The 72,089-nt window shown below is 40.8% G+C and overlaps 1 protein-coding gene and 1 long non-coding RNA gene across 2 annotated transcripts in view; both read left to right on the plus strand.

Annotated features, from left to right (window-relative positions):
- The window catches only part of LOC120517699, a 6,672-nt gene extending 414 nt beyond the window's left edge, over window positions 1–6,258 (plus strand). The window contains exon 2 of the long non-coding RNA XR_005631088.1: window positions 4,551–6,258. This is a non-coding gene — a long non-coding RNA (uncharacterized LOC120517699). The remainder of the gene's footprint in view (window positions 1–4,550) is intronic.
- A 15,330-nt stretch (window positions 6,259–21,588) lies between these two features.
- On the plus strand, window positions 21,589–45,856 carry si:dkey-237i9.1 (SEC14-like protein 1). The gene is made up of 16 exons (XM_039740771.1): window positions 21,589–22,504; window positions 23,581–23,672; window positions 31,123–31,272; window positions 34,385–34,516; window positions 34,651–34,779; window positions 36,677–36,917; window positions 37,152–37,261; window positions 37,353–37,542; window positions 38,228–38,316; window positions 38,397–38,467; window positions 38,552–38,723; window positions 38,802–38,936; window positions 39,444–39,578; window positions 39,703–39,951; window positions 41,592–41,770; window positions 42,701–45,856. The coding sequence occupies exons 2-16, from the start codon at window positions 23,610–23,612 to the stop codon at window positions 42,804–42,806; spliced, it is 2,151 nt and encodes a 716-aa protein (XP_039596705.1). The 5' UTR covers window positions 21,589–22,504; window positions 23,581–23,609; the 3' UTR covers window positions 42,807–45,856.
- Window positions 45,857–72,089: the final 26,233 nt, after the last annotated feature.

The following is a 72,089-nucleotide window of genomic DNA, read 5'->3' on the forward strand; positions in this document are numbered from 1 at the left end:
CGTGCAGCCGCAGGTGTGGGCGCCTCCTGAGCACTTTAGCGTCTGTGTATACGGCTGTGCACAATCCTATATCCTAGGCAGCGCCGCATCGTGGTGTTCACTCCGTTAACTTGAATACGTTTGTCCTTTTTCTGGCAGCGTTCATGTGCCGCTTGGTTTTTGTATGTGTTTGACACCTGTACCCTTTTGAGCGCTGGGTTAAGGTCTTGAGTCACTTTTTTTCTCAACGTTCTCTACATGTGCTTGTAGTCTAATCTCTTATTTTGAAAATTCTGTTTCTGAACTTGCATTGTCATTTTTCCAGGAACTCGTGTCTGAGCGTCAGGAAAGATAAGGACAAAGTGCAAATTTTATTATACTTGGGTTCTTAATAGATAACAAGCTTATTCCAGGGAATCCTTCTCTTGGGACAGCCTTTTTTTAAGTTGGCAGTGGTTCAGTGGGGGCATTTTACAGGACTGGATTGGTTAAATTGTCCATGATTTTTGATTACTCCAGGTCATCAGAAAACGCTACCCCTCTTCTACTGCTTGTACTTGTATAAGTCAATTTACTAGTAATGCTATTAGATTTTTGCAAGAGTTCACATTATTGCCCTTGGCTATAAATTAAATGCTGCATACATGAGCTTTTTTAAACCTTGAAAGGCACCTTCAATTTATGAAGGTGTGAAGATTAGTTAAGGAAGAGTTAATATTACTAATTTTTTAAATAAGTGTATCTCTACCCTAATGGGTGTAAAGTTGCCGGTCAGTCTTAACTTTAAACTGAGGCTTGAAATGACAGTCCTGTTTCCTGTGTGCTTTTTGATTGCCCAAAAGTCCTTATTTGTCAGATCTGTCTTCTGTAGATCAAAAAAGATTTCAGTATGTTAATGGACAACTAGCCTTTGCCTTGTCAGTCCTTTTGTATTCGCAGTCTTGGTGGAAATGTCCCATTTATATAGCTACAAATAAGATCTTAATTTTTGTAACCTTTGCTATTTAAATGCAGTAAATTGCCCCAATTCTTTATCTATTAAGTGTATCATTTTCAAATTTGGTTTCTGTGTAACTGCAACCGGTCAACTGAACTATTTTTAAAATGAAGACAACTTTTTTTTTCCCCACTAACTACCTACCAAACACACACCAGTAACGAATAAAATATGTGCACTAAAGTGTAAGTCCAGGGTCTCCAGTTCATGAGTGATACTTAGAATTCTCTAGAATCCTAAAAAAACCTAAACTTTGCATTTCTTGATCAGAGTTGGGATGACAAGTCTGCCTTAAAGTGCATCATAAAAGCTTTTCTACCAAGCAGACACCTGTCTTATACTATACCAGCTAACAAGTTTTAAATTGTTAATTTATGTACTGCTATGCATGGTTTTAGCGTGTACTTTGCTTACAAAATGACCAATATTATTACAAAGTAACAAAGCATGTATTAGAAATGTTGATCTTAAAGCTGATGCAAGAGATTTAACAGCACTTACTGGTTTAAAAAACAAATTATTTTGTTTTGTGATACAACACTGTTCTTTCTCTTTAAACAACTTGCAAAGTTTAATGTCCGGTTAGGTTGGGGAGCATGCACTGCCGTGTGTTGCCGCACCCACCTTGCAACAAAACCGCTCGGGATCTTGATTGGCCGCCCTCCAGAGATGACCATCTGCTGTGGCCTTGGACAGCCCTTTAGCCTGGTCCAGCCACTTGGATTCTTTGAGCCGGATCACCCTCAGGAGAGTCATGTCCTATGGCTGTAGGGCTGTAACTAATGAGGCAATCTATCATTCGAGCCACAGAACCACCACTTGTTTGACACACATTGAAACCAGTGATGCCTATTTGAGAGCAATTTAATGCCCTTTATTTCATTTGTGTGGGAAAATTAGCTGGCTCTCCAATTGCAGACATTTATAAATGCTTGCTGAAAATGTGGTCAACACAGCATCAAATGTAAAATTCACTGGTCACATGTGACTCTCTAACTGCCGTGAAGTTTTCTGAAAGTTTGTGAATTAGCATGGCTTTTTTTTTTTTTTTTTCACTTTGAGTCTTGCATAGGCATATTAAGTTGTTGAGCAGAGTTTTGAAAGTTCTTGGTCTAAAATATCACTGTGCAAAAGGTATGGAAGCATTTGCCTGAGAAGATATCTTGGAAAGAGCAATAATACTTAGTTGAAAAAGGCTTCCATCCATTGTTCAGCAGCCTGCAGTAAAGGGTGTGGCAAGAGTCTAGTTAGGGCTGCTTGAGATTCCTTACTCAAGGAACATGAGAGAGATGACACATTAACCAGGTTTCCATCTAAGGAGTTTTTGCAAAAAAATATTTAGCGCTTCAAATTTTAGCGGATAGAAATGCTAATTATCGATATAATGTTGTACATGTCGACATTTTTCCGTTTAACTTTAGCGCATAAATTCCATATCGATACCAGATGTCGCAAAAACTACATTGGAAATACTGTCTGGCTTTAACACAAATGTGTCACATGATACATTTTCATCACATGCAATCAAAACGAGAATAGCGGAGCGGTTCGCATGGTCTGATGAAGAGACTCGTTATTTCTCGGAATGAGCCAATGCAGTAGTGGATAGGCTGGGTCTCCTGCTACTAAAAGGGGTACCTGAACTCCCTCCACATCAACTGTAGCCTGGGGGTGTCTCTCAGGATGTCTAAATACAAAAACCGCAAAGGTAATTTACTGTGCCAGTAAAATATTTAATAAACCGTGTGTTTCATTATCTAAACTTTTTTCTTATTAAATGGCAGATGTTTTAGCATATGAGAAATTCTCTCTAACTTTAGTGTTTTTTTGATTAAACGTCTATTTTGTATGTATTCAAATTTCAGTTTTAATTAAAGCTTAAGGGAAGCAGGTTACAGTACTAATTCAGTTATCCCACTGAGAAGGGATGTTGAAAGGTAGGCTCACCTGTACAGATCTGATGCTGCATCATGGGCACTTCCAGGCATGCCAATGCAAATGTCTCGTTTATGCACCGGTCATCAACAAGGTCCTGGAGAACAATAGATGGCCACCCTTTTTAGATTAATGTAATCGCGGTAGTCTTCCGTCAGGGGAAGAATAGGCACATGCGTGCCATCCAGCACACCGTAAATCTGTGGCACAAGATGCACCAAGGAATTGCAGTATGCAATTTCATTGGCCTCTGCTACAGTCAGAAGTCTAACGCCGCATTAATTTTTCTTTAATAGCGGTGCACACAGCATATACACCGATGGACGGTAGTTTTACTAACCCCGAAAGTTTCTCCAACTACTCTATACTCGGCGCAGGTTGCCAGCTTGTAAAGGGCGATGGCAGTCCGCTTTTGGGTTAGAACCGGTGGTCGGTGACAACCTGTGATGGGCGCAACATCAGGACTGAATCCACACACCATCTCGAACGTCGGCCGTGTCATTCTAAAATGTTGCAGCCAGAGATTTTCTGTGAAGTGTCTCCCCACCACCTCCTCCCAGAAGGTCTTATTCTGTCGTCTCTCCCATACCTGTGGGTTTCATCGCACTGGGTTACTTTCTTCAAGCTCTAGGGCTATCGGACAAGCAACTGCTTCATTCTGCTGTCTTCGGATATTATGTACAATTCCAATTTGTGAAACTGAAATAACAGTAAGCTGGCAAATTTCAACAAACTGTCAATCTCTCCATTTGTTTAGTAGAGGGGGTGTAACGTGGAAAACAAAAGGTAGATAATTTGTGACATACTATGTATGGAAACGGCTGAAGGGCAGATTTTCTTTCACGATACAACCACTTGTGTGACAGTTTGTTTTGGAGGGCATGACGTCATCACGCACACCATTTTATCGATAAAAGGCCAGTTGGATATTCTGTATTTACGTATATTCTGTTTAAAAAGTCGCAAAAAACTGGATGGAAACTTGGCTATTGACTTTCAGCGATAAGTAGTATTTGGCAAAGTCTGAAGTAATTTTCATGTAATTGGGGCAGCCCACTTTAGCAGGATTTCCAGGATACTTTTACAGTAAATAGCCTAGAACTCCATTTTAAAAATTCCCTTTACTTCCTGATGTGCACCAGTTATAAACTGATTTTGTTTCTACCAAGAACAGAGTATATACTGTAGTAGACCTGGCCAGCTTTCTTCCTCCTCATAATCCTGACTGGTGAATCACTGTATTTAGTACAACAGCCTGGGCCTCGAATGCATACAGTGGCTTATATTGATTGGTTCAATTTTGGTTCCTCTTGTAGGTTATTCTTTGGTCAACTCCATTTTCCTGGTAAGTGCTTTACTAGTTCTCAGCTACCTGCCTTGTGAACATTGGAACCACTTGAATTGCACCCATGTTTTATCTAATGGTTTATAGTACATGTTTAAATGGGTTTTTTTATGGGTAGGAGAGATGTAGCTAGAATCTTAACCAAAATTCAGGATGGGGCCATGAGACCATTAATGTTAGGGGTCCATTTTTGTCAGGGCATTTTTCCTACTTTTAATTCTGTTATGAACCTCTTGGTGGGTTGGAAAACCAAACCATTTTGAGTTGATTTCTTGTCTTTCATTTTTGTTTCAGATGAACAAAATTGCCGTTGAAGAGCTTGAAGTGCTGCACTGTCAATTTCTAGAGGGGTTTGACGAGGATGACCTCAAACACAAGCTTGTTTTGAGATCTTATCTGCTGGTGACCCGCACTACGTTTAATCATCTGTGTGCCTTGAGTATTTCTGCACACTTATGGGTTTTAATCATACTTTAGAACTGTTACTTTGAACGTTGAGGTCCACTTTCTGTCATTTCTAACCTATTTCCACCTCCCCTTCTACCTTCATTTCAGATCTGTTAAAGTTGGTAGTATTGGTGCTTTTTCTGTTTTTCTCTGGTCACTCTTGCCAGCTTTGAAACCAGGGATGACTATGTTCAAGATTCGGTGCAAGACAAATTAAATTCTACACACCCTTAAGTAATATGCTTAGACAAGATATTTAGTATTATGAATAAACTGATTATGGAATAATGTGCATAGCCTGATCTGTAAAATAACATAGCATTATGCATGTGGAATGACCCAATATAAAATGGGGTAAAGGTGAGAGACAGTTCTTTTGTATTCTGATGTCTGGCTTTTGCACCCTATGCTATATTATAAAATATATTTTTTTTAAATAAACATTTAATGATTCAAGCAGTGGTAGTCCACTCCTGGCCAGGGCTGTGGAGTTGGTAGATAGATCCTCCAACTCCTCTAATAGGCTAATGTATTTTCCATGTTGATTGAAGGAAGGCAACATACACCATTTAACCACAGAACTACTAGCTAGCCATTGAAGACCTTTGCCTCCATCAGTGCTTGTGTAAGACAAGCAGCATCATAAAGGACCACAGCCGTCCATCACACCAGCTGTTCTTGTTACCGTCTGGATGCTCTGACTACAAGACTTAAGAACAGTTTTCCTCAACAGCAACACCTGAACACTTACACTTGCATTACATCTACATTGCACTACTCGCACACAAACTGTACCTGCATACACTCGGAATACTGATTGGAATATCCATCTGTACTTCAAAAACATTATCTGTGCAAGAACCGTCATTTGTACTTGCTGCCTATTCAAGTCATATTGCTCTAACTACTTTTAAAATGTACACTATTTTATATAGCTAGTCTATTTAACTTGTAATTTTTTAATTTTATTTTTTTTAGCTTTATTGGATCTAGGCTGAGTGACTTGTTAATATACACATTTCATTGTATGTTGACCCTGTGTTAACCTATATGACAAATAAACCTAAACTAGGAAGCTCACTCTCTACCATATTGGCCAGTTTAAACAAAAGACACATCAGGCCGTAGCACACACCTTCACCTCCTCATTACACTTGTTTACACAAATGAACGTGTTAAACACATTACATCTGAAATAAAATGAAAACACTTTTTGTAATGTACCATAACCCAGATTACAATATGAATGTCCGGTTGTATAATAGCTCAGCTGAACTTCACACTAGTAGTAACACATCTATGCACAGGGCTTTATTCTTAAATCAGAGGTACTTATGACTATTTGTAAAATGGGACATTTGAATTTGCTGTCATTTTATTAGTTTAAATTTATTAGGAGTCGGTACATTTTTGTCAGTGCCAGGTACCCAAAATTGTCTGACTCCAACTTCACAGCCCTGCTCCTGGCAATAGTCTACTTTGTCTTTCTGTACTCCATTCTTTCTACTTTGTATTATATTTCTGCTTTAAAAAATAAAACTTCCACTGGACCTCTCGACTCTCTAACGTCTACTTGTTTCCATCAGATGCTATTTGCTATGGTGGTGTTTACTGCAAAATGCAGGTTTTGTAGCAGTCTGCCTTGACCTCTTGATTTGATTCTCCTTTTTACAGTGATTGTCTGTCTTCCATTTATTAGGTTTTGAGATTGGGCTAAAGGTAAGGCAATTGGTGACATCCGTGGGGCTTTTTGGGTCAAACCAAATGTGCATTCTGGTTGCATTTTAAGCACTATAGTACTAGTTTTTTAAATGCCTGAAGTTCCACCAGGGTAATGTATTCCCTGTAGGCCATTGGTTTGTTTCTGTCTTTAATCCAGTGTCTCGGGGGCAAGGCTTGTTTAATGACTTAACTACTGCTGTTAGAGTTGACTCTTATTAGGATAACATGGTTTTTAAACACCTTGCAGTCGGCAAACATCCTGCACTATTCATACTTGAGCAATCCAAATAGTGGTACACCTCTACCAATCACTGAATTAATCTGTACTCATGTTGAAATTGTACAGTGGAATCTCTGTACACATACAACCCAGTTTATGACTGAAAAGTTTGCCAAACATTTGCCTTAGTTCACGACCACACACTCGATATATGAACAAGCCAGTTTCCCTTAGTTGAGGTTATGCAGGGGTTGGATATTCCAACAAAATGACCCAAAACGCAGTTCAAAATCTACAAAGGCATTCATGCAGAGGGAGACGTACAGTGTTCTGGTATGGCCGTCAGTCCCCTGACATGAATATCATCAAAAAATCTATGGGATGATTTGAAGCAGGCTGTCCATGCTCTGCAGCCATCATATTTAACTGAACTGGAGAGATTTTGTATGGAAGGTGACAAATACCTCCATCCAGAATCCAGACACTCCTCAAAGGCTATAGGAGGTGTCTAGAGGCTGTTATATTTACAAAAGGAGACTCGACTAAGTATTGATGTAATTGCACAATTTAACACCCAACTTGAACTGGCCATTGTCCACAACAGTCCAACCATGCTATAGATTTGCATAAAACTAAACCAAAAATATCAATTGGTGTATTTGTATTAATGTAGGATCTTGAAGACCTGTACCTTATGCTTACACTCTACCTGAAGTGTTTTAATACTACTTTAAATGGTAATGCTGCTGTTAACAGTAAGTTTGTCTAAACATTTTAAAATAAGGTTGAGTCTGATAGTTGTCAGTTTCCTTTGTTGGCTTAATTTTTTTTTTTTTTAAGACATATATTCTTTCCAGATAGAAGGTAACCAGGCCTCTAGTGCTAGAGGGATAATTGCTTAAAGATGTAGCTACTTTGGAAGCAGTGCTCTGGTATTTCATTACCACTTTTCAAAATGTAAACGACCCTTTGAACTGCTGATATTGAATTTTGCAAGCCCTGTTTTTACAAGGGTGATTACTGCTATTCTGCAATGCTGAGTGAATTTTAAGTAAGCAGCAGGGGGTAAGAAGAGTTTGGTCATCTGAAACTGTCGTACTCCATAGTATAAGTTGTTATAGCAATGCATGTTTTGTCCGAATATCTAAGCCCTGAATACATTTATTTTTTTGGGGAAGAACTGAAATCCTGAACTCATTTGAAAACCAGCAGCCTCGACCAGTATTTTTTGCTTTAGCGTTGGAACTGAAATGTGATCAAGGTGTTAAATTGAATAAATTAAAACATGTTGTTGGCAATAGCTGCTATAATGTATGAAGAAATAATCATGGGTTCAGATTTAATTATCAAATGTTTGAATGTTCAGTTTATAAGTGAATATCCCATATTAAAGATAAAAGCAAAATTTGCATTAAGCATTTACTTACAGATGAAACAAGTTTTGGTTTTCAGCTAATGAATAGTGACTTGTTTTGTGTGTAGTGGTGCCCGGCCAGGAGGGCGTGTGCCTCCTCCCCAGACCGAAAGGGGGTGTCTGTCCTGGTTATACTGGAGGCCTCGGGTAGAGGGCTTGGAAGCCCAGCCCTGTAGGGACCTGTGGCCACTGCCAGGTGGCACCCCAGTGCCTGATTATCCCAGGAGCCCGGCCCTTCTGCCACATGGGGGTGTGTCCACAGGAGATTGCCGGGAAGCAGCTGGAGCCCATCTGGGTTCCTATAAAAGGGGCCACCTCCCTCCAGTCAGCAGTGGATGTCGGGTGGAAGTGGACAGAGCTGAAGAGAGGACTGGAGGTGGCCAGGAAAGAAAGGCACAGGAACTGTGAGCCCTGGACTTTGGGGAATCGGTGCAGCAGACACTGGGGTTTGTGGTGCATGTTCAATTTGTAAATATTGTAAATAAACAGTGTGTGGTGGAACTGTTGTCCGTGTGTCTGGGTCAAAGTTCTGTATATGTATAATACTCCTTGCAATTTTAAATAGGATGTGTATGTAATTTTGCTTCCCTAAAGTTTACTTTCATTTACTGAATTGAGTGCACAATTCCTGCCTACATCAGTACTTCTATCAAGTGGCTTTATTTGAGTAAGACTGCACCAAGTACAGCCACCTAACACATCCTTTCACTTCTGGAGATGTGAATGTGCTTTTGGGGGAGAGTAGTTCCATTTTAGTTTAAACTTTTGTAGTTCAAGCTGCAAATCATGCAGGAAGAATGCCATGTCCTCTTGTTCATCAAGCAAAGTACTTGAATACTTTTGTTTGCCCACACTGAAGTGTTTGCATTTTTCACTGATTAGAATTACTTTACGATGGATACACCTACAGAAATATCTATTGTAACGAGCTTTTCTAGCAATATAGTGAAACCTTTCATGTGCTGCAGTGTTTTCAGTGGAGTGTTGCAGGGAAAGACTGATTTCCTGACATGCTATCCAGTATTTGTATTTATTTAATAGGTGGTGTCTGTATGTCTTTGTTGCAGCCAAAGTTTAATTTCCTGTTAAGTCTGCTTTCTGATTTTCTCCTCACCCAATGTAATTCGTGTTGTGGTGACCCTAAAGAAGCGAATGACTATAGGTAACCATAAACTAAATGGACTAAACTGGTTTTGATTCTAACTTTTCAATACGATGTTTGGGCCTAACATATTTTAGGAAGTCCTAACTTGCCCCATCTTTTTAAATTCCCACTCACTGAGAAGGCTCTGTGTAACAGCAATGTGTACAGAATCGGGAAAGCAGCAATGCGTTGGCTGCCGAGTAGCTCTGGGGCTCATCTTGCTTGTAAGGCTGGCTCTTGGAGGGAATAAAGCCTGATGAACTGAATGGTCTCATTTTTCATGTTCACATGTATTCCTTTTACTTTTTATTGCCTTTAGACTTCAAGAAATGTGTTTAATTTCTTTCCTCGCTCATTTAAGTGAATTTTGACTTTTTGCCAAAGTTTACTGCTAATAGATATTACATTTACTCCTGTGTCTTTAAAAGTAAGTGCTGAAAATGGCAATTAAGAGCTGAGAAGCTTTTTAGTAAAATAAACGGTGGTGGTTTGTGCACCAGTGATTTGTATGGTTTAAAATTCTATTTTATTCCCTCTGTCTTGGTGTGGAATTTTTTAAAAGTATTCGTGATGACCTGCTGATCCCAGTGGCTTGATTTCTGCTTTACCTGCAGTGGCACAGACTGTCTCCTAGTAGACCTGTGCTTGAATGACCATGTTCAGGGAACAAGTCTCCTTTTTTTTTTTTTTAATATAGGGGAGAATCAATGATGCTGCTATTTGGGGGATTTTGGGAATTTATTAAACTAGTATATTGAATGCAGTTTTTATAGGTTATTACAGTTCAAATGTTGAGTTACGGTCAATTATCACTGCTATGTTAAATGTTTCAAAAGTTTATTCCATATTTTTACGTTAAGCTTAAAATATATCAGAACTGATATCCTTAATGTTGGAATTTTACTACATATGGGACGTGTGTGTGGTTCCCATAGCAGGTTGGAAGTTTTTACAAAGTGATGGCACTTTCAACTTCACTAATTGTGTGGTTAGTATTGGTGGGTGTAAGAACTTGAATGTTTCCACATCCTGCTTTGTTTTGAGCAGAACAAAAGCTGTAAGTGAAGTTCAAATGTGTTTTAAATATACATGTTATCTTGTTAAGATATCTCTGCTGCTTTGATTCCTAATTCAACCCACAGTTTCAAAGATGTTGCAGAATGAAGCTCTGTACTGCTGTTGTGCCATAAAGCAGATTAAAAGGAATTTAAGCTGTTGTGCTGTGACTTGGCTTTCTTGCACCAAGTAGCTTACACTTGGGTCATTTGCTACACCTTTAAAGGTGTGTGGGTTTTTAATTGGTCTTTAACATGCAATAAGAACTTTTAATAAAATGCCTAATGCAATATGTATGAATGTGTCAAACTTCAGCAATATGCTTTTCTTGTTATGAATAAACTTCCTGATTTTTAACACTTTTGGTCAGGTCTGTTTTCTTGAACAAATACTACGCTTAGTATATATGTTGCTGCAAAATCCTTTTTTATCTAATGTTGCATAACTGCAGGAAACAACAATTTCTCATTGCTAAATTGTTTGAAAGTGGAAATTTAAGGGCACCAGCTTCTGGTGCATTTATTTTTGTTTTTGGTGTATGATTAAATTTGAATGTCCATTTTCCCCCAACCAAGAAGATCACATTTTTAAAATAGAAGTTAAAGTTGCCACAAACCTGGAATAATGGGAATAAGACTGACCATATACACTCACCTAAAGGATTATTAAGAACGCCATACTAATACGGTGTTTGACCCCCTTTCGCCTTCAGAACTGCCTTAATTCTACGTGGCATTGATTCAACAAGGTGCTGAAAGCATTCTTTAGAAATGTTGGCCCATATTGATAGGACAGCATCTTGCAGTTGATGGAGATTTGTGGGATGCACATCCAGGGCACGAAGCTCCCATTCCACCACATCCCAAAGATGCTCTTATTAGGTTGAGATCTGGTGACTGTGGGGGCCATTTTAGTGCAGTGAACTCATTGTCATGTTCAAGAAACCAATTTGAAATGATTCGAGCTTTGTGACATGGTGCATTACCCTGCTGGAAGTAGCCATCAGAGGATGGGTGCATGGTGGTCATGAAGGGATGGACATGGTCAGAAACAATGCTCAGGTAGCCCGTGGCATTTAAACAATGCCCAATTGGCACTAAGGGGCCTAAAGTGTGCCAAGAAAACATCCCCCACACCATTACACCACCACCACCACCACCAGCCTGCACAGTGGTAACAAGGCATGATGGATCCATGTTCTCATTCTGTTTATGCCAAATTCTGACTCTACCATTTGAATGTCTCAACAGAAAATTTGTCATCAGACCAGGCAACATTTTTCCAGTCTTCAACTGTCCAATTTTGGTGAGCTCGTGCAAATTGTAGCCTCTTTTTCCTATTTGTAGTGGAGATGAGTGGTACCCGGTGGGGTCTTCTGCTGTTGTAGCCCATCCACCTCAAGGTTGTGCGTGTTGTGGCTTCACAAATGCTGCATACCTTGGTTGTAACAAGTGGTTATTTCAGCCAAAGTTGCTCTTCTATCAGCTTGAATCAGTCGGCCCATTCTCCTCTGACCTCTAGCATCAACAAGGCATTTTTGCCCACAGGACTGCCGCATACTGGATGTTTTTCCCTTTTCACACCATTCTTTGTAAACCCTAGAAATGGTTGTGCGTGAAAATCCTAGTAGCTGAGCAGATTGTGAAATACTCAGACTGGCCCGTCTGGCACCAACAACCATGCCACACTCACAATTGCTTAAATCACCTTTCTTTCCCATTCTGACATTCAGTTTGGAGTTCAGAAGATTGTCTTGACCAGGACCACACCCCTAAATGCATTGAAGCAACTGCCATGTGATTGGTTGATTAGATAATTGCATTAATGAGAAATTAAAAATGTGTTCCAAATAATCCTTTAGGTGAGTGTACATGTCAAATGAGACTGGATGGCAGGGGCCAAGCTCATCAGTTGTAATTTTGCAGTTTGTATAAATTACAGAAATCATTTGAAAAGACCATAAAACTTAAGAGGTCATGGTGCAGCTTCACCTAAGCAAGTGCAAAATGAAGCATTTAAACACATGGTTAACTAACCTATCAGGAAAGTGGCCAGGGCTTGGTAAGATTCTCTGCCAGAATGTTCGCAGAGGCAGGCAGCTCCTTTTACTCTTCCACCTGGGTGTACTTGTGGTCTTCTGTACACGTGGCCCAAAAGCACCTCCACGTGAGGTGGAAGCCAAATGAAGTAGGGCTCCCTAGTCCCAGGCAGCACCCATGAAACCCAACAGGCCTGAGTCTAAGAACTCCATTTCCCATGCTGCCCTGTGGGAATCCAAGGCAAGTGCTGTTACCTGAATGGAGGGGCTGCCATCTCATGCTCTGGGGAGGTAATGCCCTGTTCATGTGCACATCTCCAGTCCTTCCATTCAGAGGGCACCCCAGCTGGGTAAGGACACAGGCCACCCCATGGAGTGCATACCCAAGTTTTGTAAATCTGAACCCAGATCTTGGATGGTCATTCATCGTTCTGGTCAGCCAGAGCTTTGCCTGAAGTTCCCTCAATGAAGTGTTGGGTTATGCTGGCATGTGGTATGTGGCCTGTTAATTGCCCTTGCCTTTTGTGGTGATATTTTTGCAATTCTGGGATGGATAGAAAATGACCAAGTGTGGCCTTTGCTGTGCTGTGACCTGAGCTTTGAGTTAAGGCCTTATGACTTGATCAGCCATTTCTCCACCTGGATATGTGCAGCTGATTTGTTTTCATCAACCGCCCGCCTTTAGTATCATTTTTAAGTTGTGCTTTGCATCCTGCACTCTGACACCATCTCTCTCAATCTGCCTCAGGGTTTCAGTGGTGCCATTTTAAGTGTTCAGCTGTGACGAGAGGTTTTAAAACCTTGTCAAACCAGTTTAGCTGGCATTGCAGGGAAAGCCTGACACTGGAATATTTTGGACAAAATTTAAATCCGCTTTGAATTATGACCAAAAATAAAAACATGGGCGTATTCTCTCGGTATTCTTGAATTGCAGTGACGTAGCTCTCAACATGAAGTGTATATAATGAACTTAAAATTCGGCATTTGCACCTGTCAAAGTTGAGGGCGGCCTGAGTTCTGTTTAGCAAATTGTAAATAATCGGCAGCCACATGTATACGTCAAACATGGATTCTTTGAATTTAGAACTTAAGTTAAAGTGACCTCTTTGCGCGTTAATTCTTGGCAACTTTCTCTTGCACTCATATCCATTATGGATGGGGGCATTCACAATTTTGAGCCCCAAAAATTCACTAATCAAAAAATGGTACTCCTTGGTGCCCCACTTTGTGTTTGAAATAAGTTTTAATTCTTTTTTTCATAATGCATGTGGTATTGCAACAAATGAAGAGACATGTACGTTGTGACACTTAATTTTTATGCTTGCACATCGTTGTGCTTTACTAGCTGTGTAAGCCTGTACTGTAAAAAGACTGGGCTCCTAGAAATGATTGAAATAGTCCGAGGAAAAAATTGGAATGCAGAATCGGTGGTTTCATTTTGAAGAGGTGCTCGTCCCCATTGTCTATCGGGTGGTGAATTTCTCTCTCCTCGGAGGTTTTGTTTCACTGATGCACTTGTTTGTGCGTTAGCGGCTAAGCGAGATTGTCTCTGACTTGTTGGGGCCGGCTTTGAGCTTCATGCTGTAGCCTTACACTTCTGGGCTGAACAAATGGACACAGATAGGTGTGTGTATTTTCTATATATAATATATATTGTGGTACATGGCCGGCTTGTCATCCCGGCCAATACCCCCAGGCCGCCAGATGCAGCCCTCCCTGCAGTATGGAGGTGCACCGAAGACCAACAGGGAGTCGTGGACTATGTAGTTTTTATACAAGACCCTGCTGGATACCAGAGGGGCCGCAAGAGGGAGCTGCAGGGAGGACCAAAGACTTATTTGTGGCCTATGACCCGGAAGTTCGTTAAAGGAAGAGCGACGGGCTTCCGGGTGAAGAAAAGAACTTTTACCTGTCCCGGAAGTGATACAGGATCACATGGACTGGGATTGGGAACACTTCTGGGTCAGGGACTATAAAAGGGTGGAAGGGAGGCAACGCGTCTGGGAGTGGAGGATTGATTTAGTGTATTGGTTAGTGATTGTATATGAGTATAGTGGAGGAGAGGGTGCTTTGTGCACTGTGGCATTTAAATAAAGTCAAATCTTGGACTTTTACCTGGTGTCTGGAGTCGTGGACAGGGGTTCAAGGGAGCCATGGCGCCCCCTATCTGTCACAATATATATATTTTTTCATAAAGTGCCTGACCAATACCCGAGTTCAAAGAAACCCATAAATCGTCCCTCTTTATGGTGAAAAGGGAAAACGTCAAGAAGGTTTGACACAAGAACAGCCAGTCCATGCTGCCTATTTTAAATGGTTTGTGTGCTTTAATTCCAACCAAGTTTCTTGTATTAGTTTTTAATTCAAGCTTATTGCTGAAAAGTGCATATTAGTTACTACAGAAAAAGACAAATCGGCAGAGAAGCACTTTCAGTCCGTGCTGCACCTGCCCACACTAGACAAATCAAGCAAATGGTTAATGCGGTTGTCCATAAACTCCTTTTGTTATAATGCTACTGAGAAAAAGTACAAGGTTTAGTCAAGAATTGAACACTTTCAAAATGCCATTATTCAGTAACCAAGTATTACAATCGTGTAGGTTCGTGTATCCTAAATCGACTTGTTTTTCTTTCTTACGAATGTTCAGTATGCACTCCTACTATTACAAGGCACACATCCATCTTTTCACCTAACTTATCACAGACCCGGTTATAGCACATCACATCTCCATAGGAGAATTAATGATTAAAGAATTTTTGAAAATGTTTATAGATTAAACATAATCAAGTATATTCTGACCATAAATAACATACTACGGTATTACATAATCCAATTCAAGGTTGCAGGAAACTGGAGCCTATCCTGGCAGCATTGGGCAAAAGGCAGTCCCATCACAGACAGCCAAATTAAAATGGAGTCCAGGTTAGAAATGCCACTTAAATTACTTGCAAGGCTTCAGGACATTACATGTGGATGCTTTGAAATCACTTTAGTCAGTACTTGCTGACTCGCTGATCCCGCATGTGACGTACCATTGGACTTGTCTTGATGTCTAGTTAAGCAAGATTTTGAGCTTTGCAGACCGTTCTCTAGCCCTCGGGGACACTTAAGATCATTTCACCCATGTAATTCACTCAAAACTAGTTCTAGTTCAGTTCCTTCTTTCTTGTTGACATCAATGCATTTTGTGGAATTCTGTGGATCTCCAGAACATTTCTGTGATTTCACCAAACTCTATAACTTAACTGCTGCAGAAAAAGCCCCAAGTATGAATCTTTATAATTTACAGACCTTTTTGTCCCCAGGTAGAAATTTGGTTATTTACAGAAACTCTTTAAATAAATACATAGATGGACAAATAAATATACACACACGCTTTGGTCAGAACACACACCATAGTAACTAAAATGGAAGAAAACTTTAAAAGAGAGAAAAGCAAACTCCTGACTTGGCAGTCCCAGTCCCACTGAATCATTATGCATTTGGTATAAAGGAGCCCCAGTAGTGTTTCTTCACACACTTGTGCCCAATAATTCGTTGGCTGAAAGTCCTCAGTGTTGGTGTGTCAGACAGGGGACTTGCATCATTGTTCATAATGGCACTTAGTTTGGTTTGAATGCCCTCCTACGATCTCTAGGGTCCAAAGTGCAACCCGTAACTGAGCCTTTTATTTGCTTGTCAATTCAGTGGCCCTCTCTTGAAGTGATGTCACCAGTCCAGTGCGCCACAGCATAGAAAAAATCAAACTGGCTACCATAGAGTTGTTGAAGGATGTCACTTCCCACAATAAAGGAAGGAACACAGTGCTGCCAGAATTGTCCAGGTGCGAAAAGGCCTTATGGAGCAGATAAAGAATTGCAACATCCACCCTGGTGTGTTTGCCTCATAGGCAGACTGCCATGGGTCTACCACAGGAGAGCTCCTATAGTCCAGGACCACCTCTCAAAGGTCATGTTGATGTGAGATGTGTCACTGGTCTGTAATAATTGGGTGAGGAAGCGCCCACCTACCTTGGAACAGGAACACAGCAGTGGCCCTTTCTGGAGCCTTAGGGATAGACCGATCAGGTGACATTAGGAACTTGAGGACTGACACCATCTGGTCCTGCAGCTTTTCCTGTGTTTAGCTTCCTCGGTTGTCTTCAGATATGCACAGTTCACACTGATGGTCAGAGGTGGACTTGTCACTGGCCATTCCATTTGACGTGTTGGGAGTTGTTGATGTAGTAGGGATGATGTGGTGAGACTGGTCATTGGAAGAATGTGATTTGTCATTCACTGTTTCAGGACCTTTCTCAGCCTTGCAGTTTACCGAAGCATTTGTGCAGTCACTGTTGAGGCTCTGCATTCAACTCTTCTTCAAGTCCCTCATCTTTTAGCACTTCTCTGCACTGAAGACCTACAAAAAACACCTTCCTGAATCTTGGCATCACTTGTTGGAGGAATTGATTTCTCAAGTACATAAACCTTAACATGCATTTTTTTTGTGTGTCCCATTGCTTTAATAGTTTCTCATATGTTCAAGTTTGGCATGCAGAGGAGGAAGCTCAACCTTCTCAGTCTCAGCTAGAGGAGTATTTACACAATATTTCTTTCTTGGAACAAGTGCGGTGCATTTAGGCCTCTCATTCTGAACATTCTTTATTCTTGCCATCTTTATTGAAGATATACGTTTATATTTATTTACTGAAAAATACAGAATTTAATGTAGCCAACCAAAAGTGCAGTCACCTTGAGATTTCCACAGATTTTCATTCCTCATATGTTACTGAAACATACTGTTTCCTAAAAGTGACTTCATGTTCTCATATCTCAGTCTATCCTGGTGGTAGCATGTGCTGTACGTACAGAAGGGAATTTATTTCTATCCCGGAGATCTACAACTTTCAAGCTGACTTTTGAGGAGTCAATAAACAAGCACCACCTATTCACGCTATGTTCGTGGGCCAGAGTCTCTATAACTGAATTATAACAAAAATAGCAGTGATTGACATTTTTCTGAGGCATGATTATTGCTAGTTGAAAACTTGATTAATATTTGTATTCCACAATGTCACTAAATGATGATAATAGGAATGTGGGTTCACAAGAGAACTAAGCCTAACAGAAAAAATCTGACCCATCACAGTCCTTGGTACAAAACTGTAGTTGACCATGCAGTGTTGTTAATGTTTTAATACATATACAGGCATATGAAAAAGTTTGGGAACCCCTCTTAATTCGTTGGATTTTTGTTTATCATTGACTGAGCTTTCATAGTAGCAACTTCCTTTTAATATATGACATGCCTTATGGAAACAGTAGTATTTCAGCAGTGACATTAAGTTTATTGGATTAACAGAAAATATGAAATATGCATCATAATAAAATTAGACTGGTGCATTAATTTGGGCACCCCACCAGAGATATTACATCAATACTTAGTTGAGCCTCCTTTTGCAAATATAACAGCCTCTAGACGCCTCCTATAGCCTTTGATGAGTGTCTGGATTCTGGATGGAGGTATTTTTGACAATTCTTCATTACAAAATCTCTCCAGTTCATTTAAATTTGATGGCTGCCAAGCATGGACGGCCTGCTTCAAATCATTCGATAGATTTTCAACGATATTCAAGTCAGGGACTGTGACGGCCATTAAAGAACACTGTACTTCTCCCTCTGCATGAATGCCTTTGTAGATTTCGAACTGTGTTTTGGGTCATTGTCTTGTTGGAATATCCAACCCCTGCGTAACCTCAACTTTGTGACTGATGCTTGAACATTATCCTGAAGAATTTGTTGATATTGGGTTGAATTCATCTGACCCTCGACTTTAACAAGGGCCCCAGTCCCTGAACTGGCCACACAGCCCCACAGCATGATGGAACCTCCACCAAATTTGACAGTAGGTAGCAGGTGTTTTTCTTGGAATGCGGTGTTGTTATGACCAAGTAACTCAATTTTTGTCTCTTCAGTCCAAAGCACTTTGTTCCAAAATGAATCTGGCTTGTCTAAAAGTGGATTTGCATACAACAAGCGACTCTGTTTGTGACGTGAGTGCAGAAAGGGCTTCTTTCTCATCACCCTGCCATACAGATGATCTTTGTGAAAATTGCACTGAATTGTACACCGATGTACAGATACACCATCTGCAGCAAGATGTTCTTGCAGGTCTTTGGAGGTGATCTGTGGGTTGTCTGTAACCATTCTCACAATCCTGCACATAAGCCGTTCCTGTATATTTCTTGGCCTGCCAGACCTGCTGGGTTTAACAGCAACTGTGCCTGTGGCCTTCCATTTGCTGATTACATTCCATTGAAACTGACAGTTTAAACCTCTGAGAGAGCTTTTTGTAGCCTTCTCCTAAACCATGATACTGAACAATCTTTGTTTTCAGATCTTTGGAGAGTTGCTTTGAGGATCCCATGCTGTCTGTCACTCTTCAGAGGAGAGTCAAAGGGAAGCACAACTTGCAATTGACCACCTTAAATATCTTCTCATGATTGGACACACGTGTCTATGAAGTTCAAGGCGTAACAAGCTAATCCAACCAATTTGGTGTTGCAAGTAATCAGTATTGAGCAGTTACATGCATTCAAATGAGCAAAATTACACATTTTTGCACAGCCAGTTTTTCACATTTAATTTAATTTCATACAACTAAATACTGCTTCACTAAACATTTGTGTTCGGAAAACACCCCAGTACTCAGATGATCCTAGGAAAAGAAAGACATAACCACTGATATCTTTTTTGTTGAAAGGAGAGTAGATTATAATGCAGGCTGACAGGGGTGCCCAAACTTTTTCATATGACTGTATTTGAAGTATTAACACTCTAATGGATCACATTGGTCTGGTATCCCAAATGTGACTGAACAAGGATTCTTACTAGGCTGGAAGGACTGGGGGTACTCATAAATATTTCTTTATCCATAAAGGCTAGGTGGCAGCCTCCCTATATTAGAATTCCCACAAGGGCACCCACATTGCACCATGAGGGGCCACCAGAGGGGAGCTGAAGGAATTGACAATTGATCTCTACATTTTGGGACTTATCCTAGTATCTCCTCCATGATCTTGAGGCTCTACTTGGAAATGCAGCAAACCTTCTTGCGACAGCACGTATGAATGCACCATCCTGGAGGAGCTGGACTACCTGTGCAACCTGAATTAGCTGCAGGTACCTCCGTATGCTACCAGAAGTGACAAGGACACTAGCAAAACGCAAAACTAGAGAAGAATCGACCAGGGAGCATAAGGAGAGAGCAACTGCCTGTAGCCACCAGCTGCAAAACCATTCCCTATTTGGGGGTTGTCCTGCTGTTGCCCTTCCAATGCACCAGTTGTCACTTTCATTTGCACCAAATAAGGCGAATCTGATTCACAATCTCTTGTGCTTCCTAACTGGACAGACTGATATCCCTAAAGCTAAACTGACTTGGTATTAGACTGTGATGATTAAGTGTTCCCTTCATTTTTTAAAGCGGTGTATATAAATACCGTCCACCTTCCTAACTTGCTTATCCATCATGTTTCAATTTATTGTCTCAAAATCACATTACAAATAAATAACATGATTTTTTTGCATCATATTCGGATATAATTGATACAATGCATTAAAAAGTCAATTAAGGTAAGCAGGCCTAATTTGGGGTGTTAAGAGGTGTAAATGACAGGGGGCACCACTGAGCAACCAAACCCCAGACACAACACACTACTCAGTCCCAGGTGTAAAGAAAAGGTTTTATTTTCAAAAAATACCTCAAGCACAGGTCAATCCGCAAACCTCCCTTTCCTCCTCCAGATGATCTTTGCCTTCTGGCTCACTAGAGGCGGCTGAATGGCACACTTGTATGTCAGACCTGGGAGTATTTCCGGTACCGGAGCATAACCTGACAGAAGCACTTCACGGTTAGACCGAAGTCTCCTGAAGTAGGCAGTCCTGATTGCCTTCTGGCAGCACCCAATGACCCAATCAGATATCAGAAATATTGTGGTATTCTTGATCAGCAACCTGAAATAGCATAAAACGCCACTCCACATTCCAATATTACCAATCCCCATGTTTTCGAACGTTTATGAAAAGGAGTAACTGACCTCTTGTATTCCATTAGGGATTGAACCCTGGGGTTGGTTGATGTAGCATACGGAACTTAAACAGGGACGATGTGCAGTCAGGGGAGGCAGGTGAAGCACAGCCTCACCTGTCATCATGAAAAGTAGAAAAGCAAATAATGATAACATAAAATAAATGTGTCCACTGGCCTGTGCGATAAATTTGTTTTTTGTATGACTCTTATAGTCAAATCGCTGAATTGGCACATTTCCTGTTCAAATACTGGGGAAAAACGTGAAGTGCTGAACTGATGAGCCTCACCCCACCTTGGACTGCGCTCTCTCTCACACAATGAACTGATGCCTGCAATTGGCGCATGCCTGCTGCTGTCTCTCTGTATGTCGCCAATATAATGTCTGCAGACAAGTTTATTATACAGCCTGACTTTCCACAGTCTGGCTAACATCTTTAATGAATGTGTGTGACATATTTAGTCTTGCTGATCGGACATAAAACTGCAGTGAAAAGGCACAAGGCGAGGCAGACAGTACTGTGCCGCACTGAAGGGGGCACCTGTAAGCCCAACAGGTGCTTGTTGCTGCTGCTCGGTGCCAATAAGTTAGCGATATCAGAAAGTCAAGTGCACTGCTGTCCGTTTATTTTTATTTTTGTTACGACTGACTGCCAAAATGGAAGATTAATATTTTTAAAACTAAAGGATAATAAGGAGGACTTTTATAAGAAATTGACGGAGATTTCGTGGAGAAAGATAGACGCATGGACCTAATTTACAATTAAAGGTAAAGACCATAAACGGTTTTCAATTTTATAAAAAATGGGATCAGACTAAGAAAAAAAAAATCCAATATTTTAAAACTAAATTTTGACCTTAAATAAAATATTTTGTTTTTCTTGTTATGCTTTTGTTGAACCGTCTTTATTAAAACTGATTAAAGTATCAGAACTAAAAGTTTTTAAAAACAACCAAATATTTCAAGTAAGGTCAAAATTGAAATCTGTTTTTTTTTTGTGCACTACACTGTACTTTTATTTGTATTGAATGAGTATGAATTGTGGAATTGTGACTGCAAATTAGAACACATGGAGGGTGAGGAGCAACGGGCTCTCTACGCTCTTTCTCTCTCAGCTATAATGTAACGTTCTTTCTCAGCCAAATATGTGCCTTACCTATGTGTATGTGTGTAAAGAATGCTGATGAGATTTGAAACATAACCAGAAGTCAATGTGCATGCTGGCTGCCAATTGAATAGTCAATAAACTAATCTTAGGGGTTCATATATTTGTAAATCTCACTCTGAAGGAGTCAGTGACTCACCAGCCCTGAAACTCACCGCAGGTCACTGAACTTTAACTTTAATTATTTTTGATATCGATTTGTTTACTCGCTAACATAAGGATACAACTTTCATCGCAAAATATGGTCCAAAAAAACCTCAAAATGGGCGATTGTCTCGTCTAGGGGGTCATATATAGGCGGGAGGACCCCAAAAAACTCGACACCTTGAATAACTAGACGTCAAGACGCGTCGAATGGTATATAATTTGCATTTTTTCTCGTACTTTTGATTCAGGAGGCGCCGAACTAAAAAAAAAAAGTAATTTCAACGCGTTCACATGTCATTCACTTAAAAAATAAATTAAATGTATTCTTGCATGATGCTGTGAACTATTTTCCTTTATCTACGATTTACTTTCATGAACGATTCAAATCTTCCTCAGCGAGAACAATGCCAAGTGTCAGCAAGTAGTGTGTTGTGCTGTACAGATCTTTGGCAGGGGCTTTTATTTTGACAGAATAGCCTCCGCCGAGGACAGGAAGTTATTTTTTTAACACCGCTAACTCCTTCGAGGTTCACACGGCCCTACTCAGCTGACTGTACCGGTTCGGCCTGAGAGGCAGAGCTGATTTTAAATCGACTGGAGAGTACGGTCCTTGTAGAGTGGTTTTGGGGGAACACCGCAGACAACAGGGAAGTCTAAGGGAAACCGGAATATCTGTCTCAAGAGAAGGAAGAGGAGGAGGGGGAGAACTAGAGCAGTAGACGAACCTGTGGAGGATTAGCGAGGAAAGCCGACTAGGTGAAATAAAATGATTGACTAAAGAAGAAAAACACCGAGAAAGCAAGAAGAGGCTACCGATGGCGTTCTGAGTTGAGTAGCTCCGGGGTGTCGTTATGTTGAGCGGCTGTCTGTTCCAGTGTTTTGCCAGAAAACACTCGGGTAGAACGACAGGGTATTTTAAACGAATTTTCCAACTGACTAGTCGTATCCTCTGTTCAACTTCAAGGAAACGTAACGTATATACAATACAGAGGGAGATATGCATTGTTTCATGCCAAGCAAATATTTGTACACTTGGTGGGCAGGGGTGTCTTATGGACCGTTATGTGTTATTAATTTTCACGGATATCTCTTATTGTAAATATGATTGTTTCGTGTGATGATGCAAACAGAAAGGTGCCACGTGACCTGGGACAGCTGCCGAAATGACATCTTTTGGACATTTCAACCGCTAGATGTCAGTGTTGTAGTTCGTGTTGTCTGGCGATGCGCGTTCCTTTATTTTTCTTTAAACACTTGATAACACTTGCCTGCAATGTAATCGGACCTGTCGCCCACCCCTAAACAGGCTGCTCTACCATTTTTTTGAACCTGTTTTGCCAGAAAGTCGGGGGGCACTTTCTACCAGCCATGGACAGAATGGCATCGCTAAGCGCCCCTCTCCCAAATCTAATATGCAAAACACGGAGGCAATTTTAGATTTTTCCAGTGAATCTAGTCGCATGTCATTAGACTGTACTGCAACAGATTGCATCAAGACCTTGTTATATAACGTCCAGTCTAGTAAACCGTCAAAGAAAACCGCACAAATCCAAAAAAAAAAAAAGTCTTGGGTCCACCTTTTGTTAACGTGGAAGCCTACAACCAGTAGATCATTATTGAAGCATCAGGTTTAACATTACCAGTGTATTTTGTAATCTATACTCTTGAACTGCATTCATGTTGTTTTGCACATGACTGTGTCCTTGTGCTTCTCTGTATGCATGCCTATTCATCCTTTAATTTGGCTTTCTACTAATGATGGTCACACCACATTTATTTTACGCCAAGAACAGATACTTTTTTGTACTTGTGATGTTGCCTGTGGACAATTTTGTTCTCGGAGCATTAATGCCGAATTCCTCCAAGAAGGTCTTATGATTTGTGTTTTTGTCTCGCTCTTTAGGATTTGCTCTCGAGTGAAGAACATCAAAGATGGTGCAAAAATATCAGTCACCCGTAAGGGTGTATAAACACCCGTTTGAGCTGGTCATGGCGGTGAGTTCTGTGCTACGACTGTTCATGTGTGCATGTGTGTGTGTGGGGCTATGTAGGAGACAAACATATCCCTAAACAGCAGGAAGTAAAATGAAAGTATTACTTTTGGTAAATATAAGAGGCTTGTTGTTTTAAAAGAATAAATGCCTACAAAAAAAAAAAAAAAGATCTGGAGCGGAAAACGGGAAAAATGAGGCCTATAATGATTAAGAGATGCTTATCAGGAAGCAACATCCTAAATGTGAGCTTTACAATACATCCAAAGGCATTAGCTAATGGCTACATCGGCTTGCAGTTGCAAAGGGAAAACGGGGAAAAGCTATTTCCTTCCTGAAAATAAGTGATGAAGGATATACAGCAGAAACATTGTGTTTTATAACAGTACGTCTTGTCATTTAAAATATTCATTTAGGGGTTTGGGAAAAATGGCTGAATCTCCATCCCATCTGCAGGATGATTTCAAATCTGTTACTTTTTTGTTTATGGCTTGTGTGAAATAATATTTAATCTTACAGCTGTGCTTGTTTAGAAATTTTGGACTCTGCATGTTTAGTACTACTGTATGTGTAAACGAGATTTAACTATACAGGAGGTCCTCCGGTTACGACGCAGTTCCGGTCCCACGACGGTGATGTAACCCGAATTTTGGCGCAAGTCGAAACACACTCTAGCCTAAGTCACTTACCTATCCTAACACATTTGCAAAATCATAATCTCGAACATAAAAACACAACTAAGCCACAGGAAAAGGAAAAGGACATAAACATACTGTACTGTATTAACAGAAAAAATGAGTGTAAAAAAAAAAAATCCTTTATTCCTTCTCGCGTCTCAATTTTTTAAAGTTTGTAAGGGAGTGAGCGTTGTAAACCCGAAACGTCGTATGTCGAGACGTTGTAACCCAAGGACCCCCTGTACTTAACTACTAGCGGGTATGCCCAGCTGTTGCTCAGGTTGGAAAACGGAGAAACTGTTTCCATTTACTATTTGGCAATTCATTTATTATTTGTGTATTGTTCACAAGTCAAACTGCCATTATTAATGAGTAATGGATTAAGAGTAAGACACATAACGTTTTTTCTCTTTTTGTCATTAAGGGAAGAAGGGGCCCGAGTTGCCTCAAAAGCTTGCATATTGTAATCTTTTTAGTTAGCCCGTTTTACTTGACTTCTCACCACGTTCATAATGGCTATCGTGGTACAACATCCTGGTACTACAGGCAAGAACGTATAAATTCTTAGCTGATCCTACACTGGAACAGGTGATGTGTAGCTGGCCGTGTGAACAGCACAGTTCTCTGAGGTAAACTCAAAGTAATTGTCCTTGCGCTTTATTTATGGAACGTCACAAATCCAAGACGTACTGGTGATTGAAGTCGCTTGAGTTCAAAAGGGAAGTTCATTGGAGAGTATTGGTATATGTGGAATGAAAACGTCTTCTCCACTTCTGATTCCGGTGAGAAATAGCAGCCTCAGTCACGTGTGGATGACGTGGCAGTGTTTCCGCATTTCTCACAATGTTGATATATATTTTTTTCTGAATTATTTTAGAATTTATGATTTTAGGGTTTCCCTTATTTTTTTCAATTTATGTTCAAGCTTTTTTTTTTTTTATTAATCACTGTAGCTTTTGGATATTTACTCTTCCTCCCATTTGGCAATTGTGTTGTGATGACGTCGGTTCAGACAAACTTTCTTGCATGTTTATGAGATGTTTGTTTAGAATTGCTTAGCCTGGTGCTCATTCTGTTTAAGTTTATAAAAGAATACATGAAATGTAGCTTTGGAGAATGAGACCTCCTGACTTCCTTCTGGATTAACAAGGTGAGCATGATTATTGACTAGAAAACCCAAAGGGTTTTATTTATATACGACTATTGAGGTTTTTAAATTGCAAAAATAAAAACTTGTTAGAAAATGTATGCATCAGAGTGTTTTGAAAGTCTTTTGTAAGTAATTACGAAGTCAGGTTATATAGACTTTATTATCCCGGAGGGAAATTTGTTTGCAGGAGGAAAGCACAAAAAAAAAAAAACCAGAAGAGATTGTTACACAGAACCAATAAACACACGCTCAAGATTAATACAAAGGAGAATAATTACTTTTCAACGGTACACAAAGCAATAATATAGTATTTAACATGTAGCAGCATCCCTACTAGTCACAGAAGTTAAAATACTTCTAGCTCTCGGAATAAAAGAGTTTTTAAATCTGTTGCTCTTTACCTTTGGAAGTCCAAATCTGCAGCCTGAAGGCAACAGCAGCGACGGCTGGAATTCAGAGAAAAGAGGATGGCAACTATCTGACAGAATTACGTTGGCCTTCTCTGACCTGTTTGCAAAACATTTCAGTGAGAGAGATCTGTTCTGAACCAATAATTTTCCTGCTAATTATTTATTATAATGTTTATGATGGTTATTGCTGATGTTGCCAAACGAACAGATCAAATGTAACAATGGTTTAAATAAAGGAGTTTTTTTTTAAAAAAAAGGTGTCATTATGGTTTTGTCCACTCGAAAACAATTGAGTTTCCCAAGAAAGAAAAGTTGTGACTGCCCCCTTTTTACAGCACACATTTGTTGTGATTTAAGATCAAAGTTTAGTTTGTTATCATTGATCGTTCCCAGATATGTGTGTTGCTCTCCCATCACCCCAAGTTAAGACAGTGGATGGTGGAGAGCACCTGAACTCTACCGCCATATCTTTTGTCTTAGAAATCACAGCATTGTGCAGACTCACCCACAATAAACACGTGGCTGCTCTCCTTATCTTGTGAAAGACTCACAATGACTGAGCCGTCTGCAGATTTCAGGATAAGTCTGTCCTCCTGTGAACTCATGCAGTCATTTGGAGGAGATGGGCAGCACCCTTGAGGAGTACCAACAGAGGTGTTTAGGCCGTCAGAGAAACAGTCATTGAAACTCACTCTCTGTGTTCTGTTAAATATTTTTGTAGGAATGAGTCATGTTCAGAAATAACAGTGATAACACACTATATTTAGAGTACAAAAATTCTTGTTTTAGGAAAGTACATAAAAATACATTATTTAGTGGCATTTTGTGATATCGTGTAGTTAGAAATGTACCTCAGATTGGATTGTAGTGGCTCAAATAGCTTTCATAGACAGCCATGTTTAATTCAAGTGATGCAAATCTGGCACTGATTGATGTGTTCTTGTTAGTTGTTGGGGCCTGTGAATAATTGTTGCTCAAAAATCTATGTTCATTTACGTCTCAAGGTAAAATTGTTGGCTGCATTGTACCATGATGGATAGCGGGTAGTTGTGAAGCTTTGCCAATAATATATAGTGTCAGAAAAATATTGAATAACAGTAATGGCGCACAGCATTCCTAGTTTTCATCCTCTTTCTCTGTACGTTTTTCATTCGTTTGCTCAGAGGTTGATGCACTTGCTGTTTCCTGAGCAGCTCTTGTTTTCTCCACCCTAGCGGCCCGCTTCTTCTCTTCTTTTGTTGGCATCCTTTCGTGTTAAAACTGATGAAGTCAATTTTTATGTTGCAATTACTTTGTATGCTTTCCTTAATTTTTCACTTAAGCTGGCACCTAAAGTCTTCAACCTGCCTCAAGAATGATTTAAGACTTGAAGAGGAAGGGGAAGTGACGGCGAATGTGGACGGGATGAGAACAGCACCTGTACTCCTGTGCTGCACGACTGCCCACTGCCAAGAGTTGATTCTACAATAAAATATAAAAAGAGTAATAATTACAAAACACTTCACTTTTAATATAAAGCTGTAGTGCAGTATTTCAGCGTAGTATATGTATGTATATACCAAATTTCAGGCTACAGGTTATTTGATTTTTGACCTTGCCTTTGACTTTGGAGATCGATCATCACCCCGAAAGCGGATAGTAGACGTCACATAGTATAAGTGTACCAAATTTCAGGTCAATAGGTCAAACGGTTTGCGAGCCACAGGTGATTTAAAATCCTGGACAGACAAATGGACAGCCAAGGTAGTGCAGTTCGTCATGTGGTAGTGGCGAGCTGTTGTGTGTTGTTCATGTATTCATTCCTGAATTGGCTTCATCAAGTTCAGGTTAATGTAATGATCAGAAACTAACCTGAAATGATCAGGTGCTACTATATCAGTTCACGACACCTTTTGTAGAACTACATTTTTGATATCTACGAAAACAACAGATTTCTAATACAGGACTGGTGCACTTGTAATATTCTTATTGAAGGTTTGCCAGTGTTAAAACGTGGCGTGATGAGGTGCAAGCATGTCTGCTGCTCTGTTTAATTGTCTACATCACTCCGACAACTTATGTAAGGCGCTGCCTTCAAGTTGTAACACAGTCACAGTTGGCATCTTTGTGCAGTCTTATTTTGAATGTGTACTTCATAGTCTATCATTCCTAAACAACTTTTATTCTTATTCTTTCTGTTTTTATTAATTGCATGCATATGTCTAGAGATTTTGTCTGAAGTGAAAAAAAAGAAAAATAATAATTGAATGTTAAGACATTTTTTCCAAAGAGCGAATGGTATCTGCTGATAGAAAACGGTTATTTCCTCCTATGTGTAATTGTTGTCAGTGTGTCAGGTAGAAAATACTGGATAAAAACAACTTGAACATAACGTTCTAAAACTCTTTGGGTACAGAGCCAATCCCAACAGGATAGGATGCAAGACAGAAGTCAATCCAGAATTGCCAGTTAAGCTAACCTGTATATTTTAGAGGTTGTGGAAACCTCACATGGGTCCAAGGAGAACGTCCAAATGCATATGAACAATGTCCAGGTGGAGGATTTTTATCCAAGGTGCTTGATCCGTGAGGCTGCATTGCTACCCGCTCTGCCATCATGGCACCCTACAAACACAGGAATGGACGCGAGTAGAAGTTCAGCAGCCAACAGTGTCACCAGTCTAGTGCTGCGTCCATTAAAAAGAAAAGTGAGATCCATCTTTTAAGAAAGTCTTTGCGTTGTTCAAGAAAATGTAAATGTTCAGTTTTTATTTAGTGTAGAGGTTGTCAATGCAAACGTCACATTGTCTGATTTGGGGAAATGGTTTATTTGCCCCTTTTGCTACCCGATAGCCAGGTATATTTCAAAAGCTGCATCTTGTAATGAATTATTCACTGGTGACAGGGCACTAGATGAATTTAAAGGCTTCTGGCCATTGCAGTGGTAACTGGGCAAGTGTTACAGCTATGGTTTCTATTTCTGTGGTGGCGACCTGCGCCACCACCACCTAATCAAAGCACCGTAATGTCCCTACATTGATGGATTAAAAGCCAGAAGTCCACGTGACCATCATCATCATCAAGTCCTTCCATGAGAACCCTAAATACAATGGAGACTGATCATTGATGTTAGGTAGAATGCCCAGAGGAGGCTGGACAGTCTTATGGTCTTGAACCCCTGCAGATTTTATTTTTTCTCCAGCCGTCTGGAGTTGTTTTGTTTTTTCTGTCCTCCCTGGCCATCGGACCTTACTTTTATTCTATGTTAATGAGTTTTGTCTTATTTTAACTCTTATTTATGTTGTCTTTTTTCTCTTTCTTCATCATGTAAAGCACTTTGAGCTACATTGTTTGTATGAAAATGTACTATATAAATAAATGTTGCTGTAAGGGTAAGAAGCTGTTTGAGTATAAATTCCTGTTAGTTGAGTAGTGCTGGTAGGTTGTTGGGTGAAAGTTGCTGTGTTGTAACTTAAGCCTGGTTCATGTCACACTCTGTTATTTTTGAGAAAAGATGGATAGTTTATTGAACCTGAATGATTGGATTTTTTAAATAGTTTTATCAAACTAGCCATGTGCGCCCAACTACGTTGCGCGTGTTAAAGTTGTCTGTGAAGGGCTCCCTGTTTCAACGCGGCTGCCAGTCGTGAACTGGGCCCTTCGTCGCACAGCATTATGATTTTTTATAAGGAAAACAAAATTACAAAAGAAAACCCTTGGACATTGATTTGATAGGAACGGCCTACTCGGATTCACTGTCCGAATAGTAATTATGTGGTGGTGTAGGAGCATTTCTGCTTCTGTCTGTTCACAGTCCGTCTCGTTTTCATGACGCTGTCGTTTCCTCTCACGATGTCTTCTCAACCTTTCTCCAGTCTCCCAGGTTGCTTTGTTGCAATCCAAAGAGTAAGGCAATGTACACGGAGCAATGATTATAAAAGGGGGACACATAGGTATCCAGGCTCTTTAAAGCATAAATAGAGATCACTTCACTGACATGTGAGCAAGCCACGGTACAACTGTGACACGCGCAGCACTCGCCGGCTACAACGTAACAATAATAATTTCCGGAACGTGCTGTTACGTTGTCATTCATTTTACCCACTGTCTTTCTTTCATTCAAATGTTACGTAGGCACGTACCTTTTATCTTCGGCAATCTCATTCTCTAACCAGGCCTCAGGAGCTAACCAGCGTAACACTGTCCACCATCCCTTTCGTTATTTCGGCACATTGTTGACATCCGTGAGTAACAACAACGTACTAAACTGGAAGGTGGTCTACGCATGCGTGGAATTCACGGACAAAGAAAGATCAAGATCTAAATGAAGATTATATATAAAGATTAGTTAATTTAAATAACAACAATTTGTTTAGTTTGAATGTCTGTGTCTTGAGGTGTGACTGGAGTACTACAGTCTTCAGTAGTATAAGCCTGGAGGAGATTCTTAATGCAATGCCTATGTTTTAGCTGTCTCTCTACTGCCATCTAGTGCTTCTTCTTCTAATTCATTCGCGGACAAACAAAGATCAAGATCCAAATGAAGATTATATATAGAGATACTGTTATTGTTTAACACACGCATCACAAGCTTACCCAACTATTTGTTGCGGTTAAAAATTCACTCCTGCACAGAAAAGTTTTTACTGTCTCTTGGCTTAAACATGTCAGGATGTTAGATAAAACCTTTGCACGTTGTATGAAAGCTCCAATCTTTACGGTTGTCACAGGTTTTTTCATAGGATTCTCAAGAACAGAACCCGGTGAAGCCCACTGTGCTGCACACGAATATTGCGTTACTCAAGCAGTCCTGTGGATGAGGACCTTTTCGTAACTTTCAAGTTGAAGTTGTTTGCTTTGGTAACACAATGAGTCAGGCAGTTGTCTGAAGTAGTTGTAATGCAAGTGGGAGGTGTGTGTGCAAGGTGGGTGTACTTGAAAGTTCCTGCAGAGGTGATGCATACTTGAGTGTCTGTCTGTGTGTGGGGATGATGATTAAGAGGACATGTCACACATAAATGTATCCTGCGAAAGTGCAGACGCAAGCTGACTGTGCTTTTGGCAGGAGCTCTCTAGAAGTAGGGAACAAAAAAGCAAGAAAAAAAATGTCAGTAACAAACTAGGTGTCTGGCAGCGCTGCTTCATTAGAGGCTGTTTCTCGTGACAGTGGTGGCCACTAATTGGTGCATGTGGTCTAAGCTCTAAATCCAGCTCATCATCCTACACCCTTCTGTTTCAGGCCTACGAACGGCGATTTCCAACTTGCCACTTGATTCCTGTATTTGTGGGCAGTGAAATAAAAAGTGAATACAAGAGTGAAGATGGCTCCATTGAGGTGATTGAGAGGCGCTGCAAGCTGGACGTGGATGCACCGCGATTGCTAAAACGGGTAACTGCTTGACAGAAAACTTTATATGAACAGCTGTTACTTTGCTAGCCAGCTGAATAGTTCCTTTGGGAAGGAATCTGTTCTACACAGACTAATATAGTGTATATTTCCAGTTTATATTAAGTATATGTTCTGAAAAAATATCAAAATATCAAATGCACTGCTTTTTGTGTAGGCTAAAATATTCAACTCCCATCCATCTGTCATCTGTTTTATTTCCCCCCCTACTGTTATCTTTAAAATAAATACTACAGCCTCTTTGTTTTGGATTTTTTTGTCTCCAGCATGATTGTGTCATTTAATGAAGGTCAGAATTCCTTACAACAGAGTTCACCTTACATATGTTTTGTGCCTCAGTTCATTTGCTTGTCTGTTTTCTGAACCAGTGACCTGCTTGAGGGCATTGGAAGCGTATCAGAGCTACATCACGCAGAAAGACGGATAGCCAGCCCGACGTGTGACGCCATTCTGTTGCAGGACATCTATGGTTATTTGCTTAGTTAATTCAAATGGCTCGACAAGATCCAAGTGGAACGAATAAATGGGCGAGATCTACACAATTAACCCTGCTGGGAATTGGCAGCCTGTAACCACCGTGCCACCCTGTCACCCTACATTATCGCAGATTAAGGATAAACTTTCTATGCTTGTACCTCACACAAGTATTCTGTCCATTAGCAATATTTTCACTCCTTTAGTTGTTCATAAATGTATTGTTTGCTTGATGAATCTATTCAGATTGCTGTGAAACCAAAGTGTCTTTCATCATAAGATGCATTTTCTGTTTCTAGTTCACAAAAATGTGAAATATGGATCTCTTTGTCTATTGGAGAACTTTCCTGCTAAATTCAGTTTGACATGTAATTGCTTAAGGAAGCATTATTTTCCAATTTATCTGTATTGGCTTAGCTGCTTATGATGTTTTGGATAATTCATTCAATTTAGCAGTCATAGTAGTAATGGCATTGTCATTTGGAGAGAATGAAATTCTGACTTGCATGTATGACCAACATGTCACCGCTCTCCGACACCATGATAAACAATAATGTGTTGCAATACGTTATCTAATTTAATAGAATAAACAATAATGTGTTGCAATATGTTATATTATTTAATAGAATAAACAATAATATGTTGCAATATGTTATATTATTTAATAGAATAAACAGTAAACGTATTGCAACACATTATTGTTTATTCTATTAAATAATATAACGTATTGCAACACATTATTGTTTATTCTATTAAATAAGATAACGTATTGCAACACATTATTGTTTATTCTATTAAATATAACCTATTGCAACGCATTGTTTATTTTATTAAATAAGATAACGTATTGCAACACATTATTGTTTATTATATTAAATAATATAACGTATTGCAACACATTGTTTATTCTATTAAATAAGATAACGTATTGCAACACATTATTGTTTATTCTATTAAATAAGATAACGTATTGCAACACATTATTGTTTATTCTATTAAATATAACGTATTGCAACACATTGTTTATTTTATTAAATAAGATAACGTATTGCAACACATTATTGTTTATTATATTAAATAATATAGGTAACGTATTGCGACGCATTATTGTTTATTCTATTAAATAATATATGTGTTGCAATACGTTAATCTAATTTAATAGAATAAACAATAATGCGTCGCAATACGTTACCTTATTTAATAGAATAAACAATAATGCGTTGCAATACGTTATCTTATTTAATAGAAAACACCATTCAGCTTATCTGACCTTACCCCTGTTTCACTTCAGAAGGCTATATGTAATTTCTGCTGTTTGTTAAAGACATGCTAAAATAGATGGTCTTACCTGGTGGCAGATTTGAACTCTTAACAGTTTTCTGCATGTAAACCATTTCTGTCCTCATTTGAAAGTTGTGCAAAAATAGCTGATGCATCAAATGCATGTCGGGCATATATCCTGAACAGGGATGTAACTCATCATAGTGCACCTAATCTGTTACACGTGTACAATTTTTAGAGCTGCCAGTTGTCCTACAATTCATGTCTGTGGGATGTGAGGGGAAACCCCATGTAGACGTCACCATTGAAATGATTGACTAGGTTATGAATTGACTAAGTAATGCCACTACCACATCACCTCAGCTTTGTCACAGATTAGTAAATTAGGATCTCTGTGTGCTTACTCATTATAACTCTCCATTAATATATCCGTGGTAGATATATAAATAAATTTTAGTACCACACATAAACTCTCCAGAGTGGGTTGAGGCATCTGAGCTGTTAGTTATATTTTTAAAAGGTACTCTGCTTTTATCCAAAGTTTCGTTTTGCATCGCCCTGCTGATTATTTTGCACTTTGTAGAAGATAATAGCGATGTTGATCCCCTTGTGCATACCATAATCAATAAAGATCAATTTATTTGTACCAAAAAGTGATTTGTTTTTTCTCTAAAATTCTTTTCTAGTTTAGTATGAAAGTTTCCGATTAAATTAAGCTAACCACCCAGTGCATCTTTTAGAATGAATGTTCACCTTGCCATTGTAAGTTAGCCCTAACAAGATATTTAAACATTTAGCAGTGTAAAAGCAGCTCATTTTGTTTGTAGTGGGGTGAATATACTGCAGGGAGTGAGTGTACAAGTTAAGAATGGTATTGATCTCGGCAACACACCGCAGTCTCTACCTAAATAATTGAATACGACTTGAAGGCTTCTCCTTGTTGTTTTTTTTTTTTGTTTCTTAGTGTTGTTCCTTTTAGAACTTGATTCACATTGGCATGGTTAGCATTCATTATCTGTGGTTGCCTTTTGACATTTGTAACTGAAAAGTTTTCAATTGATGTATTTAAAAGTTACTTTGAACATTTCTTACAATGTATTTTTCTACATGTAGGTTGTTTATAGAAATCTTTTTTTTTTGGCTTATGGCGTTTACTTTTTTTTATACTTATACCAGAGTTTTAATTTGTCCATTTGTTCTGTAGTTTTATACATACTATGCCTATTTTCTGAATGCTGTTTTTGCATGGAAATTTAATTTTGGTCAGGTGCATACAGTGTAGGAAACGGATGTGTTCTTTGCTTCCCCTCTCATTGAGCATGTGTTTTTTTCCCTGCAGATTGCTGGGGTTGACTATGTCTACTTTGTGCAGAAGAATGCACTGAATCGGAGAGATCGTACACTGCAGATTGATGCCTACAATGAAACATTTTCCAGCAGAGTGGTTATCAATGAGCATTGTTACTATTCGGTACAAGACCTCTGTTTTTCAGGGTGGATAATAACAGTTTTAAATGCTCCACATAGATATTTCTTGGTCCCCTGTGAAGGAGGGCTGTGGTTTGATTGTCTCAAAAAATGACATTGTGTGCTTCTTCTTGTTAGGTCCATCCAGAGAATGAAGACTGGACATGCTTTGAACAGTCTGCCAGTTTGGACATCAAGTCCTTCTTTGGCTTTGAAAGCACAGTGGAAAAAATTGCCATGAAGCAGTACACCAGCAATATTAAAAAGGTGCGCGGGACATAAGGTTTTGCACCTTGGACTTGAAACCCTTGGGTTGTAGGTTCAAATCTTGCTTTCTTGGCACTGTGTGAACATGAACAATTCACTTAACATGCCTGTGCCCCAATTGAAAAAAACAAAAGAAATGTAACCATTTATATCTCACCTTGAATAAAAGTGCCAGTCAAATAAGTCAAATAAACCCATAAAAAAGTTGGGGGACAGTAGGCCATCTATGAACACATCCTGAAAAGTGCATCTTTATTAGTCACAGAATGTAAATTATTTAAATAGATATTTGGATTCAAACCAAGACTAACATGAAAATGAGCATGATGTCGGACAGGACACAGCTGATATCTTTTGAGGCGTCTGTTCTGCAGAGTCCTGTCTGTTTCTATTCAACAGTAGGCCTCAATTCTGATCCCGTGCAACTATAAAAGCTGTAGGTTTTCACTTCAGCCACTCTTAATTGAAGGCTGCTTTGTATTTTCATTTGAGCTTTGGGTTTGGTTATGTCCTTGTTTAGTAACTTCTGTGTGCTTTACATCAGGACTACTTTATCAAGAGTCTCCAGAAGGGGAGCAATAGCTGCAGATTTTAATTGCATCTACTGTTTAAATTAGAGACCAGTTCTCTCTTTTTAAAATGAGCAAGAATGCATGTTCGCTTTTATCTGTAGGGGGTGAATTAAATGTAGCAGTATGCATGATACCATATTCTGGTCTTTAATACTAATTAATGTAGTTCCTCTATTTAAAAAGAAAGATATACACAAGTGTCAGTTCTGTGGAACTGCTGCACATTTTAGAACATATTTAAATAGAGCAGGAGTGACTAATCTTTTATGAACAAAATATCCTAAACCTGCCTCATTTTGTCCACAATTTTTATAAAGCAAAATGGTAATTAATAACTGGTCATTATAAATCCTCCTAAGAAGTACATAAAGTAGTAACGGAGAAGTTAATTTTCACTTGCAACATTTAAACCAGCGTTTGATCGGTATATTCAGAAATGCATACAATACCTACACTTTATTCTTTGTAATATGAGGGAAAAATCTCATACATGTGGAGAATGCAGTGATTCCACATTGTGAATGACCTGGCCAGGATTTAAATCCAACCTTCTGAAGCGGTGAGGCATCCTGTTTAAGACAGTGCTTTGGCCAGGGGACTTAAAATGTCAGGCGTTTTGCTGAATGTGGACAGTAAAGGTAATGAACTATTTGTGCTGTGAGATGCATTTTTCTTTACTTGCTAGATGTTGATTTGAGTGTTTAGCACAGCAAAATTTCTATAGACTGTATTATATTGCTCAGGTAATTACAATTCAGCCTCCAGCTTAGATTTAAAGTAGTAAATATATTAAGCAAGCAGCAACAGAGGCTCTTGTAGATTTGACTGCACCAGAACATAATTTTATTTTGTCTGTTTATTGTATTTTCATTGTTTTGTACTGAGAATACATTCTGTAGCAATTGCTCTTAATAGAACATTACAAGGACAAGTGCAACAAGAGGAATGCGGACAATGGAACATTTGGTCAATAGAGTTGAAGAATGTCACACAAATGAATTGATGCCTAGGGATTTAGAGAGCCCTGGAACAGCCTGTACTAACTTGTTTTATATGAGCGGTACATATGAATGGTGGATTCGGCGTTAAACTTGGCATCTTTCTCCTTGGCATTATGCCCTAAATTCTATTTTTTGTTGGTTTTAGCAGTCTCTTTAAATCTGGTCTAATATGAGAATTTATTTTTATATATATATTTTAGTAGGCACCATACAGCAGCCACAGCAGCAGTATTCCCATTTCTGTTCTGTATTTTTGTCCCCTTCCTGGTCTGTGCTTTAGAGATTGCTGTGACATTGTCTTACATGACATTTTCTTTTTTTCAGGGCACAGAAATTATAGAGTATTATTTGAAAGAACTTGGGGAAGAAGGAGTCACCTTCATTCCACGCTGGAGCCCCCATGCTCTTCCTGTAACCACTGCCACTAACACAGTTTCTACACCAGCATTAATTGTCTCTGCTCCAGTCAGCATCCCTTGCACCTCTTCCAAGGACAGCCATGCCAGCAAGGATTCGCAAAGCCTCTCTGGGAGCCCGACTGAGCAGATGGTTGGAACTCCTGATGGTAAATTGTCCTGCTCCTGTTGGGTATTGCCAGGAATCTAGGTAGTAAGTTTTCAGTACACATATGATGAACCTGCTCACTTAAACCACCTTATCCCTGAATACTCCTAATTCTTAAAGTTCTGTTAGCGGTGCACTGGTATAGGTTGAGCTGGTTTTGGAGGGAGTGGGGCTAAGAGTGGGTTGCAAACTCAATTGAGTATATATAGAAGCTAACCTGACTTTGTTTCTTCAGACAAACTGGATGCAGATTACATCAAACGTTATCTTGGAGATCTCACTCCCCTCCAAGAAAGCTGCCTGATTCGTCTGCGCCAGTGGCTGCAGGAGATGCACAAGGGCAAGGTGAGGCGGTTGTAACTATTTCTTTATGTCAGAGGTGTTCCCGTAGGTCTTTCCTAGGATGATCACTATTGATGAGTTACTGTCTTTCTAGATTCCCAAAGACCAACATATTCTTCGTTTTTTGCGCGCTCGTGACTTTAACATTGACAAAGCTCGCGAAATCCTGTGCCAGTCGCTAACCTGGAGAAAACAGCATCAGGTGGACTATCTCCTGCAGACCTGGAGCCCTCCACAAGTACTGCATGACTATTACGCTGGTGGATGGCACCACCATGACAAAGGTTTGAGTCTGAAATATATTTGCATATCTATAAGTGTCAATAATGTTTGTAACAGGTAAATAGATACTAGGAATAAAGTCCCTAAAATTGTCTATAGCAGCCCTTCCTCGCCACAAATACAAATCCAACTTCCTCAATTACATTAGTAGCTTGTACATATCTTAAAATAAATTTCTTGTAAAACTGCGAGTGGCGGTGCATGACATAATTTGTTGCGATATATCCTCATTCTGGTTTGACTGTTCGTATCATCTGAAGTGGCTAACTAAAACGTTTTGTAAGCCCATAACCAAGAGATTTAGACCAATGGAGGTGTTTTGACTGGTTTGGCTTTGTGTTATGCTCCTGCTCACAACTGGGCTTTTACTGAAAATCCATCCATCCATTTTCCAACCCGCTGAATCCAAACACAGGGTCACGGGGGTCTGCTGGAGCCAATCCCAGCCAACACAGGGCACAAGGCAGGAACCAATCCTGGGCAGGGTGCCAACCCACCGCAGTCTTACAGAAAATGACTCCAGTAATTAATATCCACTCCAAAGATATCCACCATTCATCGTGTGATAATAACTGAAAAGATAAAGTGTGTTTGTGTTGACTCCCTGGACTTGGTTATATATATATATATATTGTGTGACGTCTGAAATGCCCCCACTAAATATATACTGCTTTTTCTTGGTTTCAGATGGGCGTCCTCTGTATGTGCTAAGACTTGGACAAATGGACACCAAAGGCTTGGTCAGGGCTTTGGGAGAAGAGTCACTGCTCCGTCATGTAAGGAATAAATTATTAGCTTGAGGCTGTTCGCTAAGAATTCATTTCATGCAAGCTTACTAATCTTTTTTGACTTTCAGGTTTTATCTATTAATGAGGAGGGCCTGAGGCGTTGTGAGGAAAATACCAAAGTTTTCGGGAGACCAATAAGGCAAGATACTTTGTGAAATTTTTACCGTCATTGATAAGAGGCTAACGGTTTGTTTTAAGATGCGTCTCACTTATGTGTCTGTAGTTCATGGACTTGTCTTGTGGACCTGGAAGGCCTCAATATGAGGCACCTCTGGAGGCCTGGGGTCAAGGCACTTCTTCGAATCATTGAAGTAGTAGAAGGGAACTATCCAGAAACCCTTGGAAGATTGTTGATTCTGCGGGCCCCACGAGTGTTTCCTGTGCTTTGGACCCTGGTAGGTTGCTGTATTAATAGTTGTATATTGTTCACCTCTCCCTGGGCTCTGTGAGATGTGACATCTGTCTTTTTGCAGGTAAGCCCCTTCATTGATGAAAACACTCGAAAGAAATTTCTCATCTATGCTGGTAACGACTATCAGTCCCCTGGAGGGCTGCTAGACTACATTGACAAAGAAATCATTCCTGATTTCTTAGGTGGGGACTGTTTGGTGAGTACGGCTGATCTTGTATGGCTTATAGATACCCATCATTTACTACAGATTCTGCAGAAGCCAAGAATATATTTGAGTTTAGTGCATTTCATTTGCCATGATAAACTGAAGGTGTCTGTGTGGATTTAGGAGACTTTTGTCAGTGTCTTCTAAGAATATCTGCAGAACTGGTGCAAATTATTCAACTTCTCTGTATATCTTAAAACTATAGCAGTTGGTGAATCCTGTCATTCTAATTCTGCTCAATGGCACATGTGAGGCACTTCTGCTGGTAAAGTGTCTTCATGCCATTGAAACAAAAGATAGAATTTGTATGTTGCAGAAATTGAACAAAATGAAGCACAGAAAATAAACTTGCTTAAATGAAGCTAAATGATTTTAAGCTGTGATGGTCTGCTTCAGTTTGGAGTTTGTTGGTTTAAATGTGAAATGATCTAAAGCAGCTCTTGTTGTGAAACAGGTGAAGTATGGTGTCATAGCTTAAGAAGCTTTTTATACTTGCAGTGTGAAGTGCCAGAAGGAGGGCTGGTTCCCAAAAGTCTTTACCGGACTGCAGAGGAATTGGAGGCAGAGGACATCCGCCTCTGGACAGAAACCATCTATCAGTGTGCAAGTGTTTTCAAGGGAGCGCCACATGAGGTATGGGAGTCTTTGAAGAGGGTGTGAAGGAGTGGATCCTTCTTAGGGGTGGGATGTCACTAGCTTTAACATCATTCTTGAATGATTTTAACAGTGATAATGAATGGATCTTTTATCTCCACAGACACTAATTGTGATTTCTGATGCCTCCTCTGTAATCACCTGGGATTTTGATGTGTGCAAAGGGGACATTGTGTTCAGCATTTTCCATTCAAAAAAGGAACCTCAGCCAAAGAAAGACTCCCTAAGTGCTCATGGTATCACATCTCCAACAGGAAATAATACCCAATTAATAGACCGTTCCTGGCTAGAAGGGTTGGACTACAGCCTGGTGGCATCACCTTTAATCTGCAAAGAGGGAGAGAGTGTGCAGGTAAGACTGGTGTATGTATTTGTGTCTTTTTTTTCCCCTCCATCTGTTTCCCCAACTTGCATTACACGCCATCCTGGAATTACCTTTGGAAGTAACTTGGAAACTAGTTTTCAGATCAGGGGTGGCTTTTGACAACTGCAAGGCCATTAGGGTGGAGTATCTTCTGATACACCCATACCATCATCCTGACCTCCTTTGATAGTACTTAATGTAGTGTTTTCTTTGTGCTTATTTACATTAGGAAACCCAGTAATACTATGAGATGTAGAGTTCTCGGGCTAGGAGATCACATTTGGGACTGTGCTATAGGGTCTGCTATCTTGATGGCACCTCAGCCAAGGACAGATCCTTGTAGTATTAATGACAATTTTCAGAAACTTGGCTTTTAATTAAACTTTACATTTTTGCCATTCTGTATTTCTGGAATTATAGTATTTAACAAACTGTTGTATTTTGCAAAGAGTTACAATACTGTTTGTTTCAAAAGATCAATGTATCTTAGTTATGTAAAATGACGGGCACAGCATCATGTGACTATGATTTGGGTAGTAGTGGGCCCTGTGGTGAGTGGCTTCGGAACAGGCCGAGACCCTTGTGCAGAAATGTGTACCTATTAAGTGTTGTGCAGTCAACTTTGGATACAACAGGCTGATGATTGATGCCATTTAACAGATTGGTGCCTGATGTGTACTGTGATTACCTACTTACTCATTTATCACGATTTAAGTAGGCAAATACGTTTTTAAACTTCTAAATTTATGTTGCAGAATTTTCTTCTTTGTTTTCGAATTGAAACATTTCATGAAATTTTACATTTTTTATTCTTGAACGTTTTTAGGTGGCGCTTGTAATTTATTTTACCAAACCTGAAAACAAAGATCATTACATTAACAGTTTGATCATATTAGAAAATTCAGTATATCCCCCACCCCCACTTAGTTTGGAAATGGAAATTGTGATACAGCTTTTGAAAAGTTGCATTTGTATAATTTATATCAAATAAAAATATTGTTTAAAAAAAAAAAAAAAAACTAAGTTAGTGGGAAGAGAGCCCAGAAGTATTTCAATTACTGTATATATTCGCGTACAAGTCGAAACTCGATCATAAAATCAGACCCTGACTTATACGCCCGTTCAAAAGTATGACACTTAAATTTATTTATTTATTTTCTTTACATCTTGTTGCCTCCTCCAGTCTCACATCAGTTTCCCAGATGCATCAAATTTTGTTGCAGCAGCGCAATTACCAATTTCTTTCGCTACTTCAATGACTTTTAATTGAAAACCAGCTTCATATTTTCTTCTGATTGAACACTCCATTGTAGATAAGGGATGCTCTTACGATAAAGGTGTGAGATACAAAAAAAACACATCAGTGGAAACGTCGTTTCGGAATAGTTTGGGTATTACTGTGTGGTCACGTAGGCACAATACTTAGGAAAGAAGGCTGTGTGCTCCGTGGTTACTCTCAGGTGGGTGTTAGCATATCATAATCTCTTGGACCAACAGCGTGAGTTTTCCGCATTCGATTTATACGACCAACATTATGAGAAAATGCCGAAAATCAACCTCCAACTTATCCGCGGGAGAACTTAAACGTGAGTGTATACAGTACTCCATTTGTTTTTTTCCCCATGCAGGGCTCCCATGTTACTCGCTGGCCAGGTTTCTACATCCTACAGTGGAAGTTTCATAGCATGCCAGCTTGTGCCACCACCAGTCTGCCACGTGTGGATGATGTTCTGGCTACTCTGCAGGTCTCCTCTCACAAATGTAAAGTTATGCTATACACTGAGGTTCTAGCATCTGAAGACTTTCGGTAAGAATTGTACTAAACTGTAAATGTACTTTACTGTCAGGGTAATTCCTTCCAAACCTGAAATCTAGAAGTTTACTTGGAATTTTCTGAGTTGTGTGGGTGTGTATGTGTATGTGAGTAAATCCAGACCAGGAAAGTCAACTCTACAATTTCCCAGATCAAGACAAAGTGTAGTTCTTGGGAATGTTAGATTTTTTTTTTTTCCACCCGTATTTAGATGCAGTAAATTGTTGAGTAAAGCTTACAAAAATCACAATGAGGAAAGGCAACTGCCACTGGCATTCATTATAGTGAATCAGTCGTTACAGACTAGGGGTAAATGCATATGCAAGTTAAGCACTAGCTATAAATTTCATCACATTTTTACTTTTTAAGATTGACTATTTGAAACATACATATCTGCAGATAGTGTACATTTTGACCTAATGGATGTAATCTTTATCTAAGCCAGGGAGGAATCCGAGTTCCCACAAGATGCATGTGTGCTGTGTCTGTTTCAGAGCTGCTGTCTTTAACCAGTAAAGCAGAGCAGAAATTGGGGACATGCAGCACTCACCTGGTGGAAAAGCTTTCAGAAACCTGCATCTTGAGACCCTTTCCCATTTGTATTTGACTCCATTGTTTAAAAAAAAAAAAAAAGAATAAAATTCAGTTCATCAGCTTTTGTTATTTTTCCACCAATGTGTTTTTACTTGGATAAAATAAAACCGAATCTGATGTTGGATGTTATGAACGTTTTGTGCATCTTTCACCTCGATCCTAGAAATAACCAGATAATGGAACAAGCAAATGGCTGAGATTTTTACACAAGACTTTACAGGGAATGTGTGAATGGCTATTGAGATGTGCTTTTCTTTTCTGCTTTATTCTATTTTCTAATAGTTGTGCTGATTAGGGCTGTACTGCTAATGTTGTGTTCTTTTGTTTCAGGGGCTCCATGACCAGCCTAGAATCGAGCCACAGTGGCTTCTCTCAGCTAAGTGCCGTCACAACATCCTCTAGCCAATCCCAGTCCAGCTCCATGATTTCCAGATAGGGGGGAGCTTGATCTCAAGTCTTCCTCTGTCTCACACTGCACTCTCATGAAGCACATTTCTGCATGCTAGTCTTACTTCCAAAATGGCCGCTGGATGTAGGCCTGGACATTGAATGATACTTTTCAAGGGCTATTCTTTTCTTTCCACATTTGTTTAAGAGCTGGTCTGTTACATTTCCCATCAGACTTGTGCCAGAGGCCACCCTGGAGGTGTACTCCAGCATCGTTATCCCACTTTTCTTTTTGGCTCAAATATTCCAAGATGTTTTGGTAACACAGGGAATGTCTACTGAGCTAAGAAGTGACAGGATGTGCATTGTTCCATGGTGCAGAATTGCTGCTGATGCTCTCACGGTTGAAGTGTTGACTCCCTTCAGTAGTTATTTTGAATTTCTCTTGCCTGCTGAACCCAAACATGAAAGGAAATCATAAATGAAATAGACGCATGTTGTTGACACGAGGTGAAGCAGGGGTTTCACAAAGTCATTGGTGTAGCCATGGCTACTTGCTTACATTGTCGTATGATTTTTTTGATTGGCTTCCTGAAGCTCTTTTGTCACCTTGCCTTCTGATTTGTTTGATTTGAGTACTGAGAGGCAAGTAGAGCGAGAACTAGACTGTAGACCACACGCTGAAGCTGATGTTTCTAACAGTTTGTGTATTTATATTGTCGTAACTAACGAGCCATCTTTAAATGTTTTGCAAGCTAATAAAGTTAATTTGTATAGAAAAATGTCCCTGCAAAAAATGAGCTTGTCTCCTCGTCAAGACCGCAGGAACGATTTGTGTTTAAAGGGCTAGTGAGGCTAAACCCAAACTAAAAGATTGTACCGAAGTTTACTTTTATTTTGCGTCTGTAGTACACAAGCTGGAAAATCTTTGGATAAAAGCTATGCAGGCTCTGTCCCATGTGGAATAATTAGAGGTGTAATTGAAAGTATGTGGGATGATTTTTAGTTGGTCCCCCGGGTGTGCTTATTCTTTCCTTACTGAGCATACATACGGCATCAACATGGTCTTGACTATCTGAACTTTAACACTCATTCTAAATGCTGCCCAGTGGGATTAATCTTGTTTAGCCCACCAACCTCCTTTGATACAGCATGTGAATGAGAATAGAGTCACGGCTCTATCGATCCTGTTACTTGTCTTTAGTTTAATCGTAAGCATTCTGGCTAATAACACCGGAAAAATGAACTAGAGGGACTACCTCCTTTTAAAAAAAAATCAATATCCCACTGTCAGTGGAAGAAAAATTGGAATTAAAGAGTTTATAAAAAAAAAAAAAAAAGAATATTTTTCCAAACTTTGTGACTTAGGTGGAAGTTGTGGGGTTCTGGTAGGTTTTAAAGGGTGTCTAGAAGTGTTCCAGTTCTTTACCTTTAAAGGTCCGTGCACTTTAGATCTAAAGGAAGTGGGATATTTGTTTATGAGTATTTATGCCAATGGTTTTTGAGAAAGATGTTGTGTCAGTGTTGCATTTTTGTTCTGTTTTCCTGCTGCATGGTTTGTGTGAATGTATTTACCGTTATGTGTGTGATTGTTTTTGCTCCTTACATCTTAACATGCCAAATATTTCCTGGGCACAAAGTAATTCATGACTGAAATATGAATTTGTCTCTTCAATCCAGCATATTCCCAACCTCAATCTGTATTATGAATTGGCTTATTTGTTAAGAAAGCTGTAAATATTTCAGGTTAGGTCAAATGCACAAAAGTCTAAATTCATTATAGAAAGACGTAGATGGTGTAGTAGGTGATGCTCCGGCTAGCTTGAGAGTTTTCAATAACATATTTTGGCAAAGTTTTTTTTTTTTTTTGAGAATATGGAAGACTCCCAAAATTCACAAACTACTCGGCTTTTTAGGTGAGGAGGAAATTGTTCATAACTTTCAGGAACAGTATGCATTTGTTACAGTGAGAGCAAGGGCTGAGGTTATAAACGCAGATGGTCTTCAACTGAAATCACGACTTCTCGAATCACAACCCACTTGACATTACCCCAGTCTCTTATCACATGCGACAGACACATCAACATGGCAGATGTATCAGAGTTGCCTCGTAAGTGCAAACAACTTTATTTATCGACCGGTAAACCAATAATATCTTGTATTCTGTGAGTGAAAGCGGCTAATGAATATTTCAGCAAGCCACTGTAACATCTTGCTGCCAATCTTGTAGAACTGACCTATGGGCCAGAGCTGTGGTAGAAGCAGATTCTTTTCCTCACTAGTTTGGCCCTCTGGTATTTTGGTATCCTTATCAGGATATCAACTTTAGCGCACAAACATTCCAAAGTCCTTTACAAACCCAGGGAAACAAGCTAGGAAACTGCTTCAGAAAATAGCAGTCTTGAACCATTTTTAATCGTCTCTCTCTCTCTGCTTCTATCGTTCATTCATTCATTCCTTTCAGCTTCATGTGGAAATGGTGAGGGGGGTCTCCTCTCAACGTTTAATGTTTTTCATTCAAAATGAATGTTGTGTTATCATATTTTTTGAAATGAAAGGAGCTCTCCCAAACCCCCCCATGTGGAATGCCTTTTAAAATGGCTGAAATGTGCCTGTAACTGCCTAATCTGAGAATGGCGAGTGAGCTCCACTGTCCATGCCAGCTACCCGCTGCCACCCCTAACGGACTGCAGTCCAATCCACATAAACAAGGCTCCATCCCTCACGCTGTGCCCCGAGGGCCGTCCTCCTTGTGACATTTTATTTTATCCATGACAGACAGTGCGTTGCACTTCCCCAGCAAGAGGAGGGAATGACACTGCATGGAATCGGGACAGTTGTCAGACTTCTCTAATAGACATTGTAATTATTTACTAGTTAAAGCGTATAGAATCATTTACTTTTTGAGGAGTCCTTTAATCCAAGTCTAAATTTTATCAAGCTACAATGGTGCTGAACCGCGTGACATTTCACATGTTGATCAGTTTGTCTGTTTATTTTTTAATATATATTTGTTACCGAGTGATCAAGCACAAGTACTGGTTACACGTTGGCTAATAATGTACAGGTTACACATTGCAAATAAAACTTGAACTTGAATTACAATGTGAATAGGACTTTTTTTTCTGTTAAATGAATGTGACATGTTGTTGTGAGCCATCAATGAAGACTAAAACTGGCAAAGCTCTGCTTTACAATCGGCATCTTGGCACTGGGCCGTTGGAAATTGATCTGTTTTACAAGAAATGCTCAAGTACAGATTTGGTAAGTGATGGTTTATTTAAATAAAATTAAGTCTGAAAAAGTACAGTGACAAATTAATGCCACATGAATCATAATATGGACGTATAAGATTTGATCTCCATTTAAACAGTATCTGTGATGGTGATATAACAAAAAATGAGGCCACTTTTACATTTTTGTAGTTCATTGTGCAATTTATGCAAATTTTTTATTTATGGATTGATGTGGAAAAAGTAAGTCCACCTCTACCTTGACATCAACATGTCAGAGGCTAATAATTAGAATCGGGACCAAATGATTAGAACAAGGGGGTCCTCCATTGTGGTCCTGCAGGTTTTCCTCCCCACTAATTTCCCAATTAGAAGACAGTCCTCGCTGATAATGAAAATTGCTATGTTACTGTTTGGCTTCTTAATGCTTTCATTCATCCAAGAGAACTTTTAATTGCACTGTAGAGTTTTCCTCTCTGAGAACGTTATCCATGCGTCTCGTGGACCACAACAGATTTAATCTAAATGGCCCTTCCAATTCTGCTTTTCATTTATTTTTAAACATTCTTTTTGGGTTTTAAAAGGAAGCACGTTTCCTTATTAACCAATATTTGTTAAAGAAAAACGGGCAACAATTAAAATTTCAATACAGCTGCTACAAACTAAAGTATGTAGTTAAGGGTTCTGAATTGTAACAGACAAGAGAACTAAAAGTAAGCACAAAAATGCTTTGCTTTAGTAGTAAATAAGTGGGTTCTAATTAAGAAATCGGTTCAAGTGAAAACCTGCAGCCACTGCGGACCACCAGGTTTGTAGCTGCTACAGTGTAACTAAAATCTGTCTTTGAATGAAAGTGCTAATAAGCCATCTACGTTATCAGCAATGATTGTGTTTTTTTTTTTTAATCTTTTTATTTTATTAATTTTATTGGGCGGCACGGTGGCGCAGTGGGTAGCGCTGCTGCCTCACAGTTAGGAGACCTGGGTTCACTTCCCGGGTCCTGCGTGGAGTTTGCATGTTCTCCCCGTGTCTGTGTGGGTTTCCTCCCACAGTCCAAAGACATGCAGGTTAGGCGCATTGGCGATCCTAAATTGTCCCTACTGTGTGCTTGGTGTGTGTGTGTGCCCTGTGGTGGGCTGGCGCCCTGCCCAGGGTTTGTTTCCTGCCTTGCATCTGTGCTGGCTGGGATTGGCTCCAGTAGACCCCCGTGACCCTGTATTTAGGATATAGTGGGTTGGAGAATGGATGGATTAATTTTATTGTAATCATTCCATGCAAATAGATCAATTTTTACAAAAAATAGGATTGAAAACAAATTGATGCCCACCCCTGAGAAAGAGAGCATGGCCAGCGGAGTAAAAGTTAAAACTTGTAAATATACCTAAATTGATGAGTTTAATAGGGGAATAGAGATGAATGGAGAAGAAAAAGAAATGCAGAGAGAAATACTTCCTCTTTGCTTTAAGAGCTTATTCTAAAATATTATTGATTCGATCCTGTCAGGTTTTGAAAAAGTTCTGCACAGATCCTCCACCTGAGAATTTGATTTTTTCCAATTTCAAATAATATAAAACATCAGTTACCCACTGACTTAAACGAGGAGAGTTAGGATCCTTCCAGTTTAGGAGAAAAAGTCTACGTGCCAATAGTGTAGTGAATGCAATCACAGTTTGTTTGTCCTTCTCCACTTTAAGCCCCTCTGTGAGCCCACCAAACACAGCTGTTAGTGGATTAGGAGGGATTGTGACACCAAGGCTGTCTGAAAGGCATTTAAAGATTTTGGTCCGGCATGATAATTTAGTGCAGGCCCAAAACATGTGGCCCAGTGAGGCTGGGACTTGATTGTAGCGCTCGCAGGTTGGATCCTGCCCTGCAAACATTTTGGACATTTTTAAGTGAGACAGATGTGCTCGATTATATAATTTAGAGTTGTATAATTGTATGCTTTGCCCATATGGAGCTCGAGTGAATTCTCTGCATTGCTACCCTCCACTCCTTTTCGGAGATGCTGAGTGAGAGATCTTTTTCCCTGTGTCCTCTTGGATCTTTGAAAGGGAGGGACTGTAAAATAATGTCATATATTGCAGAGATGCTGTCTTAAGTTCTCGAAATTGAGCAATATTTTTTCAAGCATGAAGGAGGGTGCGAGATGAAGGGAAAATCGGGCAGGTTCTGTTTAACAAAGTTCCTAATTTGAAAATAGTGAAAGAAATGTGTAGCTGGAAAGTTTAAATTTGGAATGTAATTGTTCATAGGATGGAAAGACGACGTCTGTATAAAGATCTCTAAGCAATTTAATCCCAGATCTTTTCTAGATATTAAAAACTGCATATGTTTGTGAGGGTTGAAAAAGGTGGTTCTCTTGCAGAAGTGCCACAGATAAAAGATTCTCCATCTTAAAATGCTTTCTACATTGGTTCCCTTGCAGAAGTGCCACAGATAAAAGATTCTCCATCTTAAAATGCTTTCTACATTGGTTCCATATTCTGAGTGAGTGAAGCACAATTAGGTTATTAGTAAATTGGTGATAATTTGCATTTTTGAGGCACAAAGCAGGGAATATAAAGAAGTACTGCAGGATTTTATTTTTGTTGCGGAACAAGCCTGTGTATGTTCATCTATTTGTGTCCAGGTTTTTATAGCTTGTATGTTTGCTGCCCAGTAATAAAACTGGAAGTTAGGTAGAGCCATGCCACCTTTTGTCTTTGTAGGGTCGCTCTTTGGACGGGTGGATGTTTTGAGTTCCAAATAAATGAAGTTATTGTTGAATCTAATTGCTTAAAAATGATGGTGTTCTAATTTAGCAACTGGTTTGAATGAAAACCTGTGGCCACTGCGGCCCTCGCGGCCCTCCAGGACCGTGATTGAGGACCCCCTGCTCTAAGGGCTGCTTTGTTACAGAGCCTGGGCAGCTTGCCACTATGAATCCTGCAGGGGAGTTTGAGGTTAATGTGAGACCATCTGTCACAAGACTGATGCTCAACCGAAACGTGGACCTTGCAACATGGCAATGGCCCTAAACATAATACCAGTAAATCCACCAGGAACTTGCCAAAAAGAAAGAAATGAAGGGCTCTGGAATGGCCAAGTCAAAGCATGGAAATGAATCCCACCAGGGATGCCGTGGGGGTGTTTGAAACAGGCTGTGGATGCGAGGCACCCCTTAAATGTCACAAAGATTAAAGAACTCTGCATATAGGGTTGCAAAAAGTGTTCGAGTCAGGCAGTTACAGAAAATGCTGACTTCAGGGACAATACCAGCTAACTTTTCCACCAATGGAAATAATAATAATAATATCTTTGCATTTATATAGCGCTTTTCTCGCTACGCAGGGTAATTTTTTGTGAATCAATTATAACAAAGTCAGATTTTCATTGTTTCTTAAATCGCCTTTATCTAAAGGTGCTGCTTAAATGAAGATCAAATCTTGACGTGTCCACATACGTTAAAAAGCAGAAAGAATTTCATGGGGTGTCACTTCTTTTTCACACGACCTTTCTAAAGAAATGCATTGATTCAGCTGCAAGTGGTTTAACCCTGATTTAATATTTTACGTATATTTTCCAAGGATCATGAAAAAAATAACTCTACATTTCATGTTATTCTGTATACGCAGCACGGTGTCTGTTAATGGAAGGCCGAGATGTTTGATGATGGCTCTCTGACTAATCCAGGATCTGAAACCGCAGGCGCTGGGGAAGAATTGTGGATGGTTTTGTTAGAGCCTGAGCCTCATTTAGTTGTCACCATCTGATCATTGGGGTCTTGTCAAGGACAACCCTCTCTCCCTCCCTCATCAATGCAAACGTTTTGACTCCTACAGCAGGAGTTCTTACCTCTAACTCCGGGCTGACCGGGTTTCATTGCTCCAGTGAGTGGGGTAGATGTTGTGAAGCAGATTAGAGTGATGAGCGGGTACTGTGGAAATAAAAACAAAATGGAATTTCTTTTAAATTCTGCTGACTATCCTGGTTTGGGACTGGACATCTAGCCTGCCTTTCTCAATCGCGTGTTCATGGACCATCAATCCATGTGGAAAGGAATCAATACTCGGCCTCTGTGCAGGTGAAGGGTGGCACACGAAAAACCGAACCGTCTCTGACCGGCTGGTTTGAGTCATTATATAGGCGGGTGCCGTTGCGACATGTCGCACTTCTCGCGAGTCACTTTCTTGAATTCACAACATCTTCATAGAGGAACAAACTGTCAGCAAAGGGTTGTGGACACCAAGATCACCGGACCTATCCACTTGCGACTTTTACCTGTGGGGCAATCCGAAGGGAATTGTGTATGTCAATAATCCAAAGACATTAGAGGAACAACATTCGGAGAGCGGCTGAGCTGCATCGCCTCTATGACAATATGGTGTGGTATGCAGAAAAATGTATTGACGCACAAGGAAATCGTTTCCAGGACCTCCTCTAACCAGTAAGTACAGATTTTTTTGTATTGCATATCTTTCGTTACGTGTACGGGCTAAGAAACGTACGTCGACGTTGGAGTCCGAGATGGTTCGGTTTTTCATGCGCCACCCTGTACAATTTGGAGGACCAGCCCCATTTATTACAGGCTTGCTTAGGAAGAAGATTTCAAAGCAACATAGTTGTAGGTGGCCCTCTACTCGTCTATGGTCAAACACTGGATGTCCTGGTTGCCATTTCATGTGCGGTGCAGTGGGCCAGAATTCTGTACGTGGCTGTAATTCGCCTGTCATTTGTATGTACCTAAATATTTATGTAGAATTTTCAGTTTAACAGTAAATGTCCGTCTATGGTGATCAGATCATAGGTAGTCCACGCTAGATGACAATACAGAAATGGGGTTTAATTTTGAATGTAGCAGTCTGTGTGTTTAATTTTTGGAGATTATTTAAGCAAGAAAGACACAAGTTTCTTGGTAAGGTTAAGCAGGTGACAGTTATTTGTGACGAGATTGCAGGTAAGGTTTCCTTCTGGTGGCTCTTTCATGGAGGTCATGTCTGTTTATGTCACGCTACACAGTACAGCTAACCATGCCTGTTGGTATCATGGAGTCATGTTTTGGGGATTTGCTTATCCTTTCTCCACAGGATACATTATCCACTGTTTTTCTTGGTCTTCCAGATCCTGATTTGACCTCCAGTTGTCCCTTTTAACTGCCATTTTTCAGTGACATTTCAGACTGTGGGAATTGCTAGCTGGAAGTGCTTTGATAATCATTTTCTAGCCTTCCCCTGCTGTGTATGCATCAATTAGTTTCATTTTCAGATCCTCGGAGGAGCTCATACTGGAGTGTTGCACAATGTTTGAAGTGTCAAAGAGTTAATTAGGCTCTGGAATTGTCATCAGTGGGCTGATCCTGGTGACAATTCTTGACCAAATGTATCCCTTGTGAGCCAAGCCAGCCTAGACATAACAGTATGCACTTCACTGCCCAAAGAACTGCTGCCATTACAGTTCACGTATCGCTCCAGTAGATCTATGGACGATGCCAAAATTACCAGCCCATCTGAATGAGAGAGCAGAGAATTGCGTGTTAATGCGACTTACAGACTAGAGTTCAGCATTGAACTCCGTAACACTTCTAAAGCTCGGAGACCTCCGTCTGAACACTTCACTGTGCAGCTGGGTTTTTAACTTCTCAAGTGGTTCAAGTAGGTGGCCGCACCTTATCATCCCTCACGCTCAACACAGGCTCTCCACAGGACTGTGTTCTGAGTTTTCTATACATATCACTGCGGGCCTGATTGCTAACAGCAAGCAGCAGGCTTACCTGGATGAAGTGGAGATCCTGTCACGTTGATGTCAGGACAACAGTCCTCTCCTGAATGTCAGCAAGAAAAAAAAGACCTGACTGTGGACTCTGAGAGAAAATGGCAGTACCACCCCATCAGTATTAACAGCACTCCAGGGGAAGTGGGGGTGTCATTTCAAATACCTCTGCTTCTACATCACAGAGGTCCATACCTGGTCCAACCACATGTACACCTTGGCAAAGAAGGCACAGCAACATCTGTACCTCCTCAGATGCCTGATTCAAGTACTACACATGCACCATCAAAGGTATCCTGACAGGAAGTAGTACAGCATGGAGCAGGACCTCAAGGTTCTGCAGATAGTGGGGCAGTCAGCTGAAAGCATCAGGGACCTATGCGCCCTCTAACCTTTAGGACTTCAGACGAGAGCAAAGAAAATGACCAGAGATACCAGCCATCCCAACGGCGGCCTCTTCTTTTTGCAGCAGCCAGGGAAACGCTATGGCTGACTGAAGTCCAGTTCAGAAAGACTGAGGGGGAGCTTCTGTCCACCTTCCGGCCGCATCCTAAACGAGGACGGGTGCTAGAGCTACATGATGGCCTGCTGTTAATTCTGCCATATTGTCATTTATTATTTACTTATTAAATATCTTTATAATTTTAATATGATGCATACTATCTGTACATTAACATTTACACAAAAATGACATTGTTGTAGTCTGCAGGGAACTGTATATATAACATGTAATAATCTATATGTAACTAGGCAAAGTAAATTCAACTTCAGGTACTTTCGTCTAAAGCGAGTAGCTACGCGCAGTTTAAATGAATGGACACCCCTGACGTTTGATGACAATCCTGTAGTGTATCTCCGTTCCCGGCACGGCAGGTTTTTGCAAGCAGGACTGAAGGAGATCAAGTGAAAAGTTCCGATTCTCAAAGTGGAAGTAAACTTAACTTCCTACCGAGCCACTTGCAATCCCGTGAATAACAAGGTGAAAATACTTGCCACGCCCATGCTGACGCATCACAATTCGACGAACTCATCTGTTGAGGACATGTGCGACAGCGGGCAGCAAAAGGTCGAAGAGAAATTACCAGAGGAGACCCTGAAACGTTGGGAGAGGTCAGACATTGGGATTGCGGAGGGAGGGAAGTGAAAATAATTTGTGATAATAAAACCATCGGAACACAAGTTGTTAATTCGACGCGCGGGAAACGAAGTACAACTTGATGTATATGATACGCTAGCACGTTTACATACACATTGACGAAACAGATCGGTGATACGGAGACAGCGTTCGCATAGGTTAGCTTGACATTTGTCTCCGTCGGGGAGTCTAAATCGGATAGCGTCAGGCTTCTTTTGCAACAATCTCCTTGGATACGCCCACTTCCGAACACTTCGATTGGCTGCTGCTTACGTCTGTCAGAAAAAAAAGCCTTCTGCTGTATAATTGATTGGCTGCTTCTTGCGTGGTCTTACGCTATCGTCATTTTTCTGTCCAATTACTAAAAGAGTTGAGTAGACAGACACGTGGATCAGCCAATCAATGTCAATAAACAATCTGGCCGCTAATGGGCTTTTCTGCCAATGGTAAAGTGGCCTCTGTTAGAGACGTGTTTGGCGTGTTAAGTTGAGGAACGGAAAGTGACGAAGTAAGAGTAAGTACAGTTTACCGCAGGCTCCACAGATAGGGCTTAGAGGGTAGATGTGTCTGCAGATTTTAGTCTTAGCCACAGTCTCGCTTCTCCTTTTTAGAAACAATTTTTGCTGAATTCAAGTTTCCCGTACGTGCGCATAGTTGATATCAATGTTCTTCAGCGTTAAGAAAGTATCCAAAAAGTTCATAGTTGTCAGTTTTATTTTGTGGATGTTGTCGTTCTCAAAATTGTACCTTTAATAATTTCTAACGTGAATTTTAATATTAAACATTTGGCAGTGAAGGATTTGAGTATATGTGTGACTGGCAGTAAATTAGTAGCCTACTTGCAGTTTTTCTATGACAAGCTCGCATCATGCAGTTTGGTAAATGCAATCAGTAGCTCTCCATAACAACTGAAAACTGCAGCACAGTCTCACTTGTATAAAGGCATGTTGAGGTCCATAAACATACAAGGTCAATAACAAATGATGCACTGACCCTGCTTTAAAATCCTTACCTGTCCTCCTGTATTCCTAAGGTTGAAGAGTGTTGCCCAAAGATGCACTTTATCTTGAGAAATGGAAGGATGGATGATGGACAAGCAGTTGTTTTTTGTTACTGCATCTAAGGAAGTAACCAACACACACTCCCATAAACAGACACACATGTCAAGGAATGGGTGAGAAGATGAGGTTACCTAGTGAGACCGCAGGGCCTTGCTGCCCATACGTTTTTTGAACCCACATATCCAAAAAAGGGGGTGTACCACGTCATGAGATCCACCTGAATGATGGTGCGTTGGTCTCCTAGTTTGACTTCCAAACTGCCAGACTTAAACAAATGGACTCAGTAAGTTGTCATAAGTGTGCCTCACAGTAATCTTCAATTGAACTTTTCTGACTAGCCAATTTTATCTCACTCTGTAGATGTTAGAATGGGATGGAGATCTGGGGCCTCATGCATAATGTTGTGTGTAGAATTCGCACTGTAACATGGTGTGCGCACAAAAAAATCCAGATGCATAAATCTGTGCAAATGCCAGCTTCCATGTTCTTCCACTACATAAATCCTGGTCAGCGTGAAAAGTAACGCACCTTCTGTCCCGCCCCGTCTCCTCCCAGAATTACCCTCTTTGAATATGCAAATCAATATAAATAGCCTGTAAGATTAGCCTTCTGTAAAAAGACAATGGCAAAAGCACGGGGGGAAATAGACGAATTTCAGTGAATACCAAGTGGAGGAAAGGAAAAACGTACTATTTGTTGGTTTAAACTGTGGTATAAATAACAAAAGGAAGTTGATCAAGTGACATAGCGTGTAAGAGAAACTTGAAAGCTCAAGTTCACAAAGTCGCACAGTGCCCGAAATAAAAAGAAGTTGTCAGATATCAAAGTCGGCGTGAAAAGGCGAGTCGTAGCCCACCGCCTGAGTGTCATATGAAAGCTTATTAAGGTTCAGAGAAAAACAAAAAGGCACACAGTGGGGGAAAAAGCAAGAAATGTCAAATTGAATCTTGAAATGTCCACTTTAATCACGTTGTTTATTTTGTCTTTAAAGTAGAACATCATAAACTTCATCTTAAAATCGTTAAATTTGCTAGTTTCTCAAATCCCATCGTAACTAAAGTAGAATGTTAAATACTTTGCTTTGTATTTGATCTTCTATGTGCTCTATGTGTGTGAATCCCTAAGTGCTTCCAGGCTTTCTCTTCCTCCGACAGGACACAGAATCCATTACATTTGTGATATTACAGCTCTCTGAGTAATTAAAATACTGAGATGTATACGTGATATCATTTTCATGATGATAGGAGTTAAAGCCTGTTATTAAACATGGGAACACGATGGCACAGTGATTGTTCATGTCTCACACAAGATGCTTGCTGCTCCAATCGCGACCTTCGATGAAATAATTTATTGCAGCAGTACTGTCTCTCTCAAACGTACTAACCTCCAATTCCTGCCCTTACTTTTCTTTCTCCAAATATCAAATCGCCTCACAATAGATGTTAAGCCATCTGTAAGCTTAGAACGCCGATTCTTCAAAACTTTTAAGGAACATTGAAATATCTTCGTAGTACATGTTTAATTATTCTATCCATCTATCCTTCCAGTGTCGCACCAGCAAGAATACAGCACAAGGCAGGAACAGTCCGTGAACATGTTTAATTATTAACAATATAGATTATTTAAATGAAGTTGAAGTTTTATCTGTATAATATAATAAACATATTTTACTGCATTTAATCTTAATGATATCGTCATCATATGTAAATACACACTTTATAAAGTGGCTTAGGTTGTGCAATATTATAACTGTAGTGCAAGTTTACAGTGAGGTAATTGTAATTATAAGTACAAACAGTTCTACAAGGAGCACTTGATGGACTGAATGAGTGCATTTATAGTTCTTGGGATGAAACTGTTTCTGAACCGCGAGGTCCGTACAGGAAAGGCTTTGAAGCGTTTGCCGTGTGAGAGCAGTTCAATAGACAGCATGGCTGAGGCAGTGTGTGCTTGATGCTGTATACCGATAATTCTCTTTCCGATCAGCTGCTGCTGTGATTCCCCACTCAGGTACAGTGATATAAATACTCCGAGTGGTGCAGTGAGAGTAATATGGAAAAAGATGATCCGCTGTGGCAACTCCTAACAGGAGCAGCTGAAAGAAGAAGAAGGTGCAGTGAGAGTAACAACGCTAAAGCAGTTGTGGTATTTAGAATAGTTTGGCCATTCCGTGGACCATTTTATTGTTACAAGTTAATTACAATCAGATGCCTTAAAACTAATAAACAATATGCGGTTAATTTCAGTGTATTTATAAAGCCGCGTCAGGAAAATAAAGAGTAACCACACAGGAACAGTAGCACTGCTTGGACGCTGGGTGCCGCCAGTCTGCAAAACCGAGCGCAGAACTTGTGTACGCCAGGGTATGAGCTGCTGTGAAAACGTGCGTGGCTTTACGCTAAGTTTAGGTTTTATACATCGTGATTTGAGTGTGGAGACGTTCATGCGCAACATTTGTTTGCGTACGCACCGTTTATACACGAGGCCCCTGGTGACTGGGAAGGCTGCTGCTTATTGTCTTTCATTTGAATCCTTCCCAGAATTTCACAGCCTTTTTGCTGAAAAAGCCCCCTCACCGATAGTTGCACAGCTGACATTAAGGGTTGCCTCTGATTGACAGGTAGGTTTATTGCTGACATTTTTGTGCCAGACAGGTATACTGCTGACATTAAGGTTTACTTGTGATTGGCAGCAATGATCAGATACCCTTTGGCATTTAAATGCATGGGCTCATGCAGCTTCTGTCACATCCTCGTCATGCTGAATCCTCAAGTTTATGTGCCTTAGCTTACTAAATGTGACAGTTGCGACCCTATAAATGTGTAAGGCAGTAACATCTTGACTTTCAGTACTGGAAGTGCGCGTCTGTTGTACTGTGTAGACGGCCAAGAGCGAGCCTCCTGCTGCTGCTGAATAAAAGGCCCAGTCCCACTTCAGGGCTTGGATACGCACTATCGCCAATGGGGTAACTCCTTTAGCTCCACTGGCTAAACAGGGTGTTCTGTAATCCAAAAGCCCCCCGTTCAAGTCCCAAAGACGCTCAGGGAGGTTGTGCAGCAGTTGGACGGGTTGACACTCTGACTGAATCGGTGACGGACGTTTTTTTTTTTTGAACCACAGTTAAACTAATCTGCATGGTGGTCTGACTGTAGCTTGGCTGCTACTTGTCTCAAGTCACATAAGCCTTAATCCAATCAGTCTGTATTATCGGTGGGTGAGTAGGGCTGACTTGATTCATTATAGGATGGCGGGCTCTCATACGCCTTAAGCTTAACGCACTCAGAAACACACATACACACACACACTCTCTATCCACTTAAGCACTGATTATGAGTGACACCTGAGCAATCCAGTGTAGGAAATTGTGTAAGGGATCCAGTTAGAGGAGCTTGGTTTGAGCCCACCCAGGGACAACAAATTCATGCAGGAAATTTAGTAGTTTTAACTTGTGTTTAGCCCACCCAGTTTATCGAGGTGCAAAAAAGAACTAATTCATTGATGTTAATCAATCACTTAATTAATTATCAGTTTTGCCTTTGGTGATGCCAGTAGTTTACTCAATAATGGGGAGCATGCACTGGTACATAGAATTGCTGCACCCATCACACAATGAAACAGCTCAGGGTTCCAGTTGGCAACCCCCCAAGCTGACACGCTGTCCAGTGCCAACCTCCGGAAATGACCCTCGCTGCTGCCGCGGCCTGGTGTTACGTGGGCGTCCCTTGGCCTGGTCCTCAACAATGATGGTCTTGTGAGTCACGTTACGTGGCCGTAGTGCCGTAGCTGACTCTCCCTCACAATGCAGGTGATGTGTCTCATTCAGGACTCCATGAGCAACACAAAGTCAAACCAACGGTACCCAAGGATTCTCTGGAGAGGCACACATGAAGGAGTCCAGTCTTCATGTCAGGTCACTGGATAGCGTCCATGTCTGGCAGCCATATAGCAAGACAGGAAGCACCAGGACTCTAAAGACTTGGACCTTCGTCCTTTTGCAGCGCCACACACCCCATTCCAGCGACCTCATGACCCCCCATGCTCTCCCAATCCTTCTATTGACTTGGGTCTTAATTTGGTAAGACTCCCACTTTATTTTCCTTGCCTCTTTCTATTGTAGGTGGTCTCTGCCCATTAGACCTATGTCAAGGTAACTGAAGCACACTTGTTATATGAGAGAGAATAGTACAATTTATTGATAAACACAAAGATTATAAAAATATGCCATCTGCATCTCTCTATATACAGTAGACCCCTGCAAAGTCGCGGTTCAGAGTTTGTGGCCTCAGTCATTTGCGGATTTCTACTTAGAACTTAACTCATAATTGTTAGCAGAAACTGCAAATATCTTTTTTTTGTGTCAATACTGTACTGTAAAGAGAACACAAAACAACTGTAGAGGAAAAGGCGTCTTGTGATGGTGAAAGTAGACAATCCGACAGTGTTATTCATTTCTCCTGGCTGCTGATTGGCTGCTGCCCTGTGACGCATCTCCGGCAGATGCAGCCCAGCATTCTCGCAACATAACAGTTTACCGCGTGTAGCTATCTCGAGTGTTTCACTGAGCGTTCTCGTGTTTTTCGTTTTGATCTTCTTAAAGCCCAAAGATGCCGCCCAAACACGCTGCACCTTCTAAGGCTTCTGGCAATGGACCTAAGCGCCAGACGAAGTGTACGACATTCCAGGAGAAGGTTGAACTACTGGAGTTGCTCCGCTCCGGGAACTAAAAAGTTATGCCATAGTAGCCACCTGAGGAACTGTAAATCCTCTGCTTTGCTGTGCAGTCATTATCTTCATTACATACCTTCATCTTGCTGCACAGCTAATTCATCATCATCAACCAATATCATTCGTTATTGGTGAGTACCCGTACATTTTACTGTATTTGTTATTAAATTATTATGTATTTACCCTACTTATACCAAAGAAAATGCGTTTGCATGAATTACAGTACATATAGCTGTAACATCGGTATTTTACATTCTAGCACCGCGGGAGACATAGCAGTACAGTACTGTGCTGTATACGGGTTTACCTTTACATTATAGGCATTTTTTTGACCACATCCAAAATTCACAGTTTTTCACAATTCGCGGGTGCTCGAGGAACGTAACCCCCGCGAATTACGGGGATCATCTGTATATAAAATCCAGTGTCTGTCTGTATGTCTGTCCACTTTTCACGGGAGAACTACTTAACAGCTTTAGATCGGGTTTTTTTTTTTTTCTAGAATTTGCTTGAACATTCCGGTTGATTTTGCGACTTCTCTCATCACACTAAGTATCATAGTTCGCTTGCAAGAGCGATTTATTCGTGCCAATCTGAGACAGAGGCTGCAGGCCAAGGGGAGGGGGTAGCGTGAAGTCAGGAGTGGGGAGCCAGGCAGGGCCCTCCTCACAGTCCTGTTTCACAATTACACGGGCGGAGCCGTGGGGGACAGCTAGTACTGTATATCTTTATATATAATACGCTACCGTGGCTGTCTGTATGTCTGTCCAGAATTTTAAATCACCCGTAGCTCGCAAAACCGTTTGACATATTGACCTGAAATTTGGTACACATATACTACGTGACGTCTACTATCCGCTTTTGGGGTGATGATTGACCTCCAAGGTTATTCCTCTTTTATTTTTTATTTTATTTTATTGTAGAATCAACTCTCGGCAGCGGACAGCAGGGCGGTCGTGCGACACGTGTACAGGCGCTGTTCTCAGCCCTACCACCTTCGCCGTCACTTCCCCTACCTCTTCATATCTTTAATCATTCTTGAGACAGACTGAAGACTTACGTGCCAGCTTAAGTGAAAAATTAAAGAAAACATAGTAAATAACTGCAACATGAACACTGACTTAATCAGTTTTAACACGAAAATATGTCGACGGAAGAAGAGAAGAAGTGGACTGCTAGGGTGAGAAAAGAAGAGCTGCTCAGGAAACCGCAAGCACGTCAACCACTGAGCAAATGAATGGTAAACGTACAGCGAAAGACAGAGGGTGAAAACTAAGAATGCTCAAGTGAAGTGTATTCACTGTACGTTATCGTGCTGCGCACTGTTACTGGTATTGACATAAAAGGCAGAATGTCTGACAGACAAACATAACACAGAGGAGGCCAGCTGTTTAAGGTTCTGATTTTTGTTGCCACAGACAAACAGTTTTACATACCATTGTATTGGAGTGCCCTCTTGTTTTTGCTAAGTTGTCCTTTTTCGGTGGTGTGCTGTTGCCTTCTGCAGCTCTCTGTTAGGCTTTTTGTTGTGCCCTCTGTAACCTCATAGGGAAAAGCGTTACTCTTTCTGGCACAAGAGAAGTCCTCTGCTGAAGTAGTGCTGCTTTTCAGTTTGGGCCCAGTCACTGGCACAGAGCTTGGCCTGGGAGAGTGGATCTTAGCGTTAATTCAGGGCCGCCAGCTCTAAGTGTCTCTACATAGAAAGTTCCAGGCCAAAGAAAGTTTATTAGGTTTTTTTTTTGTCCCATAGGGAGTGGGTGGCTTTTCACCCCAAAGAGAGTGGGCTCTTCAACTTTCAGCTTACAGATGGAATGGATTGCCAGCTTTCAGCTCCCCCAAGGGAGAGAGCAGCTTAGCAGCTTTCAGGTCTCCACACAGAACGGCTTGTTAGCGTTTAGCTTTCCAAAGAAACTGAGGAGATCAACGCAGGTAGTTTTGAAGGAAGGTGTAACCTCTGGTGACTGGATGAAGGTCTTCTCCAGTTGCAAATCCAGTGCCTGCTTACAGGTGTGTTGTTTTGTCCTTTTGTCCATCTTGTCCAGCCAGAGTTCAAGTAGCAGTTGTAAGCCTAAGACGAATGCCTTTTTGTCTGAATGAATGTCTACAAAGTGTGAGCTGAACTCTGATTTATACTTTTGTTATTCGATGAAGTACACAGTTAACCAGAGTTTAGGTGGAGCTGCAGATCTGCCATCCACTCAGGAATGGCGGTCAGTTGCAGCGATAGATACATACATCCATACATACTTTATTAATCCCAAAGAGAAATTCACATACTCCAGCAGCAGCATACTGATAAAAAACAATATTAAATTAAAGAGTGATAAAAATGCAGGAAGGACAGACAATAACTTTGTATAACTAGCCGACACTCGCCGTTGCATACAGCGGTGTAAGAATAAGAACGGAAAACGGTGAGAAAGGAATTCAGAAATTAAGAAGAAAGAAAGGTGCAGTTGTGAATAGGTGTTTTGTTGGAGACGACAGATAATGAGTCAAAAGCTCTAACCCTAGAAAAGGCCACGTACAACTGACCGTGGCTGAAGACTGGTTGTTGTAGATTAATGCAAATCTTTGCAAACGTTTGTCCTTGGGACTTGTTGATAGTCATGGAGAAGGCGAGTCTGAGTGGGAATTGTGTGCGTTTAAATTTAAAAGGGAGATTGGTGTCAGAAGGAAGGAGAGATTGTTTCAGAATTTTGGATAGCGATCAGTTTGCCCTATGTCGTAGTGAGAGTGCATTGCCTTCGTCAACCGTTTGTGTCAAGAAATAACCCACTGATAGGAACAGGCAGTTGGCGGATCCCAGAATACAGATGTAGTATTCGCAGTATAACGAAAATAGCAAGGAGCGAAACCAATGCCAATGGTCGAGAAAATACCTTCCTGTAGCAGGCTACGGAAAAGACTCCCAGGCGCACACATGGCCGAAGTGAAAGGTCACGCGGTCACACTAGATATATGGTGGTGATGTGACACCAATGGGGTCAAGAGAGAGAAGCGGGGAACACAGTAGTCTGAAGTAGGAATAGGAATCGAGAAAAGCGGAGTGGGGGTGTATGGGAGGCCGCAGCCAGCGTGGGGAAGGGTTTTGAAGAGGAAGAATAGGAATCGAGAAATGTTGTGTGAGCTGCGTGTGGGGAGGACTGGTTTTGAAGAGGAAGCAGGATGAACCAGAAGAAAAATATAAAAGATGTTAACGTTTACCCCCCCGGGTGGAATTGAAGAGTCGCATAGTGTGGGATCCCCTCAGTCTGTCAGTGGAGCAGGATGGTGACAGCAGTCTCTCGCTGAAGCTACTCCTCTGGCTGGAGATGATCCTGTTCAGTGGATGCAGTGGATTCTCCATGATTGACAGGAGCCTGCTCAGCGCCCGTCGCTCTGCCACGGATGTCAAACTGTCCAGCTCCATGCCTACAATAGAGCCTGCCTTCCTCACCAGTTTGTCCAGGTGTGACGCGCCCTTCTTCTTTATGTTGCCCCCCCAGCACACCACTGTGTAGAAGAGGGCGCTCGCCACAACAGTCTGATAGAACATCTGCAGTATCTTATTGCAGATGTTGAAGGACGCCAGCCTTCTAAGGAAGTATAGTCGGCTCTGTCCTCTCTTACACAGAGCATCAGTATTGGCAGTCCAGTCCAATTTGTCATCCAGCTGCACTCCCAGATATTTATAGGTCTGCACCCTCTGCACACAGTCACCTCCGATGATCACGGGGTCCGTGAAGGGCCTGGGCCTCCTGAAATCCACCACCAGCTCCTTGGTGTTCAGTTGTCATCCCTGTTAAATCTGCTTCCTTATCAACCCTTGTGTGCCACTAAAAAGTTTCGAAAAATGGGCAATATCCACTTTGTCCTACACCATCTCTCTGCACTACTCCATGTCTTACTACTCCATACTTACTGCCTTTGGCTTGGCAGGCCAGACAGGTGTCTCCTAGACAGTGGAGACTTGGCACTTACAATAGACTTAGATAAAATTTGATTCCAGTTTTTTGATTTGATATACTGTACTTTATTAATCCCAGAGGGGAAATTGTCGCATGGCTTTTGGGGTGTCAGAAGGCAGAGTTAGATTATGCAGCGCCTTTCAGCAATTTTTCAAGTTAAAGTCCTTGTTTAAGGGCCCAATAGATTATAGATTCCTTTTGGCTACATAGGACTATAAGGTAAAATATAAAATAGAGTCTTACAACATTGCTTCATTTAGAACATCTGGGAGTATTGGTCACAGATTTGTAGGTTAAAAAATAAAGATCAGAGTTCAATTATGGTTCACACAGTCGGAGGAAAACTTAACAGCAAAAAATTCGGATGTGAGTGTCAGTAGGCTTTGCGCCCCAGGAACCAAGTTACCAGAACTATTGATTAACATTTCAGTAATTATTTACTGCTCTGATGCTGATCTTTCCGATCATAAAATAGTTTATTACGACATCTTTTGACAAGAAGAATTCATAATTAATTGCAGAATTACAGTATTTGAGGGTTCCTCTAGAGTCCCTCTTTCTTTTACATGATTTGGCTCAAAAACTAATCAGCACATCATCATCTTATAGCAGACTTAAGTTTCAAGTTTGGTAGTTTTCATCCAGCCATTTTAGCTCTAGACTGACCTCAAGAAACTATGACACACAGACACAGACACACCAATCCTAAATCGTCAGGATCCATTGAAGACCAGAGTGTCATTTTTGACGAATCTAAATCTTTCACTCCTCCTCCAAAGGTGATAGGTTGACTCCTTTAGAGTTCTCGTGTATCTTGCTGGCCTCCTTCTCTCGTTGTCTTCTTGTATGTTCACGCAGTTAGCCTGTTGTTACAGTTGTACAGTAATTTCTTAATGATCGATTTAACTGGACTCCAAAGGATAGTCAGTGACTTGGGTATTTCCTTGTCTCTATTCCTGAGCAGATCAACATTCCTGAGATCTCAGATATTGTATGATGGATGCCAGTTGTTTTGGCTGATTTTGTATCTCATTATCGTTTGGCTGCTAATTAAGAAAAAGAAACAAGCAAGGTTGGGTCTGAGTCTTCAAGAACAAGTCAAATCAAGTTGCGGAGCATGCACTGGTGCAGTGTGTTGCCGCACTCACCACACTACGAAACAGCTCGGGATTCCGGTTGGCAACCCCGAAGGCAGACACGCAGTCCAGTGCCACCCTCCAGAAATGACCCTCCATCTGCCGCAGCCAGGTGTTACATGGGCAACCCCTTGGCCTGGTCCAGCCACTTGGGTCCCCAACAATGAGGAATATGTAAACCGGATTACCCTCAGGGAATTGTACCACATGGCCATAGTGCCGTAGCTGATGCTCCCTCACAATGCAAGTAATATGCCTCATTCAGGACTCCATGAGCAACCGCTCATTCAACACGAAGTCAAACCAACGGTACCCAAGGATTTTCCGGAGAGACACAGTACTGAGGGAGTCCAGTCTTCGTCTCAGGTCACTGGATAGCGTCCATGTAGCCATATAAGACAGGAAGCACCAGGACTCTAAAGACCTCCATCATTTTGCATAGATATCAGGAGCACCATACACACCCTTTCCAGCGACCTCATGACCCCCCCATGCTCTCCCAATCCATCTACTGACTTCATAGGATGAGTAACCAGAGACATGAATGTCACTGCTGAGGTAAGTAAACCTCTCGACGCGGTCAACACTCACTCCGCAGACAGACACACTGCTGATGGCCGTGCCCAAGAGGTCATTAAAGGCCTGGATGTTGGTTTTTATCAGGGCACTCGCAAGTCCAGACACTCAGACTCCTCACTCAGTCTCTCGAGAGCCACGATCATAGCCTCCATTGACTCCGCGAAGATCACAGCATCATCAGCAAAGTCAAGATCCATGAATCTTTCTTCACCAACAGATGTCCCACAGCCGCTGGACCCCACAACCTTGCCACAACACCCAGTCCATACAAGCATTGAACAGAGTAGGAGCAGAACACACCCCTGACGAACCCCAGAATCAACTGGAGAAACGCAGAGGTCCTGCCGCCACACTGCACAGCACTCCCAGTACCAGTGTACAGGCCAGCCATCATATCCAGCAACCTCGAGGGGATCCCACGAACCGCCAGGATGTCCAACAGGGCAGCTTGATCAACTGAGTTGAAAGATTTTCGGAAATTGACAAAGGCTGCAAAGAAACTCTGCCGATATTCGCGTTTATGCTCTATGAGAACCCTCAGTGCCAGGAATGCAGTCGATGGTAGACTTCTTAGGCGTAAAAACAGACTGTTCCAGTCGCTGGTAGGTTAGCAAGAGATCACGGATCCTATTGAGGACAACCCTAGCAAGGACCTTACCCGGCACCGAGAGTAGTGTTATCTACCTGTAGTTGCTGCAATCCAGGTGATCACCCTTCTCTTTCCAGATAGGGACAACAAGTCCCGTATTCCAGTCAGTTGGGATGATGCCAGTCTCCCAAATGGAAGCAAAGATTGCTTGCAATGCCAGGAGGACAGCCTCACCACTATCCTGGATAAGTTCACCCTGAATACCACAGATCCCTGCAGCCCACCCCCAACCCCACAAAGAACAAGTCAATTAAAATGAGTTCAAAAGAAGTTAATTAGCAGCAAAAACAGGTCACTCATTCAGAAAAGGGTTAGAATGAAAACCTGCAGCCACGGTGGTCCTCCAGGACTGGAGCTTGCGACCCCTGGATGAGGCCACCATAGTGACTCACCACAAGTTGGACTTTTCACATTCAGTTACATCCATTCTGCAGTGAAGTGGAACACCAGACCGGTGACCTCCACTGAACTACTTGTGTGACCCCAGTGATGGTGTAGGTGTGGCATTTTAAAATGGGTGAATCCTTATGCAGTAAATTATTTTGTGTGTTATTTGTGTAATTAATTTAGACCATTAATTCTGTAATTAATTTAGACCATTTTGCAGAAATCTGCTGTTGTTTTGACATTACAGTCATTTTTTTCAGTTTATCAGTATCGGTAAAGTTAAATGAAATCCACTGTGCTTCAAAGTTATATAACAAACAGTGCTGGGCAACGATTACAATTTTTAATCGCGATTAATCACAGACAGTCACAACAATCACATTGTTATGTGCAAAATTCAATAATGAACTCAAAAGTAGTGTATTGTGTGTATTTGGTTTGCAAACACTTTAAATAAATAAGGTGCTTTTAAACAGCAGTATTCCCTTTACGTAGCAGCAGTTAAAATACTTCATGTAAATCTCGACTTAAACTTTAATGTAATCAAATATAAAACCAAAGCTATTTGCCACTGTCAGGGCATTAATATTTTCGCTTGTCTGTTATTAAAAAACAAGTTACCCTCATATGCCCTGCGGTGGGCTGGTGCCCTACCCAGGGTTTGTTTCCTGCCTTGCGCCCTGTGTTGGCTCCAGCGGACCCCTGTGACCCTGTAGTTAGGATGTAATGTGTTGGATGGTGGATGGATGGAAGTTACCCTCAGAGTCCAGAGCCACGATCACAACATTATAACTGGCACCTTCCGAGCAACAGCAAGTTAACATTTCTAAATCTGTTTTCTTTTTTATCTGAGCAGATACCAGCAGAAACATTTTCTTCTATCAGGGAGCAACATAAACAGTCGATGTTCAGCAGCAACTCTTTGAGGGCTAATATTTTTTCCAAAAAACTCAGTTTTCTGAAAAGCGTACAAAGCAATGGTTTCACACATAAGTCAACATAAAACGTCTGTTCAGCACTACGATCAGCTGATGCCAGTACCTCAGTTTCGTTTTCGATCTCCATCTCCAGATCACTTGCATCAAAATTGGAGTCCGACAAAGCAGAGTCCGATTCAGCGATAATACGAAAAAAGTTTTGCTTTGAGCATTCACTTTGGTGTATCTCCACATGCCATGTCAGAAGCTGTTTGCTCTTCGCTACTCATGCACACGCAGGGACTCGGGGTCAAATCAACAAAGCTAACTTTCCTTCTAGCAAAAGCGTATCGAAAAGCGCTGTAATAAGAAGATCACTGATCTCTATCGATCGCCAGCGAGACGGAGGCTTTCAAAATAATAATAATAACAAAAACTGCATTAGCACGTGATAAAGTAATTGTCGCCGTTAATTAATCTGTTAACATGATAATAACGCGTTAACTTGCCCAGCCCTATTAACAAATATAACAAACTTTTATAACAGTTAAATGGAGCCACTATTTTTAAAATTGCTTTGAGTTGCCAATTGACTTTTGTTTCATGTAGGCAGCCAGAGTCTAATTTCACCCAGCCGGTCCTCTGAAGTTGGCATTAGCTTTGTGCATCGGCTTTTTATTGACCAAATAACTGAAAGATGTGTGTAAAAGACCTCTTGACCCAGGTGCCACATCCGTTCTAAACAGTTGATCACAGAACACGTCGAACGTAAATCGAGAAGCTGGGATAGATCTCTGTGTGACGGTGATTAATAAGGAAGGCAATGACGCACATTTTAGAGCAATTTGTTTTAAATTATGGCCCAAGGAGTGCAAAATCCATTCAAAATAGAAAAAGCTGTGACCCAGAGTATATATTTTAACACCTACACTTTCTTCTATTTAACTTAAGGAGAATAAAGTGTTGGGTAAATTTAGGATGCATTATTTGAGGCCACATTTACTGTTTTCCAATTTAGTTTGTGTCACTAAATCTTACAGTACAAAGAAAAGCATTTGTTGCTTGTCCATGTAGTGGAAATTCAGTACAAGGTATAAATAAGTCAGCAGACAAAGATTACTAAACAAATCGGTGATAATGAAAAGGCAATAAATGTTGATAATATGATACTACTGTATTAACTCAAAAAATAAATGTCAACATGCAACATCAGCCAACATTCAGGCAATTCAAGTAAGCAAGCAAGCAATGGGTGGCTAATAACATCGACTCTGTAGTGCAAACAGTGTGGGTGCTTCCATAATGGCATCTTGATTGCAAGCTGAGTTAACAGTTTAATGGCCTGCAGGCGAAAAATATGTGAGCCTGCCGATGGAATTGCACAGAATGCTACAGAACAGCATGCTGGATGTTATTAGTTTTATGAATGTGGTGTGTGTGGTAGGAAATAATGAAAGAGTTCTTCCTTCAGGTAAATACAAGACATTTCATTACAGAAATGCGACAAAGTGTGCTTAAATAAAACACAGCAGAAGAATACAGTGAATGAGATGAACAGCCAGCGGCGACTGCGGTTTAGTGTTAAGATGGGACAGTGGTAAAGAGGAACAGAATACAAATACAGGTAACTGTTATTATTAGTATGTGACGGCAGACGATGACGTTTAGTGTATGCATTGGATCAAATCGATCAAATCAAACGTTATTTGTCATATACAAATTATGCATACGGTACAATAATACAGTGAAATGCTTAGTTGCTTAACTCCCATAACTGTGCCTTGAGACAAATATAATGGAACAATAACGATACTTATTTAGAAATCATTAATAGAATTATAAATATGTCTCTCTATTATATAAAAAAATCCTGGGACGAGACGTGACTTTTTCAGAGAGATAATTTCAGGTCCCATGAGACGAGACTTTGTGCCCGGGGCTGGAGATAAAAGACAAAGAGTAGATGACAAATTAGAACATCGCAAAGATGTTCAAAAATTTTGCCGCAATACAAATGCAGAGCAGGTTAGAGATTATGAAAGTACTAAAATTGGAAAGTCTCAAAAAAATGGTAGTAAAGATCGCATTAGCGCAAACAAATGGAAATTATTACTCGGTGAAATAACAGAACAGCGAAAAGAGATTGAATATATGGACATAGGTGATATGACAGAAGTGTGTAGATATTGTTCAGCTTTAAACATTAAGTCGGAGACTTGTAGATCGTCTGCTTCTTGTTGCCATCGGGGAAAAGTAGTGTTTCTTCCCAATGAAGAGGCATATCCGCGAGAATTAAAAGATTTGTTGTTTGGTGAAAGTGAAATCCACATACGCGAGCGGCAGAGACACAAAGTGGCTGGTGCATAGCGCAGACCAGGGGGTTGGCGAGCGGGTGCAAAGCCCCCTAGTAATAAACTATAATAATCTATAATACGCTACCGTGGCTGTTCATTTGTCTGTCCAGGATTTTAAATTACCTGTAGCTCGCAAACCATTTGAACGATTGACCTGAAATTTGGTACACATCTACTACGTGACGTCTGCTATCCGCTTTTGGGGTGATGACTGACCTCCAAGGTTGTTTCCTCTTTTTATTTTTATTTTATTTAATTGTAGAATCAGCTGTCAGCAGTGACCAGCAGGGAGGCTGTGCGGTGCATGCGTACAGGCGCTGTTCTCATTCCCTCTCCCTTCGCCATCACTTCCTCTACCTCTTCATATCCAGGCGATGTTGCTTATATACGATTTGAGTGTCTGTGTCTTTTATCCTACTTGACGTGTCCTTTTTTTTGGGTGGCATGTTGTTAGTAGATAGTTAGTTAGTAAACATGCATGGTGCAGTATGTGTGGCGTCTCCCCAGCAATGAATTTTACGTGTGCGGCCGCGACTACCCAATCAGCACTCTCCCCAGCAATGATGTCCTTTATTTGCTTATCATGCGCGGCCGCGGCTACGCCATTCACTGTGTGCTTAGCTTCCAGTGTGTGTGTGTCCACGATGCCGGTTGTGCGTGTCGTACCGAGCCTCGCGCATGTGCACTTCACCAAAAGACACACACACACGGACACCTGGACGCACACAGGGGTTTTATTAAAGAGGATACTAATAACTAAACAGATGACTTCACTTCAATAACTTAATGTGAGAGAGTTCACAATAAGGTATCACGTATTTCTAGACATTTTCCTTATTTAACATGCAGGTGGACTGTGGAGATAAGCACCTCATCAGTCTCTCCAAAGTGGACTTTAGGCAACCATAGCATTTACCTGAAGAAGAAACTATTGTTGAGATGGCCAGTGTCACATATAATTTTCCTTGCCCTGGTTCGACATGGCTTGGCTTGGATGTCCTGGATGTTGGTGAGTGCTCACCCCGTGATGTGTTCAGCTGTCCGCACCACTCTTTGCAGGGAATCACGGTCCTGCTGTCCTCTCTTGGTGCCTTGTCTGTTGTCTCAGTAACTGTGGTGAGTGATGATTCCGCAAAGAAAACATTTTATTTGTAATTTTGTCTGGAGGTTGATGGATGGCCGTGAGGTGACACTCCTCTGGTCATGGGTGACTTCAGTGTGACCACTGGTACTAACAGGGCTGGCAATGAGGATTGTGTCGGTCCCTGTGGGGCTGGTGACCGTGGTGAAAGTGGCTCCACATTCCTTGACTTTTCAAAAGGTGAGGGCGGATCGCTGGATCCTTGTTCCAGCACCCTGAGGCGCATTATTGGACTTGGTACTCCAATACTGTTGGTACAGTGAAGGAGATCAATCACATCCTTGTGGGCAGATGCAGGAGGCTTCTACAGTACTGCAGGGTCTACAGAAGTGCACAGCTTGTGAATTCTAACCACAGACTTCTTGTTGCTACTCTGAAGATTCACCTTAGGTCCAGTAGCCTACCATCTACTAGGAGAATGAGGCTGGTCCTAGCAAGACTTCAGGATCAGGCTGTTTCTAATAAGTCTGCATACAGCTTGTGTGAGGAACTCCGGTCTGAACCAGGAACTGAGAAGGACATCTGCAAGGGTTCTGAGGGCAGATAAGGAGGCATTTGTTAGAGGAATCTTTGAGCAAGTGACACACCATCTATGGTCTAGTGAACCACATCCTGTTTACAGAGAAATCGAAAAATTAATGCACATCTCAATCTGTTCCTCCTCAGAGACTTGCAGTCAGGATGGGTGATAACGCTGTAATTGTGACCCACTGGGCTGTCTGCTTTGAGCAGCTGTTTAAAGCTGATCCTCCAACTAAGACTTAGGACATCTCTGGGTCCACCTTTCTTGAGGATGACCCACCAATTAGCTGTGAACCATTAGGACATCTCTGGGTACACCGTTCCTGAGGATGATCCACCATTTAGCTGTGAACCACTCAATCTCCCTGAGATTGTGCAGGTGGTGAACCAGCTGAGCTTAGGGAAGGCTGCAGGGATCTGTGCTATCCGGGGTGAACATCTCCAGGCTGGTGGTAAGGCTCTCCTTCTTGCATTGCAAGCAGTCTTTGCTTCCAACTAGAAGACGAGCATCATCCCAACTGACTGGAAAATGGGACTTGTTGTCCCTATGTGGAAAGGGAAGGGTAATCTCCTGGATTGCGGCAATGGGGAACCCTGCTGTCGATGCTGGGTAAGGTCCTTGCTAGGATCATGCTCAATACGATCTGTGATCACTTGGTCACCTACCAGAAACCGGAGCAGTCTGGTTTTATGCCTATTTTCAGTCATGTCAGCGTATATTCAACCAATTTTCCAAATGATGTGGTGTATTGAGGAGACCCTGGAGAAGTGGAGATATGCTCTGGAGAGGAGAGGAATGAAGGACAGTAGGAACAAAACAGAATACATGTGTGTGAATGAGAGGGTCAGAGGAATGGTGAGGATGCAGGGAGTAGAGTTGGCGAAGGTGGATGAGTTTAAATACTTGGGATCAACAGTACAGAGTAACGGGGAGTGTGGAAGAGAGGTGAAAAAGAGACTGCAGGCAAGCTGGAATGGGTGGAGAAGAGTGTGAGGAGTGATTTGAGACAGATGGCTATCGTCAAGAGTGAAAGGGTAGGTCTGCAGGACGGTAGTGAGACCAGCTATGTTGTATGGGTTGGAGTTAAAGATGATAAAGTCAGAGAGGCGAGATTGTGTTGATTTGGACATGTGCACAACGAGAGATGCTGGGTATATTGGGAGAAGGATACTAAGGATAGAGTTGCCAGGTAAGAGAAAAACAGGAAGGCCTAAGAAAAGGTTTATAGATTTGGTGAGAGAGGACATGCAGGTGATGGGTGTCACAGAGCAAGATGGAGATGACAGAAAGAAATGGAAAAAGATGATCTGCTGAGGCAGCCCCTAAAATGAGCAGCCTATATAAAGAATATATATAAAAATATCTAATGTTCAACTTTCCCCAAAGAAATGCACAGATAATAATGCAACACCTCTTCAACATACCGAACAAGGATTAGTAATAATAATAAAAAAAATCTAGCGGCAGGTTGTGAAATTCATTAATTAATTCAATGTTTCTTAAAATAATTTTGCGATTCCTCCATGTGGAAAATAATTATAATGTAAATGCAATAACATACAGTACAGTACAGTTAAAATTACGACTTCAGGTAAACTCTATGTAGGTATGTGTCTGTATTTATCTGTTTTATCGTTTCATGGCCTCTCGCCAGTTTTGTATTGTTGTTGTTTTACTTAATGTGATTTCACTCTCTATGGCGTATGTTGACCTGCACCAGTTTATTATGTCCTGCTGGTTATTCATTTATAATAATCATAATATCAAGTTCCTTTGAACAGGATCATCTAA

The sequence above is a fragment of the Polypterus senegalus genome, chromosome 17, assembly GCF_016835505.1.
Source record: "Polypterus senegalus isolate Bchr_013 chromosome 17, ASM1683550v1, whole genome shotgun sequence".
NCBI classification, from domain to species: domain Eukaryota; kingdom Metazoa; phylum Chordata; class Cladistia; order Polypteriformes; family Polypteridae; genus Polypterus; species Polypterus senegalus.

Excerpts from the sequence above, each read along its gene's own strand:
- si:dkey-237i9.1 (XM_039740771.1), top strand. The coding sequence starts at position 23,610 with ATGGTGCAAAAATATCAGTCACCCGTAAGGGTGTATAAACACCCGTTT. Across the intron at positions 38,317-38,396 it reads AAGAGTCACTGCTCCGTCAT|GTTTTATCTATTAATGAGGA; the intron begins GTAAGGAATAAA and ends TTTGACTTTCAG. Across the intron at positions 38,724-38,801 it reads TTCCTGTGCTTTGGACCCTG|GTAAGCCCCTTCATTGATGA; the intron begins GTAGGTTGCTGT and ends GTCTTTTTGCAG.